Here is a 72,089-nt window from a genome sequence, read left to right on the forward strand (position 1 = left end):
AATACAGTGTATATATATATATATATATGCAACACCTGGGACGCATATATATACACAATACACGGTAAGTGCAGCTAACTGACTGACTGTCCTGCCTAATCTAGCTAACTAAAATGAAATGACACTGTCTCTCTCTCTCTCTATCTCTCAGCACACCGGAACACACTGCACAGTGCAGGCGGCCTTATATAGTGTGGGGCGTGTACTAAATCCCCTGAGCCATAATTGGCCAAAGCCTCCTTGGCTTTGGCCAATTACGGCTCTCTGTTCAGGTGGCGCTGTGATTGGCCAAGCATGCGGGTCATAGTGCATGCTTGGCCAATCATCAGCCAGCAATGCACTGCGATGCCGCAGTGAATTATGGGCCGTGACGCGCCACACGAATTTGGCGCGAACGGCCCATATAGTTCGCAATTCGGCGAACGACCGTACAGCCGATGTTCGAGTCGAACATGGGTTCGACTCGAACACGAAGCTCATCCCTATTGCTTATACAGTGATCATGATTGTATAAGCAATCATAATGTCAAAAAAGTCCTTATCATCCCCCCCTCTCCAGCAGTACAACATCACTATGGTGACACTGCACTGCTCTGGTGACATGTTAAAAAATGAATATTTTTTTTTTAACACACTGTCACCATAATAAGTGCAGTGTCATTATGGAAAAAAAATACACTAACTATGCCTCTTAAAAAAAAAAACCTTGTAGTGTTTTATAAACAAACCGTGGTGATTTTGTTGGTGATTCTCTTGTCCTGGCACTTCAGGTAATCAGAAAATTAGATGTGTAATTTATGTCCCCTGAAAGCCCCATGGTGCTATACATCTAGGCTATGAAAATTGTATCACAGATGTGGTATCCCTTATACTCAGGAGTAGGGATGAGCTTCGAGTTCGAGTCGAACTCACGTTCGACTCGAACATCAGCTGTTTGCCAGTTCGCCGAACAGCGAACAATTTGGGGTGTTCGCAGCAGATTCAAAAGCAGCGGAACACCCTTTAAAAGTCTATAGGAGAAATCAAAAGTGCTCATTTTAAAGGCTTATATGCAAGTTATTGTCATAAAAAGTGTTTGGGGAACTGGGTCCTGCCCCAGGGGACATGTATCAATGCAAAAAAAGTTTTAAAAACAACCGTTTTTTCGGGAGCAGTGATTTTAAAAATGCTTAAAGTGAAACAATAAAAGTATAATATTCCTTTAAATTTTGTACCTGGCGGTGTCTATAGTATGCCTACAGTCTGACAGCAAAATGACATTTCAAAGGAAAAAAAGTCATTTAAAACTACTTGCGGCTATATGAATTGTCGTCCGACAATACACATAAAAGTTCATTGATAAAAACTGCATGGGATTTCCCCACAGGGGAACCCCGAACCACAATTTTAAAAAAAATGGCTTGGGGGTCCCCCTAAATTCCATACCAGGCCCTTCAGGTCTGGTATGGATTTTAAGGGGAACCCCGTGCCAAAATTAAAAAAAAAATTGGCGTGGGGTCCATCATAAAAATCCATACCAGACCCTTATCCGAGCACGCAACCTGGCAGGCCGCAGGAAAAGAGGGGGGAAGAGAGAGCGCCCCCCCAAACTGTAATAGGCCACATGCCCTCAACATTGGGAGGGTGCTTTGGGGTAGCCCCCCAAAGAACCTTGTCCCCATGTTGATGAGGACAAGGGCCTCATCCCCACAACACTTGGCCGGTGGTTGTAGGGGTCTGCGGGCGGGGGGGGCTTATCGGAATCTGGAAGCCCCCTTTAACAAGGGGACCCCCATATCCCGCCCCCCCTGTGTGAAATGGTAAGGGGGTACAAAAGTACCCCTACCATTTCACAAAAAAACTGTCAATAATGTTAAAAATGACAAGAGACAGTTTTTGACAATTCCTTTATTTAAAGTCTTCTCGTTTGCATCTTCTTTCTTCTATCTTCCTTCAGTTTCTTCCTCCATCATCTTCTTCCTCCAATCCTCTGCTTCTTGCTCCAGTGTTCTCGCCTGGTATCTTCCTCCGCTGTGTGTTCTTCCCTTCTTCTTCTCGGGCCACTACGCATCTATTATGGGAGGCTCCCACTGTGTGACGCTTATCTTTTGACGGTTTTTAATTAATAGAGGGCCACCCGGTGACCCCGCCCCCCTCTGACGCACAGGGACTTGACAGGGACTTCCCTGTAGCATTCCCCGCGACGTCAGAGGGGGTCACCCGTTACACGGATGACCCCGCCCCCCTCTAATGTCACTGGGAATGCCACAAGGAAGTCTCCGTCAAGTCTCCATGCGTCAGAGGGGGCGGGGTCACCAGGTGGCCCTGCCCTCCATTATTTAAGAACCGTCAGAAGACGAAAAGCGTCACACAGTGGGAGACTCCCATCATGGATGCGGAGTGGCCTGAGAAGGAGAAGAAGGGAAGAAGACGCCACAGAGGAAGATGCAGGATGAGCAGGGCCGCCATCAAGGACGTACAGCCCATACACCTGTAAGAGGCCCTGGCATCCCTAGGGGCCCGAGCGGGGACTGCTTCTTTGGGTACTTTCCCTGTATATCCTGAGGACAGATGCTGCAATGAAGCTTCCTGTTACAGACGTCGGCTGCTTATCACAGCAGCATACCTAGCCGATGGAGCGGGGCTTCTCCATTCTGACCAGGGGCGGACTGAGGGCCGTAGGTGGGGGGGTACACTTGCCACTGTGGGGACAGCAGCTTCTAAATACATACACTGTGCCGGGGTTCTGTCGATAGAACACCGGCGGTGTATGTATTTTAGAATCTCCAAAGCTCCTCCTGTCCCTGTGAGATCTCTGACTCCCTCCCCCTCCTCTGATCACCAGTGCGGTGTGCTGAGGGGGGCGGAGCTCACTGTAGCTACTGCTGGTCGGGATGTCTGCTACAGAATTTTAAAAAAAATGGCTTGGGGGTCCCCCTAAATTCCATACCAGGCCCTTCAGGTCTGGTATGGATTTTAAGGGGAACCCCGTGCCAAAATTAAAAAAAAAATTGGCGTGGGGTCCATCATAAAAATCCATACCAGACCCTTATCCGAGCACGCAACCTGGCAGGCCGCAGGAAAAGAGGGGGGAAGAGAGAGCGCCCCCCCAAACTGTAATAGGCCACATGCCCTCAACATTGGGAGGGTGCTTTGGGGTAGCCCCCCAAAGAACCTTGTCCCCATGTTGATGAGGACAAGGGCCTCATCCCCACAACGGAGGTGAGAGGAGTTTTTTTTTTTTTAATAAGTTTTTATTGAATGATGTAACATACAGGGAATGACATAAAAAAAAAACAGTATCATTGTTTTTTGTGTTTTATACAAAAAATAACAACGAAAAACATTTGCACGGTACAGAGTAGAAATGTCGAGCAGCTGATACATACTAGTAACCTGGGGAATGTGGAGAAAGGTAACCTTTTATGTGGAAAAGAGGAGGTGAAACTGGATGGATCTAGATGGGGGGGGGGGATTCCCTGAGGTTGCTAACAGGATGTTACTGGATTTACCCCACGTAGAGTGGGGGAAAGCCAGGTAGATGCAGAATGATAACATCAGGGGGGGGGGGGGTGAGAGGGAAAGAGCACCAAGATTAAGTTTTAGACAGAAAATGCAGCCTGTGAGTTGAAAAAACAGGTTAAGATGATAACAATAAGGTTAAAATGATAATACTAATTTTGGTTTTGTGGTAATGTCGTTTATGTCTTTTGTAACAGTTGTGGCCACCACTTTTCCTATTTGGAGAGAATATGGAGTTTTGAAGAGCGTGAGGACGTTCTGGTTTATGTTGTGGTAGTTGGTAGGAGTTGGCTTCCTTGTATTGTAGAATCTTGGTTTGGGGGGATCCCTCCGTCTAAGATGGGGGAGGGAGGTTGATAGTAAAGGAAAGAGAAAGTTTCCAGACGGGCTATATCCGTGGGGGAGAGTGTTGAGGTCATGAAAGTCCCCCATTTGTGGTGGAAGCGTATCTTGGTTCTTTCATTTGTGAAGTCCGTGTTGATCCTGTCTTTGTAGAGCAACTGTAGGAGTTCTCTTTTGACTTGAGAGGTGTTGGGACAGGAGTTAGAGGTCCAATTTTTTAATATGGCTCTTCTAGCGAGGAGGAGGCATATCAGGATCCAATCTTTGCATGAAGGAGTAGAGATTGAAGACCAGGGTAGCAGTTGGGGGTCCCAGTGTCCGAAGATGAGGAGTAGGGGGTCCTTAGGTATTTTTAGCAGGGTCACCTCAAATATGTATTGTAGGACCTGGTCCCAGAAGCTAGATATGTAGGTGCATGCCCAGAAGCGATGAGCTAAAGAAGGTCTGGGGTGAATACATAGGGGGCATGTGGAGAAGGTTTGAGCTTGTTTATTCGAGAGGAAAGGTATGTGGGCTCGATGGACGATCTTGAGTTGGGTTTCCCTCCAGGATTCGTTGGGCACCAGCTTGTGAAGAGTGTTGAAGCCTTGAAGAATTTTGTTGGCCAAGTCGGCATCAGGGAAGTCTTTTGCCCAGTTAGCTACTGATGAGTTCTCCAGTGAGGGAATGGCTTTTAGTAGGAGAGGTTGATAAATGTCTGAAATTTTGTAGGAGCCCTTTGAGAGAAGAGAGTCCGACAGGGAAGTTTTAAATCTTTTTTGATCATCTCTGCAGGCGTTCTTGAGGAAGCTTATACATTGACCATAGTGGAACATGTGTGACTGTGGAAGTTGGAATGTCTCCGCTAATGACTTAAAAGGAATGGGGCGGCCAGATTCTGGATCGCATAGCGAAGAGAAGTTGGAGATGCCCTTTTGTAGCCAAGTATTATATGGTTGACGTTCCAGACCTGGGGGAAAGCTCGGGTTTCCTTGTATTGGGAGGTGTCTAGAGATAAACGGTGAAAGTTTGAGGGTTTTCCGGATCTCCCTCCAAGCAATTGCGGTGTCTCGGAGTAGTAGGTTATGTTGAAGGGGTGGGGGGGTGGATTTCCACTTGCAGTGGAGGAGGGCTACCAGGGAGTATGGTTTGATCATTTCGGTTTCGAGGTGAAAGTTGGAGTAACGTGATGTTTGCGCTACCCAATCTAGACTTATCCTTAGAAGGCAAGCTAAGTTATAGATCCTGACATTAGGGAGACTAATACCCCCTTCGCGCCTGGGAAGGTATAGTTTAGAGAATGCAATTCGTGGTCGTCTATTCCGCCATAGAAATTTGGATATTGCCTTGTTGAGATTTTTAGTATCTTTATGTTGCAAGAGTAAAGGAATGGTTTGTAAAGGATAGAGTAGGCGGGCGAAGCTGACCATTTTCACTAGATGACATCTTCCCAGTAGCGAGAGGGGGAGATCCATCCAGTTTGTTAGCTCTTGAGAGATCTTTTTGAGTAGAGGTGGGTAGTTGAGGTGATAAATAGAGGAGGGTAATTTTCCTATTTTTATACCTAAATAGGTGATGTGGGAGTGTGCTACCGAGAATATGGAGTTCTGTGTCCAGGGGGGGTTGGGTACGGTGCCTAGGGGGAGGATTTCACTTTTGTTGTAGTTTATGCGGAGGCCCGAGCATAATCTAAATTGGTCAAAGATTAGTTTAATCGTGAACATGTCAGAGGAGGGGTTTGCTGTGAATATAAGGACATCGTCGGCAAAGAGGGAGGTGCGAATTTCCTGTTTGCCGATGGGTATGCCATTTAGTGGGGCTACGTGTGATAGGTACCTAGATAGTGGTTCTAATGCTATGTTAAAGAGGAGAGGTGATAGGGGGCAACCTTGCCGAGTTCCTTTGTATAGGCGGAATTCTTCTGATAGGAGGCCTGCCGCTACCAGTCTAGCGGCTGGGGCGGTGTACATAGCGTTTATAAGATGGGTGAAGGAACCGGAGAATCCCATTTTGTTCATGACCAGAGAAAGCCATTTGAAGCTGACGTTATCGAAGGCTTTCTCCGCGTCCAGGGTAATAATAGCATATTTTCCCTCTGAGTTGCATTTGGCACGTTCCAGGGCCATCATTACTTTCCTGATGTTCATAGTGGCAGTTCTGCCTTTCACGAACCCTGATTGGGCAGGGTGTATCAGGGAGGGAATGATGTCCGCTAGCCTTGTGGCAATAATTTTAGAAAGGATTTTGACATCTAAATTTAGAAGTGAAATTGGCCTATAGGAGCCTGGTTCTTGGGGGTCTTTACCTTTTTTGGCTAGTAATTTGATAGTGGCTTGATTGCCCGTGGGAAGGTATGTTCCCCCTGACCAGATATGTTGATAAACTTCATGAAGTGTGGATTCTAGGAGTGGTTGTAATGACTTGTAAAATTCTCCCGTGAATCCGTCAGGACCTGGGGCTTTGGAAGGGGCTAGGTTTTTAATTGTAGTGGATATTTCAAGGGGGGATATTGGGGCATTTAGTGCTTCTAGTTGTGAGGGTGTTACTTGAGAAAGAGTTACCTTTTCAAGAAAGGATTGTGCTTGTGTTGGGTTTATGGGATCTGGTCCGTATAGGGATGAGTAGTATTGTAACATGACTCTATTTATGTCTTTTTGGGTGGTGTTTATGTTGCCCTGAGAGTCACGGAGAGATGTGATGTGTGTCGGTCGGTGGGGTCCTTTACATAGGTTGGCGAGGAGTTTACCTGCCTTGTTGCCGAATTTGTGGAGGGTGGCATCCATGTGTGCTTTTTTTGTTTGTTCTAGGGTTTCAGCCCAAGAATCAAAGGATTGTTTTGCTGATTGCTAAGCCTTCCTGTTGTCATTTGAGTTATTAATGTAGAGTAATCTTTGGGCTAGGTGCAGTTGGGAGCTGGCTTGTTTGTATTTTTTGAGTGCGTTTCTTTTAAAGGATGCTGCGTATGAGATTATACGGCCTCTGAGGAATGCTTTGCCTGCTTCCCAGAATAAATTGGGGTTGTCAGAATGTTCGCCATTGGTCGAAGTGTATTCAGACCAGACGTTTTCCATGTACTGACGGAAGTCAGAATTGTTATGGAGATAAGAAGGGAAACGCCATAATTTGGGATTCGGGTGCAGGTCAGGGTTGTCAATCGTGATCGAGATTGGTGCATGGTCGGATATGGCAATGTCGTGGATGTCTGCGTCTGATATCAATGGTAGAAAATCGTCCGAGCAGAAGAGGTAGTCAATTCTGGTGAATACATTGTGGGGATTGGAGTAGAAGGTAAAATCTCTATCAGCTGGGTGCCGGAGTCGCCAAATGTCGTGTAGATGGAGGGATTCCATCGTTGAGGCTAGTAAGGTTTGTGTATCGAGATCTGAGGGGAGATATGTGCGTTTTGAGGTGGATCTGTCGTCTATCGGGTGTATTGTGGAGTTGAAGTCTCCGCCAGCTATGTGCGGGAGAGACGGGTTGCTGAGGAGCCATGTTGACAGTTCGCTATAGAATTGTTTTGTGGGGTTGTTGGGCGCATAAATGTTTGATATTATCATTTCCTTGGTTCCTATTTTGAAGTGGGCTGAGATAAGGCGACCCTGTGTATCTGCTTTGGTAGATACGACCTCACATGGTAGGTTTTTGTGGATGAGTATCAGGACTCCTGCTTTGCGTCCAATTGAGTCTGAACCTAGTACTGTACCTACCCATAGTTTATTCATTTGGTGAAAGTCAGGGGTGGAGAGGTGAGTTTCTTGGAGTAGGGCAATGTCAGTTTTAAGTCTTTTGAGGTGACGGAGGATTTTCATTCTCTTATTAGGTGATCGAAGCCCCTTAACATTCCAGGAGACTAGTTTCATGTAGGGGGGGTCACTGGGGGGGTATGTGAAGATATTGTATTGTTTTTGCCTGTTAATAGGTTCTGATGTGGTTTGGAAATAGGCTGGGATGTAGAGGGGGTTGTTTTGTTTGAGCGAAGGTTTGTGTGTCCGGAGAGGGCGTATGTGCCATAAGATGAGGGTGCGTGGTGTAAGGAGGGGTGTAAAAGGGAGGGGGTAGAAAAGAAAAACAGTAAAACATATTCAAAGGACTTCACTTTTTTCCGCATGGAGTCGACTGTGTAGTCCACCTCCCATCGCAGGACTCAGAGGCTGTTGTAATTGAGAACCCTTATTAGAAGGGTGAATTGCATTGGCAGCTTGAGTTGTGCAGTTATTGACAGGGGGGTTAGATACACAGGTGAGCCAGAGGAGAAATTCAAAACCTTGGTTGTCACAAAAAAACAAAATTACCAGTTAGAAACATATAAACCTTAAGTATAAAATATAGGAGGGAGTGAAATCGCTTGGCCTACCAGTAGCTATCATGCCTGGTAATGAGGAGAGAACAAGCTTGAAGGGGAACCCTTTAATTTCGTCTCTTGAGTGGGATATCTCGTTAAGAGTTAGGCCACCATGACCGTAGAGTCGAGGCGGTATGTGGTAGTAGTATGGGCCCGTGCTTGTGGTCTTCAGTAAGGTGTGGAGCGGTGTTGGTCTGGTGCTGATGCTCTGAAGCGTTTTGGAGAGTCTTTGCGTGGGCTCCTTTGGTCTAGAGCACGGTTGATAGGAGCCGCTCTGGAAGAGGGGTTGAGGTTGGAGCCTGGGTGTAGCGATCTTAGGAAGGCCTCAGCTTCTTTCGGGTCTTGGAAAGAGAGTTGGTCGCCATTTGGGGCTTTAAGTCGGAGGGTGGCTGGAAAGGCCAAAGTGAATTTGAGTTGTTGATGATGCAGTTCCGAGCATATCTGTTGAAAGGCTTTCCTCTTCTGGGATACTTCAATAGAATAGTCTGCGAAAATCAGGATTTTCATGCCGTCGATTTTCAAGAGATCTGGATTGCCTGAATTTTTGCAAAATGTAGGCTTTATCCGAATAATTGAGGTATTTTGCGATTATGGGACGGGGCGATTTGCGTTCTGGATTAAAAGATCCCATGCGATGTGCCCGTTCTACTGTGCAGGGGCCTGGCAGGCCTAATGCTTCAGGGATGCGTTTGGCGCATAAGTCAGTGAGGGCTGAGGGTTGCAGCGATTCAAGGACGCCCACAAATCGCAAATTATTCCTTCTGGATCTATTTTCCAAATCGTCCAGCTTTTCAAGAATATATTTGTTAGATTTATTTAGTGCCTGTACTGAGGATTGGGAGTGGTACAGTTCTTCCTCTATATTGGTTATACGGTGCTCTGATTCATTAAGCCTGGAGGCATGTTCCCCTAGCTGGGATTGTAGTTGTTGCATGCCTGCGCTGACTGCTTTCTCCACTGAGGCTGTAATCATTGGGGAGAGGAGGGCTGCCACAGCCTGTGCTATCATTTCTATATTGGATGCACTGGATGGGCTGGCTGGGCTTGTGAGTTGTGGTGTTGCATCAGCAGGTGAGGAGGGGGCCACAGCGCCGCTTACCTCCATGTCAGGCTCTGGCTCAGTGCTGGGCTCCGTGTAGGCCGAAGCCGGGGCCTCGATTTGCGGCTGTGGGGTCCGCGCCGCCGCGGCCGCGTACGATCGCGTGCCGTTTTTTTCCACAAATCGATCCATCCTGTGCCCTGGGATGGCGTGGGGTGATTGCCTGTGGTTTTTTTGGGTTGTCTGGCTTTATAAGCCGATTTTGGAGTCGAGCTGCGGGAGCTGGTGAGAAGAGCAGCTACTCCATGCGGCGCCGGAACCGGAAGTGAGAGGAGTTTTTTTACTGAGTAAAGTCTCCTTGGAAGAAAAGCTGCCAAAGTTACTGTAGGATTTGTCTTGTGGGTATTGCATCGATAAGTAGACACAGAGGATGAAGAGACAGTGAGTGTGACAGATATCTCCCAAGTTAGCACACAGCCCTATCTATATAACATCCCCCAATCTCTATGTCCAGATAATGTGAATGTCATTTTTGACCATTCATGTAACTCTGTGTTTATGTGGTGAGTTTACACCTCTGATTGTACAGACTCAGAGCTTGGATAACACAGGAATTGTCATGAATTCATTTCACATTATCTGGACATACAGAGTTCTAGGTGCTGGATTATATAGATATATATTTACATCTTATTACAGGAAAATGTTTTCTTTAAGTACCAATTTTCTATTATATAACTTGTATATATTAGTAGATGAGCACAATATATGTATATATATATATATATATATATATATATTTTTTTTTTTTTTCTTTTATTATAAACACCCCTATCTGACCACATCTCAGCCCCCTTCTTCCCCCAGCTTGCATTACCCCGAGACCACTTCATCTATCCAGCTACCCAACATCACTCCCTGGTCACCCCGCAGACTGCCATTAAAATAAATCCTTCCCCATTCTGCCACTGTCATACTCTCCACACTCCTCTCCTCTACATACTAGAGAGATTACAATGGACTGGATCTGGGCTGTACTGACGGCACAGAAGGGATAGAAGGACTAAAGAAGGAGGACACTGTGAGAGAGGACCGACATAGAGGTCAGATGAGACTTGAAGGATGACATGGGATGGAGGAGGAGGACCTAGAATGGAGGAAGAGGAGGACATGGGATGGCTAAGATGGGACTGCAAAAGGAGGACATAGGATGGGGACAAGGGACTGGAAAAGGAGCACATGGGAAGGAGGAGATGGGACTGAAGAAGGAAGAGGACATGGGATGGAGGAGATGGGACTGGAGAAGGAAGAGGACATGGGATGGGGGACAAGGGACTGGAAGAGGAGCACATGGGATGGAGAAGCAGGAGGACATGGGATAGAGGAGATGGGACTGGAGAAGGGAGAGGACATGGGATGGGGGACAAGGGACTGGAAGAGGCGCACATGGGATGGAAAAGCAGGAAGACATGGGATGGAGGAGATGGAAGAAGGGAGAGGACATGGGTTGGAGGAGATGGGATCTTTAGAAGGAAGAGGACATAGGATGGGGGACAAGGCACAGGAAGAGGAACACATTTGATGGAGAAGGAGGAGGACATGGGATGGAGCAGATGACACTGGAGAAAGAAGAGGACATGGGATGGGGGACAAGGGACTGGAAGAGGAGCACACTGGATGGAGGAGGACACGGGACTGGAGAAGGAAGAGGACATGGAATGAAGGAGATAGGACTGGAGAAGGAAGAGGACATGGGATGAAGGAGATGGGACTGGAGAAGGAAGAGGACATGGGATGGAGGAGGAGCACATGGGATGGGGGAGAAGGGACTGGAAGAGGAAGAGGATCACATGGGATGGAGGAGGACATGGGAGTGGAGGAGGAAGAGGACATAAGATGGAGGTTATATTGGGTTGTAAAAGTATTAAAATAAAAGTGGGTGCACTGAAGGACTTTGTGGGATGGCCAGTGGGTGGATTCGGTGGGCCAGCCAGTGGGCGGGCCTTGATTAATGTTTGTGGTTGGGCCCAGGGGGGCCCAGACCTAAAGCTGCGTAAGGGGCCCCAAAATTTCTGATGACTGCCCTGCGGACGAGAACACCGGAGCAAGAAGCAGAAGATTGGAGGAAGAAGAAGATGGAGGAAGAAACCGAAGGAAGATAGAAGAAAGAAGATGGAAAAAAGAAGACTTTAAATAAAGGAATTGTCAAAAACTGTCTCTTGTCATTTTTGACCCCCCACAACCACCGGCCAAGGGTTGTGGGGATGAGGCCCTTGTGCTACCCCAAAGCACCCTCCCAATGTTGAGGGCATGTGGCCTGGTACGGTTCAGGAGGGGGGGCACTCTCTCTTCCCCCCCTCTTTTCCTGCGGCCTACCAGATTGCGTGCTCAGAAAAGGGTCTGGTATGGATTTTTGGGGGGACCCCACGCCAATTTTTTTTTTAATTTTGCCACGGGGTTCCCCTTAAAATCCATACCAGACCTGGAGGGTCTGGTATGAATTTTGAGGGGGACCCCTACGTCATATTTTTTAATTTTTTTTTTTTAATTTTGGCGCGGGGTTCCCCTTAATATCCATACCAGACCTGATGGGCCTGGTATGGAATTTAGGGGGACCCCCCACGCCAGTTTTTTTTACATTTTGGTTTGGGGTTCCCCTGTGGGGAAATCCCATGCAGTTTTTATCAGTGAACTTTTATGTGTATTGTCGGACCGGCAATTCGTTTTTAAATGACTTTTTTTCCTTTGAAATGTCATTTTGCTGTCAGACTGTTCTAAACACGGGAGACATGCGCCCCTTCACAGGCATACTATAGACACCCCCCAGCTACAAAATTTAAAGGAATATTATACTTTTATTGTTTCACTTTAAGCATTATTTAAATCACTGCTTCTGAAAAAACGGCCGTTTTTAAAACTTTTTTTTTGCAGTGATACATGTCCCCTGGGGCAGGACCCGGGTCCCCAAACCCTTTTTAGAACAATACCATGCAAATTAGCCTTTAAAATGAACACTTTTGATTTTGAACGTTCGAGTCCCATAGACTTCAATGGGGTTCTAACGTTCGTGCAAAGTTTTGGTCTGTTTGCAAGTTCTGGTGCGAACCGAAGCGGGGGGGGGGGTGTTTCGCTCATTTCTACTCAGGAGGTATAGCAGAATGTGTTTTGGGGTGTAAGTAAGTATAAGCATATAAGTATATAAGTATATAAGTATACCTATGTCGTGTGTGAGAAATAACTTAATAATACCTTTATTATTTTTACCCAATAAATGTAGCAGAATATATGTTAGTCTAAATTTATAAATGCATGTTATTTATTTGCAAAATTTTATAACCAACATTTTTAACCAGAATAGATTTTTCTCATTTATATTGCAAAACATAAAAACTCGGTGGTGATTAAATCCTACCAAAATAAATCTCTATCTGTTTAAAAAAAAAAGATGAAATTAAATTTGGGTAAAGTGTTGCATGACTGAGTAATTGTCATTTAAAGTGTTACAGTGCTGAAAACTGAACATGGCCTGGGCAGGAAGGGGGAGGGGGGGACAGCCCGTTCTTGAGGTGGTTAAGATGGAATAACTAATATGAAAGAAAAAAGAAAACCAAAACAGAGCACCACTGCTGGTCAGATCCCTCAAGATGACTTCAAATCCCCCCAATGTGCTCAGAATTAATATATCATCTTGACTTTTTAAAATAATCCTCCAGTTTGCTGGTTAAGCACTTTTTAAAGTGAAGAGTGCATGACTGCTATTACACATTTACCCCAAAAACGTATAGATACCTTGCTGTGTGTGACTTCAGGAAATCAGTGCCAGACATTTATTGTACAACTAGAGTCAGACAACTCTGATATGAAAGCATCTGAACAACCAAATAACTAGCATTCTCCAAGGAGAGTTCAGCAATGACAGCCTCCATTAGGGAGACCAGTGAATGTCTGTTTGTTGATCTCCCCTTTCTATTAGTAACCCGGAAGTGATCAGTAAAATGAGACTTCGGGGTCCTGCTGCCACTGGGAAAAAGCTAATGGAGTGTTGTAACGGACCTCTGTCCTCAACAGGAGTATGTCCGACGTAAATGCTTTTTAGCCCACCCAGTCACTAACCGTAACTCAGTTTAGGGTGAAAAACCTCAGACTCTTCATTAAAATACATGTACAAAAAGATATACAGTACAACTTAGGGGTCAATCGCCTCTCTCTTTGGAATTCAGGGTGACGTAAACTGTCCAATCAGCAAGGAGAGCTGTTGGAGGAATCCCCCCTCCACAGAGATATACATCCCATAATATACTTTTCTTCCAAGGCAGACAGACACAATAAAACAATGGAATACAACCACACCCCAAACAATCAGAGCAAAGTCCAAAAGCATGAGACAATACGCAATATATACATATATATATAATATTCCAGTGTGGCTGTACAGCAAGTCTGACTAGCACAGATCAGACTGGAGTTCTCTGGCACCCTACCCAAAGTGACTCCCGTCACAGGCGTGGTCTGCACTCCATTAGTTTAATGGAGGGCAGGGGAGGCATCAGAGGTCTCATTAAAGGGAACCTGTCTCAAAAAAATATCCCATAGGTGACTCATGTTCTCCGGTGATAAAAATAAAGTGTAAGAAAATAAAGTTAATTCCAAGCACTTTAACCCCTCAAAATACATATATATGAACCTCCCCCACCCCCACATACACACATATACAATAATAAACACAGATGGGAGGGGCACCTGCGCACTAAAGCTTTAATTTTTCTGCACATGTTATCAACACGCATGCTGGAGTGAGAACAATAATTTTAGACCTGTTATCAGTTATCTGGTATGAGTGGATCATGGGTGCAATGTCAGGCTCCTGCAGACAAGTCCTTCAGATTTCTGCCCATACATCTGTACAGGATTTTTGTTAGAAAGCTGGAGGGCTTGTGAATGGATAATGGGTGCACTGATCAGCACAATCACAGTCCATTGATACTACAATTCTGTCTGCCACGATGGAAGTTAGAACTTGTGGTTTATTCATTCACAGATTCATATAAATGAATAACATGGCTGTGTGGGTGGGGCTGATTTTAAAGTGGGTGTGGTTTTGGGGGAGAGGAACCCCCTACCCACTGGCATGGGAGGTTTGGGGGTGAGGGAACATGTGCTGGAACACCCTAAATACTGATTTGCCATGTAACATGTTCCAAAAGGTGAACTTAGCCTTTAAAACATTACCTATGGAAAAGTGAAGGTACTAAAGTTTGTCACCATTTCAGAGGTGCCGGTCATTTTAAGACTTGACATACTGACTATCTATTTATTCAGTGCAACCTCATCTTTTATGTTTAACCAAATAAGTGGGTAATATATTACATTTGTGTGCCCTAAAATGAACTTTGTGTATATTTTACTGAAAACAAAAGATTACATTTGGTAAACCATTGCACTAATATCATGTGACAGAAAAAGATGATACAGCAAGCATTGTTTCTCCAGGGTCTCTGCTTTCAGAAAATATACTGTATACTGTTTAGGGGTTTTATATAATCTTCAGGCCTAAAATGATTTTTTTAACATGGATGCAAAAAAATAAAAAACAGCTCCAGAAGTGAAAGGGTTAAACACCTCTAAACTAAACATGAACCTAAACTGGGTGTAATTTTTGTCTGGGCACATTGTGTTCCAGTACTGAACTGACCGAGTATAAAAAGAAACAAGTAAACTTTTATTGGACGTTCTCACCTTATACTTTAGTGTATGTGGATTTATTTCAGATTTTTTGTTATTTATTTTAAAAGAGAAATCCATGTCATGTAATGCTTGAGCCAAAATGTAGACTGAGATATACACTTTATAGGATGTATTCTCATCAGGAAAATATAAATCAAGTGGACGTGTCCCCAAACTGCAGTTCCTAAGAGGATTTCCAGTTGTGAGTGGAATAAGGAAGTTTTTCATTTGGTTTTCTGAAAAGCATTGATAATCAGATATGAGAATATCCTCCATCAGGGGGTCATTTGGGCGGCTGGATGGCTGAATAGTATAAAAATATTCCAGCAATTCCTTTATATAGAGATGGGGGTAAGTAAACACCAAGCTGCAGTTACTGAACATAAAAAACATGTCACTCATTGACCAAGAATCTGGTAGAATAAATGTTTTCTCCGTGTGATAAGGGACATTATTATACAAAAACATGTAATAAATCCTACTAACTGAGCCACAAATAATAAGAACTTCCGTAGTTGAGGTCCGCAGCTCTGGAGGAATTTTATTATAATTCTTTATAGACACCAGATTCTTGAATTCAATACAAATTCCATGATTAGATAAATGTTTGCTGAGTTGTTGGATCTCCCTCTCTCCGTATTTATCATCAGATGTAAGGATCCCGACCCAGTTCCACTTCAACCTTTCCAGTAACTTTGCTATAGCCACATATTGCATCTCATCATCCGGAACTGTCCGGAAAAAGTTTGGATACATCTTTCTATCACTCAGTAAAGTATCTCTGGCTCCATAACTAATCTAGAAAGAAAGAAAACATTCTGTATAATTAATCTGGAACTCCTAATATCCAAATGGACAGAAGAGAACCTTAGAAAATGTTTTACTTTTTTTTTTAAGAGCAACAAACATGTCATCTGAGCTGTCTACAAGAGATCAATAAGAAGATTTTAATGGCACTTTTTTTTCACCGGACCATCAAGATAAAGATGCAAGTGTAAATGTATTGTTTCATAAATGATTACAGCCATCAGTGAAATCTGATAATATGATATTAAGGGGGAATTTATCAAAACTGTATCAGCCAGAATCTGGAGCAACCAATCAGCCTCTATCTTCAGCTTGTTTAGTTAAGCTTTGAAGATGAAATATAGAAGCTGATTGGTTGCCATACACAACTGCCCTAGATTCTGGCTGCTCCAGTTTTGATAAATTCCCCTCTAATGCCTCGTACACACGGTCGGATTTTCCGACGGAAAATGTGTGATAGGACCTTGTTGTCGGAAATTCTGACCGGTGTAGGCTCCATCACACATTTTCCATCGAAATTTCCGACACACAAAGTTTGAGAGCTAGCTATAAAATTTTCCGACAACAAAATGTTTGACAAGCCCTTTATTAAAAAAAAGAAACCAAGAAAAGCACCTCATTGTAAATTCATGATTATTTATGATGTCTGCCGCCTGCCTACCTGTCAACACTAAAAACCCAACAGACCCGGTGCACATGACAGGTAAGGGAAGGGGATAGTAATGACATAATTGACCAAATATGGCCATGGCCAGGGATTAACGGCCATGTAAGCCAATGACATTGGTGACTTTGGTGGCTCATAGCTTCCAGAAATACTACTTCTTAATATGATCATCAGGGGGCTGAATGGGAAAAAGTTCAGGCATTTGTCCAAATGCCATAACAGCCAAAGATTGAACTGAACCATTGGCCCATCCCTACACAGCACTGCCTTCTTGTTTTAGAACAATGTTATACTTTATGATGCTTTGCACAAGGATTATTTCTACCCGTTTGACCCACCTAACCATAAGATGACTAGCTGTCCTAACCTTATGTAATATAGAAAATTAAACTTTTCTTACCTGGGTGTAACCATATAGATTCAGCAGCTGTGCCATTTGGAGAGTGGTGTCAGAATTGAGATCTCCAATGAAACCAGCCAGGGCACCCCGCTCCATACAGGAATAATTTGGAGCTTCCTTTGTATGTCCAGACAATATCTGTAGAACGTCTTTTATAGCTTTATTCACATGTCCACAAGAATCATACACATGGTATCCCAGAGTTACGTTGGGCAGAATATCTGGACTGCTGTTTATCTCATCAATAGCAAAAATAAAAGCCAGGAGATGTCTGTATTCTCTGCTATAAACACTGCAGAAAATGGATAGTTTTGCATTGGTCTACAGTACAAGGATTCAAACAGAATTTCTTTATGGAAAAATGTATAACACATTTCAACTAGAGATCTATGGTGGGATTGGTGGCTGTGTGTATTGCTCTGTGAAACATATAATGAAATTCAATCATTCCTGCACTTATATGAGTTATAGCAGTGGTTGACAATTAGGAGGTATAGAGGACCTCAGCTGTAGCCCCTGATATCACCAAGTAGCCGCACATAATATTCAGTATATGTAATGCTACAGAAGAAGGTCAGAGAATGCAGACTTACTAGAGGAAAGGGTCAGAGACTAAAAAACTTGCTACAGGACTGGTTGGAGATTACAGACATGTCATAGGAGACATTCAGGACCAGAGATAAGAAAATCTTTCTTAATTTAGTTTGCGAAAAGATTCTCAAATCTTGCTGACATTTTGAAGTTTGTGAACTGTCAGCAAACTCCCTGAAGTCTATGGGGGTGAATCTTGTTTTTTTAGTTCTGTCCATTCCTAGAGCTAATAGGCAAACTATTGTCAAACAAAAAGGCATGGGAGCTGGCCACTGCCATAATGGGGGGGGGGGACATGTACCACCAATACCATCATAATAAAAAATGTCTCTCCCTATACAATATTTTCATCTCTACTTAACAGATCCCACACATTAATAATATGGCTGGTGTAAACCCAACTTTTTTCAGAAAGTGGGTTGGGTTATTTATTCCCCTATATTATTGGCTCTTGTGACCAGGGAAATGACTAGCGATGAGCTTTTGGTTTGGTCTGAACCCAAGTTTGGACAAAATTTTGCTTGTGTGGAGGTCAGACAAACGACTGAACTCAGTTTGAGTGTGGCCCGGTCAAACCTCCGGCACCAGCTTGAAGTGATACATTTGGCATCAGTATTACTATCGCTACTAAATGTGACTGTTTCCCTTTTGACTGGTTCTTAGGAAACTGGCAGATGGCAACATAATCTGCTCCGTCACTCATTGTGTTGGCGGTTTGGATCAGAAATGTTGGACAAACTGATGATGAATTTACATTGTGGGAATTTTTTTATGCTAAGAAACGGACTTGTCAAAAACTGTGGTGTGTTTATTTTTTCACTTATTTTATGAATGAGTAGGGCTACTATTTACCTCTTACTCATTCACATAGGGGGGGCTGTAACTCGGGTTTCCAGTTTTAAATAAACCCCCCAGCATGCAGACCCCCGAAACCAGCAGACCAGGGTTGTGGGAAAGAGGCTTTTGTCCTCATGGCCCTCCTGGCAAAGTACCCTCATGCTGAGGGTATGTGGCCTGGTATAGTTCAGGTGGGGAGACTGAATTCTCAATTCCCTTTTCCTGGCCTGACATGGGGCAATGATCATATACAGTAAGCATCACATGTGGATTTTGGGTGGAACCACATGCTTTTTTTTGCCAGGAATTTTCCCTTAAAAACCATACCAGACCCTACTGGTTTGGTATGAATATTTATGGGGCAGGCCATGTGTCATTTTGTGGGTACCCCTTGACATCTTTATCAGACCCTCATCAGGGTAAAGGGTCATTTATGTGTCCTTAGGGGGAATTATACACTTTTTTGTTTTGTGTAGGGTCCTCCATTAACATCTATACCAGACCCCTATAGATTAGGTGAACCCTCAGTTGTTTGGTAGGTAGCTGAAGCTATAATTTGCCAGCAATTAAAAAAAAAATAATTTGTTAATGTTAATGTTGCTGTAGTAGGTTGCATACATCATGCAGATGCACCACTTTACTGGCAGGGTCAGGGCAACCCCAAGGCGTGTTTTTTTTTGGTATTTCTCATCACTCTGCTTATTCTACCTCAAGGTGTCTAATTAACAAAACAATCCTCCTATGTTGTAGAGTTGAGGAGAAGGGGAGACAATCTTTAGTTTAGCAAAAGAAACTTGGCAGGGCTGACACCATTCGTTGTTATTTCATTTAACAAATAGAACGGTATTGTCAGTCCACAACAAGAACAGATCAATGGGAATTTTTCTGTGACTCCGTTGTCTTTAATCCTTTCACTGCCAGATCAGCTTTTGTGTGAAATATTAAAATACCTGATGATTAGTTAAACCCCCAAACATTATATATTTTCTGAAAGCAAAGACCCTGCAGAATACAATGGTGGTAGTTTAAAAATGATATTAAAGGAGCTGTTTATCAAATACATACTTTCAGTAAAAATTTCACTAAAAGTAATGTTACTGCACACAAACGAGATGCATTACCCAACTTTTTGGTAAAATATAAAATATGAAGTTTTTCTGAGTAAATAGAAACCCATCATGTAAAGCCTTAAAATTGTGCATGTCGGTGAAAAGGTAAATGTAATGCCGGCCATCAGAAACAGAAATACTATATAATGTTATTGTGGTGCCTTAAAATTCATGTCCAACCAAAACCTTTTTTCTTTTGGACAGCCACTGTCCAGGGCCCCATTAGAGAGATTTTCCCTCACTTCCTGTCCTGCAGATAACAGTTTTACCAGACAGGAAGAGAGGAAAAATCTGCAATAGGACAGAAATACAAGACTGACAGGGATTCCAGCCTTCCAGTACTTTACTAAAAATGTGTTTATTTCTGTGCTGCTATTGTAGAGATTCCCTCACTTTCTATGGTAAAAAGTTATCTGCAGGACAGGAAGTGAGGGGAATCTCTCTAATGGAGCCCCAGATAGCAGTGAAAACCTGACAAGGATTCTTTATCCTTCCCCACTCTGCATTGTGCATTGTGGTAAAAATTGACACTTTAACACATAACAATGCATGACAAAGCACCTTCTCTATGGGAAGTGCAATGCAGTGTCATTCATTGTGAATTGCCCCCCAATACATTGTACAGTGGATCCCAACACACAACACACCTCTAGGCACCATAATACACATACCATGCTCTGCGGTGTGCTGCCTTATTAAAAAAAAGGTCATGTGTGTTTTTTCCTCTATTGTGGTGCATTGGCAGCTGTTCATTATGAATGAATGTGAACATTAACACCCGGCAATGGAACACCTAAATGTGAATGGGCCATAGGTGGTTTTCATTGACATATTCAAGGATATACTTTGATTTGATATAAATGCAGTGTAACAGATTGAATGAGTCCTGCACATTATCACACATATCTCCTAAAGACACAGCTCTGTAGATCAGATTGGAAGATTTGCTCTTCATATTTCACTTACGCTGAACACATGAGATGTTTAATAAGACATCCTTCTTCACTCCACACTGACACTATAGAATGTACAGAGAATATCCCCCCTATAATGATGTCTCCATCCTGAGAATACTTGTACTCAAATATATAATTCCTCATAGTCATATCACAGCGGTGAGCAGAGTTCTGGGTGTCAGATGTGCAGGGGGTCAAACACAAAGACAACAACCACAATATTCTAAGTAGATATCTGAAGACAACATGGCCGAGTCTCTGATAGACTCCAATGACTTCTTCCTCTTCTCCCGACTTCATTATCACTGACATCATCCCAGGATCCTGACACTGACTTCATGGCTCAGCTGAAGGCTGTGAGAGTGTCAGGTTTATAAAGAATAATTCTGTTATTTATTACTGATAGACTGGAATATGAATCTGCTTATAGAGTAGGAAAAAAAGGCCAAACATAAAATACACAGAATCCATCTTTGTCAGCACTGTAGAAAGTGAAGGTTATAAAAATATCATTATGACATATTGTACATGAAACAGTAAAACTGAGAAGTCTGATGGCCAAGAATGCCATGATTATTATTAATATTCATAATATTTTAATTGTTATATAAATATAGATGTAGGGATGAGATTCAGCAGCTACCATAGATTTGTGGGGAATCCCTGGGGTTCGTAAAGTTTGTGAATCACAAACTTTTGGCTGAAAAGTTTGCAGGTTCACCACCAAAATAGAGAACAACCTCTAATGCAGTGCACAAGGAATAGATGAAGGAATGGATGACCTATCGATAGACGGGTGGGGTCACAGTAGCTACAGTATATTATCTGTATTTTTAGGGAAAGCTGACACTTTTGTATAGGGAGAAATTATTATTATTTTTATGTTTTCCTCTGTGCATGTCCCCCATGGCAGTGCATAAATCAGAACATAAATGTGATACTGACAATCTGTCCTTTAACCACTTGCCACCCGCCGGCCATCATATGATGGCCAAGTGGCGCGGCTCTCGTTGTCGCGGGCGTCATATGACGTCCGTTCATTTAAACAGGGAATGCGAGCGATCGTGTGCGCACATCCCTGTACCTTCAGTAGTGGTGTGTCACGGAGACACCACTCGCCACTGAGGGGGGTGAACAGCCATTGGGCATGGCTCTTTACGACGTGATCAGCCTTGAGGAAATCACGGCTGATTACAGATGGTACCACCCCACTTTGCACAGCGCATGCCTGTGATCACGAGCGCGGTGCGCACGCACGTTAGTGGCAGCGCGTTCCCGGGAACACTGCTCGTCACCGACGCTGGTAAACAGCCATTGGCTAGCGGCTGTTTGCCACGTGATCACCTGTGATCTTTTCACAGCCGATCACTAAATGTAAACATAGAGCGGTAACGAGATGTTACCGGGTTCTCCTCCTCACACACCGATTGTGTGTGAGAAGTAGATTGCGGTAACATCTCATTACCGCTTACAGTATACACTAATCACCCTGATTGCCCCCCAATAAAGAGGACCTGTCACCACCCGTCAAAGTACCTGTTACAGTCCATATGAGTACCTTTCACAGTTCATCTGAGTACCTGAGTACCTGTCACAGTCCATCTGAGTACCCGAGTACCTGTCACAGTCCATCTGAGTGCCCAAGTACCTGTCACAGTTCATCTGAGTACCCGAGTACCCGAGTACCTGTCACAGTGCATATGTGTACCTGAGTACCTGTCACAGTCCATATGAGTACCAGAGTACCTGAGTACCTGTCACAGTCCATATGAGTACCCGAGTACCTGAGTACCTGAATACCATTTACCAGCCCATCAGAGTACCCGAATACATATCTGTAGCCCATCAGAGTACCCGAGTACCTGTCACCAGGCCATCAGAGTACCCGAGTACCTGTCACCAGGCCATCTGTCAGGAAGGGCATGCCAGCACCCAAGATGGCTGCTGAAGAAGACGACCTGTTACCCCTGCCTGTCAGGAAGGGCATGCCAGCACCCAAGATGGCTGTCGAAGAAGATGACCTGTTACCTCTGCCATTGGTGTGCACGCACCCTGTGACAGCTTTTGCCACCCAAACAGGCTATTTAAACTCAGCCAGTTTCCAGACTCAGTGCTGTCTGTTCTACAGCATTCCCGTGTGTTCCTGTTGCCTTGTATCTGATACCTGTTCCTGTTAACCAACCCGGCTTGCCTCTGATGTTCCTGCTTCCTGCCTGTGTCTGACCCAGCTTGTTTGACTCCGCATCTGCCTACTCCCTCTGCTACCTTGCTGCCAGCCCATCACCAATCCGGCCTGTATCCTGACTACGCTTCTGCCTTCGCATCTGCTCCTGACATGCCCTCCAGTGTATGACCTGCCTGTACCTGCCTTCTCTTCTGCTTAAAGAATCCTACTGAACTACCATCCCTCCTGCAGTTGTCCCGGCTTCACTGTCTGCGATCCACTTAGCACTCGTGCGACTCTGCACTCCTGTGCCTCCTGTCTGCTCTACCAGGGGCCTCGGGTCAGAGGTGTAAGAGAGGCTGTCCTCTGCATATCAGGCTCTACAGTCAGGTACGTGACAGTAGCAGACAGCCATGTCTGAGCCTGTGCGGGGACCCTCTCCCATGGTAGAACTTTGCCAGCATCTGACCAGCCTGACACAGGCTGTTAAGGCCTTACAAGAGGGCTATACCCAGCTGGAAGGATGCTTACAGACCCTGTCTGACTCTACAGCCACCCAGGCACCGCCACAAGCATCTTCCTCTTTACAAGGAACCTCTCCCGCTCCTGCAGTGGTCATGCTTCCACGCGAGCCCAGAGTACCGACCCCGGACAGATTCCTGGGAGATCGCAGCAAGTTAAGAGCGTTCCGAAATGCATGTTAACTCTATTTCGCTCTTCAGCCACGCACCTTTTCTCTGGAGGCTACAAATGTCGGCTTCGTTATTTCCTTACTGCAAGGTAAACCACAGTCCTGGGCCCACCGTTTCCTGGAGCAGAAGGCCGAATGTTCATCGGACTCAGCCTGGTTCTTCAGTGCTGTGGCCCAGTTGTACAAAGATCCCCAGCAAACAGCTTCTGCAGAGGCGGCTCTTCATTCACTCCAACAAGGTCATAGAGCGGTGGAAGATTATGTTTCAGAATTCTGATGATGGGCCTTTGACACTACCTGGAATGATGCCGCTCTGCGCTACCAATTCTGTATGAGCCTCTCCGACCCTCTTAAGGATGAGTTAGCTCGAGTAGGAGTGCCCTCTACTCTGGAAGCTCTAATGGACATATCCATGCAAATCGACCGTCGTTTGAGAGAACGAAGATTGGAGAGAACTAAGGGTCCATCTCGCCCAATATGGATGCTACCCCGGGTACCCAGCTCTTTCAACACTGCTCCACCAGTTCCTATCACACCCCTTCCTGACGCTCCAGAACCTATGCAGCTCAGCCTACTTTGTCCTTCTCTCTCTGTTGAAGAACGACAGCATTGCCACCAGCAGAACCTGTGCCTGTACTGTCGGGGATCAGGACACTACATGAGGTCTTACCCAGTTAAACCCAGTAAGTGTCTTTCAGCTACCTCTCCTTCTTCAACCCCGAATGTGCTCAACAACTCTGCTCATCTTACTCTCCCCATTTCATTACAGCTGCCAGGAGGGACTATTCAGACTTCCGCCATAATTGACTCCGGGGCCTGCAGCTGTTTCGTGGACTTGACCTTTGCTGCAAGACATCATATCCCGCTACAACTCAAGACACAGAAGCTCTCTGTTCACTTGACCGATGGGTCAACCATTAAATCTGGGGCTGTTACTCACAAAACAATTCCTCTGCTTGCTACCATTACCAAGGATCATCAGGAACTGCTTTGTCTGGATGCCATCACCTCTCCTCTGTTTCTGGTCATCCTTGGCATGCTTTGGCTGAAGGCCCACAATCCCCACATTGACTGGACCATGGAGGGAATTATGTTTCTCTCCCCCTACTGTATCCAGTACTGCTTACAAACCCCTTGTAGCGTGCCCTCTCTGCTATGCCTTGATACGGACTCTGAGACTCATCAGCTCGTACCCACAGCTTATCACGACTTCCTAGACATATTCAGCAAGAAAGGGGCAGAGACTCTTCCCCCTCGTCGGTCTTACGACTGTCTGATTAAACTCCTTCCCGGAGTCGAAGTTCCTTTCGGGAGAATCTTCCCACTATCCGAACGTGAACTTGCAGCCCTGAAAGACTACATCGATGATAATCTCAAGAAAGGTTTCATTCGCCCTTCCACATCCCCAGCCGGGGCAGGAATCTTCTTTGTAGAAAAGAAAGACCATTCATTATGGCCCTGTGTGGACTACCGTGAGCTCAATAAGGTTACGATTAAAAACCGTTACCCTCTTCCACTAGTTCCCAAACTTTTTCAGAGACTTTGCACTGCCACCGTATTCACAAAACTGGATCTTCGAGGCGTCTATAATCTGGTTCGCATTCGAGAAGGCGATGAATGGAAGACTGCTTTCTGCACACGGTTTGGGCATTTTGAGTATCTTGCAATGCCATTCGGACTTTTCAATGCCCCCGCCACCTTTCAGCACTTCATTAACGATGTCTTCTGAGACTTTCTGGACTTGTTTGTTATTGTATACCTTGATGATATGCTAATCTTTTCTCCCTCTCTAGACAGCCATCGCAGACATTTCAAGAGTGTGCTAAGTCGCCTTCGACAACATGGACTCTAAACCAAACCCAACAAGTGCGAGTTTGAATGCCAGAGCATCCAAATCCTGGGCCTGATCATAGCCACCGAGGGTATCAAGATGGATCCTCAAAAGGTCACAGCTATCTTGGACTGGCCAACACCCAGTGACAAGAAGGGCATCCAACGCTTCATAGGCTTTGCAAATTTCTACCGCAAATTCATTCGGGGTTCTCAGCAATCATCGCTCCCATCTCACAACTTACCAAACAAGGCTCTAGATTCCATTAGTCCCCAGAGGCTCAGGCTGCCTTTGAGACACTAAAGAGGCTGTTCATGTCCACATCTATTTTGAAACATCCCAATTCAGCCTTACCCTACGTCTTAGAAGTAGACACATCAGAAACAGCAGTTGGAGCTATACTTTCCCAAAAGCAGGGACCCAAGGCCCTGTTGCACCCAGTTGCGTTCTTTTCTCGCAAGCTGTCAAACGCGGAGTAGAACTATGATGTTGGGGATTGTGAACTTCTCGCAATCAAAGCTGCGTTAGAGGAATGGGGATACCTTCTTGAGGGGGCTGCACACCGAATTCTAATTTACACAGACCACAAAAATCTAGAGTACTTAAGGACAGTGAAGAGGTTGGGACCCCGGCATGCCAGGTGGGCACTTTTATTTCTAGATTTACTTTTCACTTGACATATAGGCCTGGATCTAAAAATGTGAAACCCGATGCGTTATCATGCATGTTCAGCAAGTCTCAAGAAATCTCCCCCCGGATACGATCCTGTCTTCTGGGAACTTCCTCCTTCTGCAAGGGGACTTAATGACTCAAGCCTCAGTGGGGAGTTCCTCACCACCCGGGACCACCTTACTGGCAAGAGAGGGGCTACTGTGGTACGGGGATAAGATCTTTGTACCGGAGGATCTGCGAACTTCCACCTTGAGTCTGTGCCATGATCACATGCTTGCAGGGCATTTTGGTTTTAGAAAGACCTCTGAACTAGTACAGCGAACATTTTGGTGGCCTGGAGTGGAGGAAGACTGTAGGAGGTACGTAGAGTCCTGCTCTACTTGTATCTGCAACAAGAGCAACAAGTCCAAGGCTTGGGGTTTGTTGAAACCGTTGCCTGTCCCAAATAGACCTTGGAGAATGATCTCGGTTGACTTTATCTTGGAACTACCTCCATCCAAGGGCTACAGTACTATTTTTGTAATTGTTGACCGACTATCTAAAATGGCTCATTTCCTCCCTATGAAAGGTACTCCCTCCGCACAAGAAACTGCACAGATCTTCATCAAGGAAGTTATAAGACTTCACGGGGTTCCGGCAAATATCGTCTCTGACAGAGGGGTCCAGTTCACCTCCAGATTCTGGAAATCTTTATGCGAGTCTCTTGGAATTGGACTTTGATTTTCTTCAGCCTATCACCCACAAACAAATGGACAAACAGAAAGAACCAACCAAACACTTGAACAATATCTGCGCTGCTTCTCTTCTTTTTCACAAGATGACTGGGTGTCACTTCCCCTGGCCCAGTTTTCTTACAATAATTCTGTTCACTCAGCCACAAAACAAACTCCTTTTTTCGCTAACTACAGTTTTCATCCCTCCTTCCTGTTCAATATGATTCCGGAATGTCCTGTACCCGCTGTCCTTGAAACGATGGACTTCTTTAATACCAACAATAAACTGTTACAGGAAACGATAACCAAGACCCAAGCCTATAACAAGGAGCCCTTCGACAAGAAGAGAAGGGGAGAACTGATCTTAAATCCAGGTGACCAAGTCTGGTTGGCTACGACAAACCTGAAGTTAGCCTGTCCTTCGAGGAAATTAGGTCCCAAGTTTGTAGGACCTTTTCCCGTGAAGAGGCGGATCAACAATGTTGCTTACGAACTGGAACTACCGGACTCTTTCAGGATCCATCCTGTGTTCCATATAGCCTTACTGAAGCCCGCTATTCCTAATCCTTTTTGAGATGAAAACATGGGTCCAGCCGAACCCGTGGTTGTGGACAGGGAAGAAGAATTCGAGGTGGAGGCAATCTTAGATTGCAGGAAAAGGAGGAATCAAGTTCAGTACTTGATTACGTGGAGAGGATATGGCCCTGAGGACAATTCATGGGAATCAGAAGGCAACATTCATGTCCAAGAACTTATCCAAGCTTTCAGAAACACCTATCCTGACAAAGTGGAGAGATTGGTCATCCGGAGGCTGCCCATTGGGGGGGCAATGTCAGGAAGGGCATGCCAGCACCCAAGATGGCTATGGAAGAAGATGACCTGTTACCTCTGCCTGTCAGGAAGGGCATGCCAGCACCCAAGATGGCTGCCGAAGAAGATGACCTGTTACCTCTGCCCCTGTCAGAATGCCATTGTTGCGCATGTACCCTGTGACAGCTTTTGCCACCCAAACAGGCTATTTAAACTCAGCCAGTTTCCAGACTCAGTGCTGTCTGCTCTACAGCGTTCCCGTGTGTTCCTTGTATCTGATACCTGTTCCTGTTAACCGAACTGGCTTGCCTCTGATGTTCCTGCTTCCTGCCTGTATCTGACCCAGCTTTTTTGACTCTGCATCTGCCTGCTCCCTCTGCTACCTTGCTGCCAGCCCATCACCAGTCCGGCATGTATCCTGACTATGCTTCTGCCTTCGCATCTGCTCCTGACGTGCCCTCCAGTGTATGACCCGGCCTGCCCGTTCCTGCCTTCTCTTCTGCTTGAAGAATCCTACTGAACTACCATCCCTCTTGCAGCTATCCCGGCTTCACTGTCTGTGATCCACCTGGCACTCATGTGACTCTGCACTCCTGCGCCTCCTGTTTGCTCTACCAGGGGGCCTCGAGTCAGAGGTGTAAGAGAGGCCGTGCTCTGCATATCAGGCTCTACCGTCAGGTACGTGACACCATCAGAGTGCCCGAGTACCTGTTTGCAGCTCATCAAGTTACCTGAGTACCTGTCTTTAGCCCATCAGAGTACCCAAGTACCTGTCTGCAGCTCATCAAGTTACCGATGAAATGGAAATTTGGCTGTAAGCTATGCACACAGCCATATCTCCTGTGTTAATAAGCACCCATTTCCATCTTATGATATAATACCAATTTTATCTAATGAAATAAATGCATCTTACCTAAAAACCCACGCATTTCAAGTAAACAGACATCAACTCCCTCTTACATTCTCAGCTCAGTATGATTGCCTTTCTTCAGCTCGCATGCCCTTTTATTACCTCAAAAGCTTTCACAAACAGGAAGTGATGGTTCCAACAGCCAATCACTTCTTACATTGCAAGTGACATCACAGGAAATGAACACAGGATGTGAATGACCATATAAGGATGTAACAGGATGTGAGAACACATAAACCCTTCCAATAGGGTCAAACACAGAACCAATCAAAGACATGTATACATTCAAAATAGGAATACAGTAGTGACGTGTGCAGACAGTGGTGTGAAAAACCATGTGGCAAGCACATGGCTTTGAACACAACCGTGTGCACACTCCCACTGTTACCAGTGATGCGAACCATACAAAACCATGGCTCAGTGGGCCATAATTTTCATATAGTTATGCTATAGTTCCCATGTACGCAGACATGTATGCTCGGAGTCATTAATGCAGTCACCATGAGGTGGCTAAACTCCTGATGAATGCATAATCTAACATTCCTTAAAGAGCAACAGATCTGCCGTGTCCACGGGAAGGTTTCCGCGTCCAATGGTCTTCCACCAGCGTCTGTATGTGCGAATACCCTCACATGAGAGTATTGCAGCAAAACTGACACTGGGGGGAATCTGACAACATACATTAATAACATTTTCCACAACAGCTCCTCCTCTTTGTCATATCCTCCCATGTGTCACTCCATGAATCTTGATCTTCTTCTTACACCTGGAAATGTATCAGTCCTTACAGTCCATATGAGCCCATAAAAAGGAAAACACGGCGACTCTGCTCTTCAGGAGGAATGACTTCTAGGGAGGACACGACATGGTGAGCTGTAGTAATCGCTGGTCGGTTTGGGATCCTCTGTGTCTTGTACGTGGGTCGGGCTTCGGGGTATCTCATCAGGGAAGATTTGGTCATCTGCTCAGGCTCTGGTCACGCTTCCAATCAGGCAACAGGAGCACCTCATCATGGCATATAGAAGGAATAGAAACAAAAACAACATGAGTATATATGCCCCTACTTCCTTCACTATGATCCACTGCAAAATAAAATAATGAAATCCCCAACGATTCCCAAACCCTTACAAGGACTCCAACCTTCACTAGCTATAGCTCTGGCTTTGCCTTGTAGGGACCTAAACCTTATCCATATGGGCCTGAACTTTGTCACTACTATCCCTGATCCAGATATAACAATCTTTACTTATGAATTCCCAGAAACCCCCTTGGACTGTGGGAACTTCCTTGTAGCTTCAACAATTACATGAAAACATCACATCCAGATGGATGAGAAATTGTTCAAGCGTTTCATAAGCTCAAGCCCCCACTGTGTACAAGCAATTCCCTTGCAGCTGTCCCTGCCATTCTTACATTCTCTCGCGCCATCAGATCCTCACGATCGGCCGAGACTTAAGATGCTGGGACGAGTTTCACCAGCACACATGAACCTCTTGCCTTATGGGAAATTACCTTATAAGCTATAGATCCGCATTAATACCAAACTACAGTTGAAGCACACTTGTGGGCTACCTAGTTATCCCGATACCAAAGCTGGCAAGAACCAGAGCTATTGTTAAAATTATAATTAATTTTACCCTCTAGAAATGTTTTGTTAAGTTCTTTTGACAGGTGTCTGTTTGGATTTTACTAGTCTGTCAAAACTCCTCACACCAATATGAACGTCACATATAGCATGTACTGCCGTCATCGCTGGGGCACTAGTAGACCCGACCATGTGTCCTGTTCTCTTTCTTAGCTAGTTGGGATGCTTTTCATCGTAACCCTTGCCAAAATTTATTAAACAAAAAAATATAAATTAACGAAGATACTTCTCTACTCTTTGTAGTTGATCAGCTTCTTGCAGTGGCTGGCATGGTCTCATCCCTCAAGCTTCTTTACAATGATCCAGTCACCTGGTTGGAAAGAATGTAAACTGGTTATTGTGTCAGGGTCCAGGATGGACTCGTGAACCCTGTGGTGGACCTTTTGAAGTTCATGTTACAGTGATTGCACCCACCCCATCAGCTGAGAATGTAGGTGACAGCTAATGAGGAAAGTACAACTCTGTTTTTGGTTGACCTTCAAACAAACCTCATATGACAATAACCCAGACATTGGGACTGTGGTCACTGCATAACCTGTGAGTGGCTTACCATCTGGGGTGTAATACCTGGAACCAGTGACAAAAAGGTTCTTAGCATCTGGGATGGGAGCCTCTTTCACCAGACTGCTGCTTGCTGATTCAAATTCTATCAAAGAAAGACAGTCTTGGCACAAACTTGGTTAGAATTAGAGCGGTTAGTATTGTTGGTTTGAAAATGTGTTATTCTCACCACTCTCATCCCCCCTTTTCTTCCCTCCTCATTACAAACTGGAGGAAGACATTTAGGGTTTAGAATGGTGCAAATGTGTTATTCTCACCACTCTCATCCCCCTTTTTCTTCCCTCCTCATTATAAACTGGAGGAAGACATGTAGGGTTTAGAATGGTGCAGAATAAAACAGTGAAATAGCCAATGATACATTTACCTTCTTATACACCTGTACACACACTTCCAGAATCTCTTTGGACCTGAAAAGATACTTATAAACAAAAGTTATTACTCTATCCTTCAAAGAATGGTAAACAATACAATATTCATGTATATTGGTAAATTGTCACTGACATTCCACAAAACCGACAATAACTAAACCCTCTGTAAATCTTACTTTCACTTTTTTTTTTTTCTAAAATACAACAGCCGCGACACGCAAGAGGGCTGTCACGGGAGGTTCAAACATCTTGTTACCACATACAAACAATGAAACAAAGACAAACATTTAGATACAAATGTGGGGGAGATATTTCATAGTTCCCAAAAACGAAAAATGAAAAAATAAAAAGGACCAGATGGAATGCTGCCTTCACTCTTTTAGCGATGGAAAAGAGTACAATTTTTTCTTTCAATGGTTTTTATTGAAGTTTTTAGAAAAGAATATGTTTTACAACATAAAAGGAAGGGAGAAAAGTGATATACACATTCAGGTTGTATACAATCCGGTGATATACATTCTCAGAAATTTTCATTTAGTTAATTAGTTGTTCAAGAGGCATGTAAACATTTAACATAAGCAGAGTATGTTCACTGTGCGTTGTGTTTTTCTTGTTTTCATTAGTCAAACGTTAATAGAAACAGAACCATCAATAAAAACATTAACTTTTGGACCATATTGACCATTGTTTATCAAATTTTTTGCATTGTAAAGAGTTTATTGCTAAGAGGCGCTCGAAAGTGTAATTTCTATGAACTGCTTTGGTTATGTCTGATAGGTTAATGGCATTTGTGGATTTCCAATTTCGTAATATCGTTAAGCGTGTTTCAAGCAAAATATGAGTTACGACTGGTCTAAAGTCTATATGATATTTTTCTATGTTCAGGTGCAATATTGCCAGCGCTGGGTCTGGATGAGATATTACTCCCGTTAACGTGGAAATCAATTTAAACACTTGGTTCCAAATGCATTTAACAGCAGGACAACACCAAAGCATATGCAGTAAATTGCCTATTTGCCCACAGGCTCTCCAGCAATTTGGGGATGTTCCCGGGAAGAATTTCGCTATTCTATATGGGGTGTAGTGCCATCTATTGGCCATTTTAATAGTTAATTCCCAATGCTTAATGCAGTGGGAAGCCTTGTGTATTGCTCTAAAGGCTTGTTGCCACTGTTCATCTGAGGCTGATATACCTAGTTCTTCTTCCCATTTCTTCATTGCAGTAGTTTTGGTAAATGTGAGTTTATCTTTGGTGATATTATAGAAGAAAGATATTCCTTTTGTATGTTGTTTGGTTGTGGTGTAAAATTTCCAAATATTGCTCGGAAGGTGTATGGTAGGTGTAGGCTTAGATTTAAGGAAGTTTACAATTCTTACGCACGTAAACTGTGAATTCTTTGGAAGATGGTATTGTGTCATGAGTTGCTCCACAGATTTGGGATGTGTGCCATTATATAGGTCTGATATGTGTAGTATGCCCTTTCTTGACAGGTCTTTGATTGTCAGCATTGGGATTTTTGTTTCCAAGAACGATAAGGGTATATTATACTGTATGTCTTGTTTGTCTTTATACGTATGTTCCCGTATAACTCTCCACGCCTTTAACGAGATTTGCGTAGTAGGAGGCAGTTTTTTTGTGTCCCACGGTATCCACCCGTCTGTCATGAGTAGTAGGGGTAGATTGTTCATTGGTGCTGTCGTTTTTTCAATGTCCACCCATAATGGTGTGTCAGTTGTTTGAAACCAGTGTTTGATTTGGTCAAGGCGTACTGCCCAATAGTAGTCGTGTATGTCCACTAAACCTGCTCCGCCCGCTTGCTTATGTGATGTGAGATTATTTCGTGAACATCTAGCTTTTTTTCCCTTCCATATGTATTTCCAAGCAATATTCTCTATATTTTTTAAAAGGTGTTGAGGGATAGACAGTGGTAGAGAGCGGAATAAGTATAGTATTTGTGGCAATAACATCATTTTGTAAGCTGTAATTCTGCCTAACCAAGATACTTCGCTATTGGACATGTTTTTGGTTTGGGCTTCCAGTTTGTTAATGAGTGGTAATACATTGGCTTTTATTATTGTGGATATTTTATTTGTGAGTGTGATTCCCAGATATGTAATATTTCCTTTACTCCACATATATGGTAATTTTGCTTGTAGCGATTTTCGGGTATTTGGTGAGATACCCATGTCTAATATGAGAGATTTAGTAAAGTTGACTTTATAGTATGATATCTCTCCAAAAGCTATGAGGATTTTATGGGCCTGTATTAAAGATATGGAGGGTTTAGTAAGTAGCAGGATTACATCATCTGCGAATAGATTAATGGTATGTTTCACTGACCCAAACTGGAAGCCTGTTATCAAAGGGTGGGAGCGTATGGATTCAGCTAACGGCTCTATCATCAAATTAAAAATTGCAGGAGATAGGGGGCACCCCTGTCGGGTTCCATTCTTGATCTGGAAGGTTGCGGATAGGAACCCCGCAGAGTACACCTGTGCTGACGGGCAAGAGTATAATGCCATAATAGCTTGCAGAATTGGGCCTTTGAATCCAAACTTCCGCAATGTTTGTTCCATATATGTCCAGTGGACCCTATCGAACGCCTTCTCTGCGTCAATGGATAGCAGCAGAGAAGGCGTTCGAGTCTTTTCAGCATGGTTTATCACATTAATAATCCTTCTAGTGGCGTCCGAAGTTTGTCTCCCTCTCACAAAGCCCATCTGGTCTCTCGTAATGAGATTAGGTAATATGCATGTTAGTCGCTTAGCTAGTAGTTTCGCGTATACTTTTGTGTCGGAGTTCAACAGTGATATGGGTCGGAAGTTAGCTGGTGTGTTAGGTTCCTTACCCGGTTTTGGTAGAGTCACTATATGTGCTTTTAGCATTTCCTGTGGAAAGGAGGCAACCTCAGCAGCTTTATTGAAGATTTTTGTCATGTGTGGAGATAGAATATTGGTAAACATTTTGAAGTATTCATTAGAGAATCCGTCCGGGCCTGGGGATTTCCCATTTGGAAGTGTATGTATTGTCATTTCAATTTCTCTGTGTGTTATCGGAGCATTTAAGTGTTCTAAGTGATCGTCAGAGAGGGCTGGAAGGTTTAGGTGCTCCAGAAAAGAATTTATTTTGTCTATAGTTGGATGTGGTGTATGTGCATCTTCGTGTAAATTGTATAGTGAGCTATAGTATGTAGCGAATTGGTTCGCTATCTCTTGTGGATTTGTGATTCTGTGTGTTAGCGTAGGGTGTTGGATGTATGCTATTCTAGTTCTGGTGCGTGCCGCTTTCAGTCTATTCGCTAGGTATTTACCTGCCCTGTTAGCATTGGTATAGTAGTTTTGTCGTAGGTATTTTAAGTGCTTGTCATATTGTTGAGTTAGGAGCGTTCTGAGTTGTTCTCTAAGAGAATTGAGTTTGTCGATAAGTGCTGTGGATGGGGATATTTTGTTTTGAGTTTCTATAAGGTGTATGTCTGCAATAATAGTGTTCAGCTGCTGAGTTCGCCTCCTTTTTTCTCTAGTTCCCAATTGGATCAGGATTCCTCTCATAAAGGCCTTGTGAGCGCTCCATACAACAAATGGATCATCCACAGAGCCCTCATTTTCTGAAAAGAAATTTTGTATATGTTGGGAGATTATTTTGTGATATTTATTATCTTGGAATAGTCTGGTGTTGCAACGCCAGATGGGTGGTGAGGAGGAGACTCCCTTCTCTACAATAGACAGGGAAATGGCTGCATGGTCAGACCATGTAATTTCATGTATTTTAGACATGTTCACGTTTTGCAGGAGCCATTTATCTGTTAAAAACATGTCTATTCTGGAGTAAGAAGAGTGCCTGTTGGAAAAAAAAGTATAGTCCCTTTCCGAGGCGTGTAAGCATCTCCATATGTCGTATAGTTCCTCTTGGTGGAGTATGGACTGAAGGGATAGGGTTCCTTTTGACTGGCCTGATGATGTGTCCAGTGTCGGATCTGAGGTTATGTTGAAGTCCCCGCATATTAATAGGTTACCATATTTCATGGAATTTGCTTTGTGTAGGACTTTTTTGATGAATCTGACTTGGCGTGTATTCGGAGCATACAGTGTGATCACTGTGTATGGTTTGGAATTAATGTCTCCTGTGAAGATGATGTACCTGCCTCCAGCGTCAGTAAAGACATCTTTAGGTTGTATGGATAGCGAGTCCTTGAAAGCCATTAGGACACCTCCTTTTTTGCTATTTGGTGTATTGGCCATGTATATGATTGGGTAGTTTTTGTGCTTACATTGAGGAGCATTATGTAATTGGAAGTGGGTTTCCTGGACACAAAGAATGTCCGCTTTGTGTGTGCTAGCTTCCTTCCACAAGGAGAATCGTTTAGCTGGGTGATTTAGTCCCCGGGTATTAATTGAAAGGCATGTTATCGTCATTGTGAAAGGTACTTGTGGTTTTGTGGGGTGATGTAGTAGATGTACTCACTGCGCCCGGTTGAGGGGGAGATCTTTGTGGGTTGATGATGAAAGGTAGGTCTTTTCATTTCTTCGTGTGTCTTGACTGGTCCGTTACTTTCGTGGATAAAACTGTGTATATCAAAAACAAAGGGTGCAGAAAAACAAGGAGAAAAAAAACAGAAAGTCAACAGGGGTTTGATAAGAAATGGATCCATGAATTGATCCCTGTGCAGTTGTAACTGCTACTGGTTGACTGGGGTGTAGGTAAGAGTTAATCCTAAGCTCTTCCCTGGAGATAAACTGAATTATATCTGTGTGGAGTGTTATGAGCTTCCACCATTGCTTTTCTTGGATGAGCGCTTGTATGAGACGGTTTGCCACTCGTTCTGTATAGGGGTCAGTCCCTGAGGTTGCGCATGTTGTGCTGGTTGGTCAGATATTATGCCCCAGTTCCTTAAAGCCTTAAGTCCCTCTTCTAAGGTAGACACCGAGATGGTTTGGCCATTGTGAGTGATCGACAGGGTAGCAGGGTATTTCCATTTGTGCAAGATATTGTGGTTTCTCAGGGCTTTTGTGATGGTCAATAAATTTCTGCGGCGTTGCAGAGTGTGTCTAGACAAGTCAGGCAGCACTCTGATGGCGGCATACTGTTGTGGAATATTTTCCTGTTTGCGGGAAACTTGCAGAATACGATCTTTTATGTGGTAGTAGTGTATTCTCATTAAGACATCTCTAGGTGTGTCATCTGGGAGGAACGATGGTTTAGGTACCCTGTGGATCCTGTCCACTAGAAGGTCTGATGCAGTTGCCTCAGGTATTAAAGTGGAAAAAAAGGCCTGGGCATATTGCAGAAGCTGAGAAGGGGGGACAGATTCTGGAACCCCCCTCATTTTGAGGTTGTTCCTCCTGGATCTGTCCTCGAGGTCTGCTATTTTATCTTTTAGCCATAAGATGTCCTCCCCTTGTGCTGAGTGCGCTTCTACCATAACATTATAAGATGAGGTGTACTCCTCCATCTTGTGTTCTACCTGATTCACTCTGCGGCCTAGCGTCTGCACTTCCCTCTGGCATTCAGTGATTCCTCTCATCAGATCTGTCTGCAGTGAGGAGCGCAGGGACAGCAGCATATCTTTCATTAATGTATCTGACACTGGCCTATCTGCTGTGGGGAAATCTGTGATAGGATCCCGGCCCTTAACGCTCTGGCCTGTAGTGCTGGAAGGCCCGCTTACCTCCATGGCCGGATCGGCCTGTGATCTGACTGGTGAGTCCCTCCGCTGCCGCGATTTTGCCGGGCTGCGTGTTGTGGGGGTAGAGGGGCCCGAGGATTGTTCGCTGGGAGGGTTGGTCAGGCAGGAGGAAGCCGCTGATGCCTCCGCTCCGCTGTTCCGTCCGGATCCCTGGTCCGGCCTGTCAGTTCTGGCGCCGCCGCCATTTTGCTGAGGCCCGCGCGAGGCATAATAGCTTGTCATCTTCTGCGGCTGCTGTGGTGTTTTTCGGTGCCGTGGCATCTTTTTCTTGATCCGCGGGGATTTGGCACTCAGATGGCAGTGTTTGGAGCCGTGGATGGTGCTGGTGGGCTCTGATGCTGGCGGATTATCTCCGGTGGGCGAGCGGAGCTCCTGGGCTAAGCGTCCATCTTGGAGTCCGGTCGCCACGCCCCTGAAAAGAGTACAATTTGAAAAGCACAAGAGCATTTCGAAATCTTTGCATGGACCAGCCACACAAAGTTCAAAAACAGGCCTGTGTATTTTTAATCACACAAATGTGTACTACGCATCCATCAACTCACTCAACATTACAGATTTCTGAAGCTACAGCTGAACTACTTCCAAGGTATTTTTATTCTGGGGTCCCGTACCTCCAGACATCAAAAGTACCTGCCAAAGGAGTACACCTTACTGTACCCTCTGACCATATCTGCCGATCTTTAAGGGGTCTCATGTCCGGATCCCCAAACCAGATCTCATGTGAAGTGCAGCTGTCTGACTGGTGTGGAGCCTCATTTTTTTCCTCCAACGCATGGACCAACATTACCCATGACGATTCGAATCGCTTCTGACGGTCCCTGCGTCCAGGGCACCCTTGCACTAGTTTTCGGATCAGTACTGCTTAGTGACTATTTTTACAGTACTGGCACCCGGCGTTCTCCGATTATTTTACACGGCCTCCCGGTGTGCTAGCGTACTAATCCTCACATTTACATGCTCTACAACCGGTTATCGGCAGCCCTATAAATGTGTTGTCAGACAAACTACAAAGCACCATGAAATCCTCCACTATTCAAAACAATCTTATGGCTTCTCTCTGTACCTAGATATTACAACAATAACTTGGATGCCTCCTGTTTGCTCTCTACCCAAAACTGTATTACAGTATAAACCTTAATATAATTTAAAAATAAAAATGATTTTGTCCTTCCAAACACAAGTCAAAAGACCCCAAGCCCCTCCCACCAACTTCCTGTTGCACACCTGAGTAGCAAGAGGGAGGGGGGGGGGAAGCCTCGAATAGCTTCATATTTTGTCTATTATTATTAGAAAATTCTATGGCTAACAACAAATAAAAACTTTTGTACAGGAGTGGGTGGAATAAACCCCCATATTGCAAATGGGAGGGAATCCCCCTTGACTCACATATCCCCTGGGAAGTCAAACCACAAGTTTTGACCGAAATACCACACAACAGTGAAACAAAAGCCAAAATCTGAAACATCTGTTTAGTTGTTGATCCCGCCAAAATCGAGATTTCTTCACTAGAAACATAAACTTCTTTAAAACAACTGGTATAAAAACCTAAATGATTCTACTGGAAATGGAAATCAGTACAAAACCAGAGATATTTCGCTCGAGACTAAAATCAGCATAAACAAAAAGGCAGTTGCAGCAATCGAAAATCGGTCCACGGCAAAATGGGGAATGAAACCCGGACTACAGAAAAATGGCCGACATTAACAAATGACAAGACAAACTAGGATTTCTTAAACAATACACTCTATTTGACTCTGAGAGTTAGAACTCCCCCATGCTATTACCTAGAAACCTGTGACCCCCACAGGGTGTAAACAGCTCCTATTGTGATGTCCCAACAATGCATGGGCACTTGGATATGCAACAGGCATTTCAACTTAAAACCAATATTCAATACAGAAAACGCAATAGTTTCCTTGAAAAGTATGTAAACAGTACAAAAATAGAATTCACAAAATGGTGCCTAGAAGCCAGATTATAGCTTAAAGCACATGGCTTTGCACACACAAAGGAATACACAATGGAGCAGCTCCCCCTATAGGAAGACTCACAAGTCTTCAAAATGGCCGCCGATGCACATGGTGACCACAACAAAGGCCAGACCCCCAAAAAATGGCGCATTTTCCCGCCAAAACTGACCAAGATGGATAAACATTTCAAAGTTCACACACAAAGGAAAAGAAAATGGCCGACCATAGTCACATGGTAGACAACAACAGCAAGAAAACAAAAGGAAGTAGCAGACAAAAACCATTTTCCTGCCAAAACCAAAAATGTCTCCCCAAAAACTTACACATTTGAGATACTAAATGAAAGCTTAGACAAACATTTAAAAGTGTTAAAGTTACAAAAAAAACACAACTTAGGAACACATGCTATCCAATGCAACAACCAAGCCACATAACCCACAATTACATGACTGTAACATACCCTCAAACTCAGTTCACATCAGCTTTCACAGGAAGAAAACATTGAGAGATAGAGACAGTGAATGCTTGTATGTCTGTTCAGAACATTATAGTTCCCTTCCCCCAGGGCGTAGCCCCTTTCAATACAAAAACAACAGTTCCTGCCCCTTCACTAAACTCATGGCATCTTTACAAACAGGTTCAGCTACTTACAAAACTACTTAGCCACACACACACATTGCAGGCTGCAAATAATATCAATTCATACATTTCTATTTCTCATATGCATTACAAACTTGTTACACAGCATCAGTCACACACACACACGCAGGCACACATAGTCTCCTTACACAAAGATTTGAGATACAAATCACACACATGCAGGCACACACACACACACACACAGGCACACACACACACACAGGCACACACCAGACATACGATCAAACTTCCAGCATTATTTCAAAAGACGAAAAATATGTTCTTTTTGCGAAGCAGACCCTCCCCAGCACATCCTAATGATCCGATTCTGAAGGAGGTTCTGTTCACTCCTACGTTCTGGCTCGCCATGCTGTCAGCGAAATTTAGATGTACGCAAAGCACACATCCAAATCTCCTGTTTCTAATCATAATAACAATTTTGTCTAATGAAATAAATGCATCTCACCTTTTGATCGTATCCATCCTCTGGTGTGTGCCCCATCCAACCAACTAGACAAAAGACAACCTCATCGTTCCAGTTCCAAGATCACCCTGCAGCCAGCCTCCCTCAGCTGTCTGCGTGAGCCACTTTATTAGCATATCAATAGGAGGTCCCGAAGCTTGAGGGTTCGGCCTCCAACAGCCAATAACACCTCTTACAAAGCTTGTGACCTCACAGGATATCAATGACCATATAAGGATTTAACAACACAGGAAAATGCAACAACCAATGAACAATGACTACAGGAGTCTTATGGGTGTGTCGGAGCAGAGACAGGGTGCATGTATGTTTTTAGAAGCCACATGGCTTTCAAACATTAACCCAGTCTCCAACCAGAACCCAAAAGACTCCCGTATTTCCGTTGATAGAAATCCCTATTATACATTGTTCCAGAGAACAATGTATACCTGGATTATTCTACTGTCTTTGTGGACAAGAGATTATCGGCAGGCGTACACTCACTGGGCCACAAATGTGTTGATCAGGCACACAGGGGCAACATGAGAGCACACTCGTTAAACCGATAATGTCTTTGCAGAGCGAACACATCCCCACCAGACAACCGTTCTGTGCATCGCACGGGGCCCTTAGCTGCCAGACACGTCCCCACTCCACAAACATTTCTCTACATCCCCAAAGAGCTTTTCACTACCAAACGGATCTCAACCAGCGTTGGTCTACCCCAGTCAGCTATTAGAGTGGGCTGTGATTGAACACACACTGGGAGACTTATGACAATACATTAATATAAAATTTTCCACAACACAGGGCAATAACTTCCCCGCAGGATGTGGAAACCTTGCAAAAAGATCTGAACAAATTAATGGGGTGGGCAACTACATGGCGAATGAGGTTCAATGTAGAAAAATGTAAAATAATGCATTTGGGTGGCAAAAATATGAATGCAATGACATGCAATGCCAAGCTGCTGCTAACAAAGCGAACAGAATATTGGCATGCATTAAAAAGGGGATCAAACGATAATTCTCCCACTCTACAAGACTATGGTTCAGCCGCACCTAGAGTATGCTGTCACTTGAGAGGGTATATGATTTAAATATATAAATACTGGACTACTGACCCCACAATAGGAATAAAACTTTTTCGCACAAGAGAGTTTAACAAGACTCGTGGCCACTCATTAAATTTAGAAGAAAAGAGGTTTAACCTTAAACTACGTAGAGGGTTCTTTACTGTAAGAGCGGCAAGGATGTGGAATTCCCATCCACAGGCGGTGGTCTCAGCGGGGAGCATCGATAGCTTCAAGAAACTATTAGATAAGCACCTGAATGACCACAACATACAGGGATATACAATGTAATACTGACACATAATCACACAGATAGGTTGGACTTGATGGACTTGTGTCTTTTTTCAACCTCACCTACTATGTAACTATGGATACGTGATCTGGGTACACTCAGTCCGGCAGGCCTGAACATTGACATAGACATTAATAGTTTTATATCAATTTTTAAAGTTTAATTTTTAATATTGAATTAAGAATTGTAAAGAACAGACAACCGTGAAGTCCCCACCCAAATGAAAACAAGAGGGGTCCATGTATTCTGACTGAGATGATAGGTGAACACAGTACACATATATCAAGTAGATATGATTACTAATTGGCAAGGTAATTATGTCTCCAGTAAGGGGTGACATCATACACATTTCATTGCAGCACACATTATTATTTTTATATTTTTTTACTTTCACTTCATTTTTTTTCAGTTATTTATTTATTTTATCTTCATTTTTTTTCATTGTCAGTATTTTTTCATTTTTTATTTTAATTCTATTAAAAAAAATCCATAAATACAATGTATTGTAGCCCCTAGGTGTATTATATTATGCACGCTGAGTCCCAAATTAAAATTAAATAAAAATAAATAAAATAAATAGCAATTCAAAAAAAATAAAAAAAATAAATTAAATTAAAAAAAGGACCCCTAACTGCCATTGTAAGATCTAAAAATCTAGAGCATCATTTATTCACAGAAAAAAAAGAAAACTCCTAAAATATTTTTTTTCTCATTTATGTGTAATAATAAATTATTTGCCCCAGGCCTAAGTTTGAACAGAACTCCTAACATCCAAATCTAGAAATCAACATTAAAGTGTCATTTATTCACTTAAAAATAAATATTTTGTTCCTATGTCCACAGGAATAAATTATTTGCACTAGGCCCCCATTTTGAACAGGACCCCCAACATATGTAAACAATGCAGAGCTCCGCCCTGTTGGCGGGGATGGAATGGACTTTGTTTCCCTGCAAAGCACATCCCTTAGTAAAAGCACCACACTGTACACATAAACACTGGCTAGGCACACATTTAACCCTTTGATCGCCCCTGATGTTAACCCCTTCCAAACGAGTGTTATTAGTGCAGTGACAGTGTATATTTTTTGCACTGATCACTGCAGTGGTGTCACTGGTCCCAAAAAAAGTGTCGCTATTGCCGCGTAAAACATGGTCGGACAGCAAATGTTCCCTGGGACCTTGTTGTTGGAAATCCCGACCATGTGTAGGCTCCATCGGACATTTTCATTGGAAATTCCGACACACAAAATTTGAGAGCTGGATCTCAAATTTTCCGACAACAAAATTCGTTGTCGGAAATTCCGAGCATGTGTACACAATTCCGACGCACAAAGTTCCAGGCATGCTCGGAATCAAGCAGAAGAGCCGCACTGGCTATTGAACTTCATTTTTCTCGGCTCGTCGTACGTCTTGTATGTCACCGCGTTCTTGACGTTCACAATTTCCAACAACATTTGTGTGACCGTGTGTATGCAAGACAAGTTTGAGCCAACATCCGTTGGAAACAATCCATGGATTTTGTTGTCGGAATGTGCGATCGTGTGTACAGGGCATTAGTGTTCGTCTGTCCGCCGAAATATCGCAGTCCCGCCATAAGTCTCCGATTTCCACCATTACTAGTAAAAAGATAAAAATTAATAAAAATTCCAGTTTATACCCCATAGTTTGTAGACATTATTACTTTTGCACAAACCAATCAATATACACTTATTGGGATTTTTTTACTACCAAGAAATGTAACAGAAATGGCCTAAATATATGAAGAAATTTGATTTTTTACATTTTTTTATTGGATGTTTTATAGCAGAATGTAAAAATATTGTTTTTTTTTCCAAAATTGTTGGTCTTTTTTTATTTATAGCACAAAAAATTTAATCCCACAAAAGTGATCAAATACCACCAAAATAAATCTCTATTTGTGGGGAAAAAAGGACAAACATTTTATTTGTGTACAGTGTCGCACGACCGCGCAATTGTCAGTTAAAGTAACGCAAAAAATGGCCTGGTCATGAAGAGGGTAAATCTCCTGAAGGTTATACCAAATTTCCTCTGTGAGCCCAGAAGAGACGAGCATTTCATCACCACAGGGGGCGGAGCTGTCATTCCCCGGATTCTATAGCTGGGAAAGGGGCTACTCAAGCATGGTCTGTGCTTTATTAGCTGCAGTGGGGGGCAGGGGAGATATTAGAGGTCTAATAGTCCCCTGATGTCTCCATAAGGAGAACCCGTCATCTGTTCATACTATCACACTGGGACTTGTTACCCCCTTGTGACAGCAATAAAGGTAAATAAAAAACATTGTTAAAAAATGTAAAAGATAATAAAATAAATGTAAAATAATGAAAAAGTGACCCTGTCTCTCTGTGGACACATGAGAGTGCAAAATAACTGTAAACACCTTTATAGTGCCCCCTATGGACAATTTGGGGTACCATGGCCCTTCAGCTTTTCACAGATGTGGTCAGTTTTAAGGTGTGACATGTTTGGTATCTGTTTATTCGCTACAACCGTCCATTATCATTTATAATTTTCATCAAAAATTGGAAGTTAAATATTGGGTTTAAGTGCACTAAAATTAATTTTTACAGCGACCACATGCCATATTTTTTTTTGTAAAGGAAAAATGTACAAGTTTAGTAAGCAATGTGTACTGTCATTCCAATGGACTGGTTTGGGTTTTGAGAGGACCCCACAGGACCCTACAGGTTTGGACTTTGAGGGGACCCCACAGGATCCTACAGGTTTGGGTTTTGAGGGGATTTTTTTTAAGCAGTACAAAGCCAAGTCAGGAACTTAGAGGTCATTTATCACCAGGAATTATTATCATTTTATTAGGAGTGCGTTGTCCTGGTGCACAGCGTCACACGCAGCGATAAGACATCTCACAAAAATGTTCTTGTCAAAGATTTACTTTAACATTAATATTGAACTTTGACCCTTTCATGACCCGGGTTACAACAAACCTTAAAACCCAAACCTAATTGTACATCTGTGACATGTGTTAGTAAATCTGTACATATCATCCCAAATACTTTGTGTTTCCGGGTGAATTATATCACTTTTTTTCTATCAGGACAGATTGATTGACTTGGTGGGAAATGTTAATAGATATCTCCTGATTTTGTTTTAATATGAGAGAAAAACTGACCCAAAACAGGAAAAAAAATATATTTTTTCAATTTAGCTGTACATTTTTTGCCATTACAATGACCCACCACCAAAAAAAAAAAAAAAAAACCCTAACATTTTTTTTTTTTTAGAATCCGTAAAATGATGACACTACCACATATGTGTAGATTATTTGTTGTTTGTATATATACAGTTTTTTATATCTTTCCATCATGCTAAAAATTAAGTCATTTTTGCCAGAAAGTTTCTCAAAAGTAAGCCTGTCTATTACTGAAGGAGAATGTGAAAAATTGAATTTGTAAAAAAAAAATTAAAACCCCTAGTAAACCTTACATGGAGTGTATTGTACTGCTCATGCATGTATATTTGTGCTATACACTAGATGATGTATGATAAACACTCATGTATTCATTGTTTTGTTTTGTTTTTCTGTGACAGCATAGTGTACAGGATTTTTTCTGTCATTTAGCTTACTGCATGCACTGTGTACTACACAAAAAGCCACTCACATCGTTTTGTTAATTAATTCATTTGTTTATTGATGAATTCATTTTAAGTAAAATGTTGATCTGTATTATGTATTGCATCTTATAGGGGCAAAATGTCCAAAATAATCGGAATTTCAACATTCATAACAAACTTGAGCTGCAATATACACATTAAACATCCCTGTAGAATGTATTAATTATTTGCATAGTTGTTACAGTTGCATAGTGTTGTCATAGTGCTAGTTACAAATAATAATAATAATAATAATAATAATAATAATAATAATAATAATAATATTAATAGAAATGTGGGTACTATTTTTTATGTAATTTATATGAATTTAATTATACTTTAATTTATTGAATTGAATTTAAATTTATTTTATGTATTATTTATTTAATATTATTATTATTACTATTTAACATTTTTATTTGTGATTGATTACTATTCACCTAAACTAGGTGGGTGAATGAATAGTTAAAGTGAAGAGACATAGTAAGACTTGTATGATGACAGTCTGTATTGGAAAGCAGATGGTGATCAGTAAATTCAGCGTCTGTTTCCTGGGGGAATCCGGCAGAAACTAAAAAAAATAAATGAGAACTTGAGAGCATGTGTGACCCGGCACACCTAGCAAAGGCATGCCTCCATCCCTGATACGTAAATATAGAAAAGAAAATGTTGGGACTTTACTTGAGGCATGCAATGCAGAAAATAATTTACGTATAAACGGTGTTGAAATACATCTGGTCTACTTTAGTTTAATTTATCAATCATAATTATTGTGATTTTTAGTCTTATTAATTATGTCTACTGATTATTTGTATCAAATATTGTATGATTATTAATTGTTATGTTAACTAATCATTGAACATTAAAATCATATAATTATTTTATTTTCATTATTATTATTACCCCCACTATTATTATTAGTAGTATGTTTATCTATCTCTCTTAGTAAAGGAAGGGAAGGATCTAACAATGTGCTCTAGCTTTAGGCCAATATCCCTGATTAATAAAGATGTATAAATTTATGTGAGGATATTGGCCGAAAGACTAAAGCTTTATATGCCAGATTGCATAGGAAAAGATTAAGCGGGTTTTGTCCCCGGGAGAGAGGCTAGGGATAGTATATTAAAATCAATCCTCTTAATACATGAAGCAAAGTAGGGAAGGAAGCCCACCCTTTTCCTGTCAATAGATGCTGAGAAGGCCTTCGATAGGCTAGATTGGGATTTTATGATGAGGACATTGCATAAATTTGGCATAGGCCCACGTAGGCCCAAATTCAAGTTAATGGAACCCTCTCGGAAACCTTTCGGCTTTGTAACGGTACACGTCAGGGCTGCCCACTTTCCCCTTTAATATTTGTGTTCTCACTAGAACCCTTCTTAGCCTCTATAAGAGCTAACCAGGAAATTGAAGGCATAGAGGTTGCAGGTCAAGAACATAAGATATCCGCTTTTGGATATTATGTTATATAAAACAAATCCTACACAAACACTTCCAAAGATTTTGGAAGAATTGAGTAATTATGGGATTGTATCGAATCTCAAGATTAATATGGAAAAAACAGAGATATTAAATATGTCTGTCCTTTTAACCACTTAAGGGCCGAGCCTCTTTCGGAGATTTGTTGTTTACAAGTTAAAAACTGTTTTTTTTTGCTAGAAAATTACTGAGAACCCCCAAACATTATATATTTTTTTATAACACCCTACAGAATAAAATGGCAGTCATTGCAAGACTTTCTGTCAAACCGTATTTGCATAGCGGTCTTACAAGCGCACTTTTTTTGGAAACAATACACTTTTTTGAATTAACCACTTCGATACCGGGCACTTAGACACCTTCCTGCCCAGACCATTTCTCAGCTTTCAGCGCTGTCGCAGTTTGAATGACAATTGCGCGGACATCCATCACTGTACCCAAACTAAATTTGTATCATTTTGTTCCCACAAATAGAGTTTTCTTTTGGTGGTATTTGATCACCTCTGCAGTTTTTATTTTCTGCTAAACAAATAAAAAAAGACAGAAAATTTTGAAAAAAATAAAAGTTTTGCTTTTGTTTCTGTTAAAAAAATTTGTAAATAAGTAAGTTTTCTCTTTCACTGATGGGCACTGATACGGCGGCACTGACAGGCACTGATACGGCGGCACCGATGAGGTGGCACCAATGAGCAGGCACTGACGGGCACTGACGATGAGCACTGATATGCGGCACTGATGGGCACTGGTAGGTGGAATTGATGGGTGGCATTGATATGCAGCACTGATGGGCATTGATAGGCGGCACTGATGGGCACTTATGGGTGGAACTGGGTGGCACTGGTTGGCACTGATGGGCACTTATGGGTGGCACTGGTTGGCACTGATGGGCACTGATGGTCGACACTGATGGGCACTGAAAGTCGGCACTGCTGGACACTGATAGGGTGGCACTGATAGGCGGCACTGATAGGCGGCACTGATGGGCACTGATGGGCACTGATAGGCAGCACTGCTGGGCACTGATGGGCACTGATACGTGGCACTGATGGGCACTGATACATGGCACTGATGGGCATCCCTGGTGGCACTGGCAGTGGTAGGCATTGGAGTGGGCACTGATTGGCAGCTGCCTGGGCACAGATTGGCAACTGCCTGGGCACATAGTGGCATTTTCCTGGGGGTCTAGGGGCATACCTGGTGGTCCAGTGTGGATGGCTTCCCTGGTGGTCCTATTACATCCCTTGTAATAGAAAAAAAGCATGACAGGACCTCTTAAATGTGAGATCTCGGGTCAAAAAGACCTAAAATCCAATAAAAAAAATTGTCATTTCAAAAAATGAAAAAAATAAATGGCCCTTTAAGAGCTATGGGCGGAAGTGACGTTATGACATCGCTTCTGCCCTGCAATGGTATTGAGACAGGTGGGGGCCATCTTCCCCTCGCTCATTTCCATACCAAGCAGCAGAGAGGACCCGATCGCCTCCGCCGCTGCCGACAGCTCCGTTAAGCGGCGGAGGGCATTGGAGATTGGCGGGGCCCTCTCCCGCTGCCGATAAAAGTGATCTCGTGGTGACAGAGGATCACTCACTGAAGAAGAGGATATCTGGGTTATGGCAGCTAGCTGCTGCAATAACAAAGAAATCCCTCTTCAAAGTGCCGACGTATATCGGCGTGAGCTGGTTGAAGGCAGGGACCTTAGAAACCTCTATCACTTTATGTGGAAACAAAAAGGACTAAAATACTTGTGAGTTTTCCTGTGAGTATTAACAACAGATTTATATCATGACAACTATTTACCTCTCTTGAATAAAATTAAAAATTACTTGAAAGGATACCCTGCACACAGACTGTCATGGTTTGGCAGGATAAGTGTGATTCAAATGATGATTCTCCCGAAAGCCCTATACATTTTCCAAAGCCTTCCGATTAATATTCCCGGGGCATACTTCAAAACTCTTATGCCACGTACACACGACCAGACTTTCCTGCAGACTAGGTCCGACGGTCTTTGCGACAGACTTTCCACAGAATTCCGACAGACTTTCTGAATGAACGGACCTGCCCACACATGACCGGACTTTCCGGTAGAATAGGTCCGACGGTCTTCCGATGGACTTTCCGAATGAACGGACTTGCCCACACATGGACTAAAGTCCGTTCATTTTGAACGTGACTCAGGTACGACGGGGCTAGAAAAGGAAGTCAATCTCGCCGCTTTTATCGCCGAGATTGACACCTTGTGAGCCCCGTCGCGGGAGCCAGCGCAAAGCCCACACACGGTCGGATTGTCTGACTTATTTGTTCTGTCGGACCTTTGCTGTCGAAAAGTCCAACCGTGTGTACACGGCATTAGATTGATACTTCAGAAATTTGTATGGAATAATAAAGGCAATCGTATTGCCTATAAAATAATGAGTAGACCAAAAGAGAAGGGAGGTGTATTCCTCCCAGATTTTATAAAATACCATGAGGCAGCAGTACTGTGGAGAATCATGGACTGGGTCCATGGTCCTCTGCATAAAAAAAAATGGGTGGCATTGGAGGAACGTATTAGTAAATCAGACCCCAAGGCAATACAGAGGTTTTTCAGAGAAACGGCATTAATTACTAAAGAAACGTTAAGACAGTGCGCATGCGTGAGGGATCTGTGATGGCCACTTGATCACAGAGCTCCGCGCCACCTCAGGCCAACGGCACCCACAGCACCCGCCCGAGCCGCAATCAACCCACGATTCTGAGGCGAACGGGCCCCGGCACCACCGGAGAGCACCCCCCACATGTCAAATCCGGCTTCCAGGCTTAGTCTGGAGCTGGCCTTCTCAGCCTCCACCCGGCCTGGGTGTACCAAGATGACCACCGCGGCAGAAACAGCTAAACAGCCTCATGTCTCCCTCATGGATGGTCAGCAGGATCACAGGCAAGTGCTATCCCCAGCCCACCTACACTACCCTACCCGGCCTCCCTCCTCAGCCACTCATTTGGGGATCAAGCTTTCTCCCCCGCAGTGCCTGTAATGGATGCATACTATGACTTTCCCCACCATGATTCCCCTGCCAAAGACCATCCTTTTAACGTAGAGGATCTCTACCTCAAATTGTCTGCTCTCCTGGATAGGGGGTTAGCCTCCACAGCAGCTAAAATCACTGGGTAAATTAAAGCAGACCTCCAGAACATAGGCTCCAGGATGGAGGCAATTGAAACTAAGCTTGATCAGACTGCTGCAACCTCACATCAAAATTCTGATCTCATTCAAACCCTTCAAGATCAATTGGACACTGCTATATCCCACATTGATGATTTAGAGAATGGGTCCAGGAGGTACAACTTCAGGATCAGAGGCCTGCCTGAATCTATCCTGGATGTGATGGTGGCGACACAGGACCTAATGAAAACGCTGATCCCGAACATCCCGTCCCACTGTCTGGAGCTGGATAGAGCCCATAGAGCACTTTGTCCCCCCAGGAAGGATGGCTCCCCCAGGGACATCATTACCAAACCCCACTTTTACGCAGTCAAGGATGTGATAATATCACGAGCCCTATCCCAGGTGACATGCCAAGGTCACCCTGTGCAGATTTTTGCTGACCTTGCACCTTCTACTATCCAAAGCAGAAGAACCCTGAAACCACTTCTAAACGCCCTCACACAGAAAGACATTAAATGTACATGGGCTTTTCCGTTTGCAGTGAAATTTACATACAAGGGCCAAAACCACTCCTTCTCCAACTTTGCCATGGGTGAAAAACTTCTCTTCAGCCTGAGGATAATCTCCCAGGAGGTGGACATGGAAACTTCTTACCCCTTCACAGGCTCAAACAAATGCCCGCCACTAAAGAGCCCTCTGAATCCCCTTTGGAATAAGCCCAAGGCTCGCAGATCTTCCCAAAATGGCCCTCCATGACTTCCAGCCTGAAGCAGAATCCTTATCCTAGTTGGAGGCAGCCCACAAAGATTGACTGATCTTCTGTCGGCCGAGTTTGACTTTCTCCCATCCCCCAGGACCTGTTATCCTGGTGAACTTCCGGTGCCTTATTACCAGTTATGTTGCAGTTTGCACTTTTCCCGTTACTTTCAGCAACAAGACTTCCAGAGACACTCCTTCATACCCGAACAAGAAGGACACGCCGTCCTGATCTACTCAGTGACTCTTCCTCTGGAATCATCCCATGGGGCTCCCCCCGCTTGTATTTCCTGGTGGGATTGGGGGATGTGGTAAGCAGGGTTCTTAGGGTTATTTGAACCCCACTTATGACTACATTAGTTTCCAACCTGTATTTGTAGAAATGTTGTCTTTAATCTGATTTCCTCGACCCCATGTCAAAGGGTTAAACAAAAGTTAACTTTTTGTTTTTATTTTTTTCCCCATTCCAGGGTGTCCTGGTCTGGGGTGGCACACATGCGTCTCCTCCTATCCCTTTGACTCCTCACGGTTTCTGGGGGATAGGACCTCCAGGCCTCGTTTGGCATGGAGCTTTGTGTTCTTGAAAACTCTCTCACTTCTACGTGCGAGTGGTTCTCTAGGTTCCTTTTCTCCGCCCGGGGTTCCTACTAACCCGGGGGGGGCTCCCTCTTCCTCTATCCCTCTTCCCATTCCTTCTCTCTTTCCTTTCTTCTTTGGAGCATCTACTAACCTTCCTCTACTTTTCAGCATGGATAATAACTGCACCCCTCTCCCTCGTTACTGGCTCAACTTGACAAGGCTAGGCTGGAGCTCAACCTTGCCCTCACAGTTAAAGCTGAAAAACAAATCCGCTGGAGCAAAAACAAATTTTATACCCAGGGGAACAGATTGGGTTTCATGCTGGCTTCGAAACTAACCCCCAGATTCCGGTCCTAATGCCCAAGATTAGAGTCCCAGGCCAAGGCAACTCAGCCAATCCTGCAAAAATTCTTGAGGTCTTCCATGACTTTTATACCAACCTATATGTTTCCCACTAAGCCAAAGATAACGCTCTCATCTCCGAGTATCTAGACAGCCTCCCCATCCCTTATCTCTCCGCTGAACATAGAGAAATATTGGAAGCCCCCTTCTCAGAAGGAGAGGTTCAGGAAGTAATGAAAGCCCTTAATCGGGATCAGCCCCTGGCCCAGATGGTCCCTCTAACCCCTACTATAAGACATTTACCAATACCCTGACCCCCCACCTGACAAAATTCCTTAACACAAAGACGGAGGGAACCCCACATGATCCTCACCTTAACACTGCCTATATTGCAGTCATTCCTAAACTGGACAAAAATCCAGAAGAGGTTAACTACAGACCCATCTCCCTTATCAATAGCGATTTAGAAATCCTCACCAAAATTCTGGCAAATCGTTTAGTTTCCTTCATTTATACATATATATATAAGAATCAAGTGGGGTTCATCCCAGGAAGGCAGGGCCCTGATCAGATTAGGAGGGCCATAGATATAGTTTCAATCCTCCAAACAAATTGGACAGGGGGCCCCAAACAATCAGGCATGTTCCTCTCACTTGACCTCCAAAAGGCCTTTGACTCGGTCACTTGGCCATACATTTTTGCGATCCTTGAGCGCTGGGGTTTTGGTGACAGAATCATGGGCCTGATACATGCTCTTTACTCAACTCCTAAAGCTTACATCAGGCTCCAAGGGTATTACTCCAAGTGAATATATATAGCTAAGGGCACTAAACAAGGCTGTCCACTATCTCTGCTTGTTTTTGCAATAGCAATTGAGACACTTGCCATTTCCATTCGCCAGAACCCTAATATTCAAGGAGTTACTTGTGACTCTCAGATCCATAAATGTGGTCTCTTTGCGGATAACACTCTTCTATTGCTCACCTCCCCTATAACCTCCTTCCCCAACCTGTGCCACTCCTTAGATGAATTTTCCAAGATTTCAGGTCTCCAGGTAAACTACTCCAAGTCTCAAGCCCTTAATATATCCCTTCAGTCTGACACCGTTGTCCTCTTACAAAAAACTTTAAATTCAAATGGAGTGACTCCTCCATTAGATACCTGGAAATTAACCTCACAGCAAAAACTGAGGTTCTCTATGACAGTAACTACCCCCCCATGTATTGAAAGCTGGAGTCAGATCTCGCATCCTGGTCCATGAACAACCTATCATGGCTTAGAAGAGTTAATTCTGTAAAGATGACACTGCTCCCCAGGCTGCTATGCCTGTTTCCTTCTCTTCCAATACCAATAAAAAAAGACCATATTAAATCATTTCAAAGCAAACTACTCAAATTCACTTGGGGAAAGGCAGGCTATAGAATCCCTCAACAAACTCTATATTTACACAGAAAAAAGGAGGGACTGGGGTTACCCCACCTACACAAATATTACCTGGCAGCCAGAATAGCCCAAATGTTGGTGATTTACTCCAAATACACCAGACTGGGTGCAAATAGAAAAACAGGCAGTACCTCAATTTACCCTAGACTACCTGCTCTGGAGCTCCCCGAAAACCTGCCCCCTGATTTTGGCCACCACCCTTTCTCATACTTTTGCCCTCTGGGACTCTTTGTGTTCAAACTCTTCTCTAGTGTCAGCATATAAACCGCTGACCCACATCTTTAACAACCCAGACTTCCCTCCAGGAGGAAATGTCCTGGCATTTAAATGGTGGCTGGATAAGGGACTATACCGAATCAGACACTTCTTTATGGCTGCGGGTCCTTTCACCCTCTCCCACTGCACCAAAAAGCTAGACCCACCTCAGAAAGATTTAGGTTTGGACAGATTTATCATTTCTTACATATGATTTGGAAGGACAATCCCTACCTCCCCAGTTCACTGATTGTTAGCTATGGTGTGGTCAGGCCATGGACCAGAAGGGGGGGTCTCGATAGTCTACTCGTCACTTACCTCTCAATCTGCTAAGTAATCCTATATGCAAACCTGGGAATCTGACTTCCAATTTCAGTGGGACCTGGGGTCTGGCAGAAGGCAAGCTTCAATTCCTTTAAAGGCATCTTGAATACTGAAAATGGAGCAGTACAAAGAAGGGCAACAAAGCTAATAAAGGGTCTGGAGGATCTTATGAGGAAAGGTTGCGAGCACTTAACTTATTCTCTCTGGAGAAGAGACGCTTGAGAGGGGATATGATTATAATATACAAATACCGTACTAGTGACCCCACAATAGGAATAAAACTTTTTCGCAGAAGAGAGAACAAGACTCGTGGCCACTCATTAAAATTAGAAGAAAAGAGGTTTAACCTTAAACTACGTAGAGGGTTCTTTACTGTAAGAGCGGCAAGGATGTGGAATTTTCTTTCCACAGGCGGTGGTCTCAGCGTGGAGCATCGATAGCTTCAATAAACTATTAGATAAGCACCTGAACGACCGCAACATACAGGGATGTACAATGTAATACTGACATATAATCACACACATAGGTTGGACTTGATGGACTTGTGTCTTTTTTCAACCTCACCTACTATGTAACTATATATGTAACTACTTTAATGGAAGCAAGTCTAAAAGTTATCTCTAGATGGTACAATACCCCCTCAAGACTTGCCTCAATTTTTCCTGCAACTGATCCTGTGTGTTTCAGAGGATGCAAACTTATAGGCACGATGCCCCACATCTGGTGGGAGTGCCCCAGAATACGATCCTTCTGGAAAAAAATATTCAACTTGATCGACAAGCTTGTGGGAAGTCAGATCCCCAGACCCCACTGGTCGCCCTCCTCAATGCTTACATCCCAAAAATACCCAAAGCCTCCCGCAGGCTAATTCACTTTGTTCTTCTAGGGGCTAAACTTACTGTGGCGAAAGCCTGGAAAAACCCGAAAATTTCCTCTCCAGCGGTAACCAGAAAGATCTCCTGGATAATGTCGCAGGAGAAACTCTCCAGCATACTTTTAGATACTGTCAGCAAATTTGAGTCCACCTGGGAACCCTGGGCTAATCATGTGGAAACCCCACTTACCACTAAGTCACTATCAGTTTAATTTAAAATAAGATTTAGAATCAATGCTCCTTTCTTTCTCTTTCCCTGTCTCTTTTCTCTCTCCCAGCTTTCCTCCCCTCCTTTCCTCTTTTCCTCTCCCAACCCCCCCCCCATGTTACAAAAAGTTTAAAGAAGAAAACGACAGGTTGCCTTATATAAATTCTTCATTGAGAAGTTTACTATGGGTACTATAACATGAACCCTGGCTATCTCCTCTTCTTACTTGGTACATTTCGTAAGGGATCGGGAGCTGGAACCCTCCAATCCGGTAGTTAGTTCCCATATGGGGTACCAGAAAACGAGGGGAACCTCCTCCTGTCTGTCTGGGAAGTTTCATATTGCCTTAGTTTTCCCATGGTCATCTAGTCTAATGTTTTCTAATAATCTTCTTGTTTATAACAACCAATTATTTTTAATTCGACTCAGCTACAGTGTATTTATACCTCAGCGTTATATGTAATTTCGTTTTCAAATGTATTCATCTTGTTTCTTAAAATAAAATACTTTTAAATAAAAAAAAGAAACATTAATGCCCTGTACACACGGTCAGATTTTCCGACGGAAAATGTGTGATAGGACCTTGTTGTCGGAAATTCCGACCGTGTGTGGGCTCCATCGGACTTTTTCTATCGGAATTTCCGACACACAAAGTTTGAGAGCATGCTATAAAATTTTCCGACAACAAAATCCGATCCTTTAAATTCCGATCCTGCGTAGACAAATCCGACGGACCAAGTGCCACGCATGCTCAAAATAAATTAAGAGACGAAAGCTATTGGCTATTTAAAAGTATACAATGGCAACATAATAGTCCTTTGATGCCCTTGATGGGAAAAAATTATTTCCTGCTGGGGAAAGATAATAAACTATACTTAAAATGGACCCTATTAAATTACTTGAGGTTAAAAGACGCCATGAAGGGGAATGCCCTCTGTTCACTATTGGAACTGCGAGAAAGATATGGTACAACTCCATGGGATGTGTGGAGATATAGACAACTCCAACATTTTTTAGAGTCCCTCCCAAAACCTCTTTGCGCAGCCTGCAGGCTAAATCCATGGGAAAGACTAGTTGACCAAGGGGGAACAAATAGACAGGGCATCTCTAGCATTTATAAGATGTTGGTGACCCCTTTGGACAGGAGGTCTGTGTGTTCCTTTGGAGAGTTGGGAAAGAGAATTGAACCAGTCATTGCCAGAAACAATGAGTAGTAAAGTTTTAAACTATGCTCACTCCACTTCAATGAACACACAGACAAAATAAATTAATTACAAAATACTAACTAAATGGTACTATGTGCCATCAAAATTGCATAAAATGAACCCCCATATATCGTCTCTATGCTGGAGGGAGTGCGGGGAGGTTGGAACCCATGCTCATATATGGCGGCAGTGCCCCATGATCCAGTTATACTGGGTGGAAGTATAAGATCTAATTAAGAAGATCAGTGGGAATGAAATTGGACTAAACCCATGGCAATGCTTGTTCCATGCAATGGGTGTTCCAAGGAAGAAATACAAAGCAGCAATCACCCCATTTTTACTAACGCAGCGAAGGCATTAATTTCGAAAAAATGGAAGTCAAAGAAAGTACCGAATATAAAGTATTGGTTTAGGGAGGTTGATAAAATCAGGTTTATGGAAGAGGTAATCCACTCGCACAATGAATCCTAAATTAGATTTGCTGGTACTTGGAAGGGTTGGTTTGAGTTTAAACAATCCCTGGTATATGTGAGCTATATGGGTAGCGAGGGCAGCATTTAGGGATTCCTCTTCTGCCCCCTTTCCCTCTTCTCTCCTGCTGGGGGGTCCCGTCCTCCTCCTCCCGCTTTTTTTTTCTAGGAGGGATGCACGTTTTGGGGGAAATTAAATGGTGGGAGAGAGACGTGACTCTCTCCTCCTCATAAATTAATAAAAAGGGCAGTTATTAATAGAGTGGGAAGGGATTGGGGATTATTCACTTAATATATAACTTGGTAAGGGTAAAAATATTGAGGGCTAGGGGGCACGTTACTCATGGTAAGAAACAAAGGAGAGATGCACGATTTGTGGGAAACTAGAATGGCGGTAGAGAGACAAGACTCTCTCCTCCTCATAAATCAATAAAAAGGATGGGGTAGGTCACAGATTCACCTATAAAACAAGAAATCTCTTAAGAGGCATTAATAAATTCATTAATAAAGTGGGAAGGGAATGGGGATTTATTTTATTTAATTTTTTTCCAGTAAGGAACAGGGGGTGGGGGAGGAGGAAGGGAAGAAAAGTGGGAGGGGAGAGATGGGAAAGAAGGGAAAGGAAAGAGTGGGAGAAAGAGGAGAGAAAGGGAGAGGAAAAAGGAAGAGAGATTTGATAAAAATTTGGCCTTCAAAGAGAAATGTGCTGCAGGATAGATCCATTTTTGTGTAGTGTATATTTGTCTTTGAAATGATATGAACGTTTTATATGTGTATAATATTTTAATAAAAATAATTGAAAAACAAAAGTAGTATGTTTATCAATATTAGTATTATTATCATCAATACAGATCAATCTGTTACTGTATGTGTCCATTCGCATTGTTACGCAATTGTGACACTTTAATTAACTAAAGTAGACCAGATGTATTTCAACACCGTTTATACATATATTATTTTCTGCATTGCATGCCTCAAGTTAAAGTCCCAACAGTTTATGTTCTATATTTACAATAATATTAATAATAATAATAATAAGTATTATTATTATTATTATTTAACTTATAATTTGTGAAGAAAGGTTATGTAATATATATGGATGGCTTGATTGTGAAATTCACCTACAGGGCCAAACATCTTGCTTTTTTTTAAACCACTTCTTCTCTCACACCTGTACCACACCTATGAACCAAGTTTACATTTCTCTATGAACCTATTGATTCAGCAATAACATTGTAATAACAAACTAATACATATATCATTCCTCTTAGGACAAAAAAAATATGTTTTCTTTCTGATATTGCCTTGCAAAAATGTTTTTATTTTTATGCAATCCATAGACAAAAAAGTAGCCAAACTTAAAGCCGTACTCCAGGATAAATGTATAGAAGCGGTAGAAGACCCACTTCTATAAATTATGCTCGGCTCCCACCATACAGGGGGCTGAATGGGCAAATGTTCAGACATTCAGACGATTGCCACAGATCAGACTAAATCTAAGTTCAGACCAAAATCTTGGCTCATCCCTATTCTTCTTCCATAAGACCATTATTTTCCTCCACCATGATATGGAAGGTGATATTTCTAAGTCACTTCACTTCACAGCAGAAGGGTCTACCTGACCACAGACACATGGTCCAGCAAGTCATGGCAGAGATGTTATATATCATTCATCACCCACTGGGTAACTTTGCTGGCAGACAGAAAGGATGCAGGATGGTATCAGTTGGCTACAAACTTTTCTATTCTGCTTCAAAATATCATATAGGTCAGGGTACCTATCTAGGAATAACTGCACCACCAGGATGGGGACATGTCCCAGAGAAGGCACATATGGGAACCTACCCTTCTGAAGGGCAGACAACAGGCTGGTGTTGTTAACATAAATTACTTTTCCTGGCACAAAATGGAGTGCCACCTTTGGGTATGTCCCTGCAGATCTAACAGAATCTCGGCCCCAGTGTGGATCCTGCCCCCTAGACATACCAGCTGTAACACTGCATGACATCATTTTGCCTAAAGCCATTGTATAATCTATTGAACACTTGTGGGGGACTGTTGTTTCAGAGGACAACTCACCCGATGCAATCTGCTCATTCTATGGCCAGCATATAGTATCCTGCCTCAACAGGCTTAAAAGATGTGGTGAAAATCTGATAACATGTACCACCCTGACTCATTGCTTGAAAAAAAATATTTCTTATTTCTATCTGAAGTCTACTTGCTCTCTCCCTCAGAAAATGTGGCCTGGCCAAAAAGGATTACATTCTTAGCAGCAAAACTGTCAAGTTTTTCTTTATTCAGTTTGTGGAAAAGGAAACCACTTATTTAGTTGCAGATGCAATTTGTCTACTCTCTCCCTCAGAAATTGTGACTTATCCAATGAAGGCCTGAAAAGTGTGGTTCAATTCTGTTCAATGTTTATGTTTTCAATTTAAAACTAAAAGTATCACATTTTTTAGTTCAGATGCAAGATGCCCACTCAATCATTCTGAAATTGAAGCCTCACCATATACACTTAATATCGATGGTGCAAATCTTCAAAGCAAGTGTAACATACAGTGTCTTGAAAAAGTATTCATACCCCGTGAAATTTTCCACATTTTGTCACGTTACAGCCAAAAATGTAAATGTATTTTATTGGGATTGTATGTGATAGACCAACACAAAGTGGCACATAATTGTGAAGTGGAAGGAAAATGATAAATTGTTTTCCAATTTTTTAACAAATAAATATCTAAAAAGTGTGGCGTGCATTTGTATTCAGCCCCCTTTACTCTGATACCTCTAACTAAGATCTAGTGGAACCAATTGCCTTCAGAAGTCACCTAATTAGTACATAGAGTCCACCTGTGTGTAATTTAATCTCAGTATAAATACACCTGTTCTGTGAAGCCCTCAGAGGTTTTTTAGAGAACCTTAGTAAACAAATAGCATCATAAATGCCGAGGAAAATTTAAATAGAGGACCTTTGTGCTATTAAAGTGAACTACAAAAATATGTCAATAAATAAGGGGAGTGAAAATGCTGAAAAATCCAACAGTGATCACCAATCACCTAGTGTAAATAAAGTGTATATAAATAAATAATTATATGTGATCTTGTGCATAGACCTCAATGAAAATAACTAGCTAAGAAAAAGTGCTAATGATAATAATGATGAAGAATAATAAAAAGAGTAATAAATGTGATGAATGTGATTAATAAGCCACGTGTATATGGGAACAAACCAAGCTGATATAGAACTACACACTGGTAACAAACAAATATAACAAAGTGCTTCAATGTGCAAGAAATATTTCATAAAAAGTGCAAAAATGTTCAAAGAAGGTGTTCAAAAAATGTTCAAAAAAATGTGCGAGCTGCAACAAATGTATCAAATAAGATACCAAAGTTCAAAACAAATTTCCAATGTGCAAGATAAAGTTCCAATGTGCAAAAAAATTCAGGAATCTTTACCAGCAGATAGAAAGAAACATATCAAGTTGACTGTGATTCAAATGGTACCCCTTCAATGTGCTCTCAATGCTCTTACCTCAAGGGCATAAATAAATGCCTTAGTCCATTCCTGGGACGATCACCTTGATGCCGGGGCCCAGACTCAGTCAGGATAGGGGATGGGTACTTGGTGTAAAAGACATCGGTCACCTCCAGCTCGGTATCCGGATCCACATGAGAAGAAATAGCCTCAGATAGTGTAATACCACAAAAATCCAGTTTATTAAAGATAAAAAATGTGCTTATATCAAAAAGATAGAGGATAAGCCAAACAAAGACCAGGAATGGAGTTTTTCTGCCACCTCATACGTCACGTCCGGTCCACTGTAATAACTTCCGGTTTGCGGTAAACTTCCGGCTCGCGTTAAACGACTTACGGTTACGTTTTTTGCACCCTACGCGTTACGTCACACCCTAGTGACTTCCTCAGGGAACCGGATTGGATGAAAGAGCCATCCATTTATATTGATTGGGCAGGAAATGACAAAACCGCCATTTTGTTGAAGACCAAAGGTTAAATTGGCAACTTCCTAAAAAGGCCATTTACTTTCTTTACATTAATTAAAATAGATACAAAAACTCTATTAAGAACATCTATTAAAAACAACAGGCATTTAAATAAAATTAAAATGAGTTATTTGGTTATCCTGATATAACTATTCAAGGTAAAGAAACTGTGGATCTCTTGCATAAGATAGACATTCCAAACACTGCCATCTTGTGGAAATTCAGAGGAATTGGTTCTCAAACATACAGAAAAGAATTTACTAATTGAATTCATGCCATCTTGTAGACATTAAAAGGAATGACTTAAAAAATAATATATTCTGGGGGGCGTGGCCTGCTGCGGACCAGGATGGCTGCCTGAAGTCCGAGCTCCGCTCCACGGCCTGGTAACCAGCAACCCCAAGCTACCATCCTTCCCGCTGCTCACACCACAACAGCGGGGAAGGATCGGGGAACCACTCAGGCACACTGATGCAGCGGTACAAGCCGCCAAACCCCCGCCGTCTCACCGACTATTATCCGCCGGCCGCCGCCATGCAGAAGGCCCAAGATGGCGCCGATGAAGGAGACGACGCCCGCTCCAACAACAGCACAGAGGACCTGCAGCCTACCTCCTTAGCACTCCCTCTCCATGGCACTGTGACCACCTCAAAGGACTGGGACAGCATGGACATTCACCCCCCTCCAGAGGATTCCCCAGGAGGACTGCAACAGGAAAGAGGTAAGAGGCTGGCTACCTCCCCTGCACATTCCCCCAACAAAGAGCCTCATGCAAAGAAGCAGCTGTGGTCCCATGTTGTTGCAGGGACACACAGCGCCCAAAATACTCCCTCCCTGGCTGCTATACCTGTCACTGACAATACAGTGTCTGAAGCTATGCTGAAATCTATGCTTCTTACACTGCAGCAAGATCTGCATAGAGAGCTCCAATTGTCATTATCACAGATGCATGATAAAATAGACTGCCTAGAAGAACGCACAGACGCTCTAGAAGAAAATCTGCAAGACTACTCTAAGGCACACAACGAATTGTTAGATGCTCATGAGCACCATTCGGAAGAAATTCACCTTATCAAAATGAAACTGGCGGATTTAGAAGACCGCTCTAGGCAGAATAACATCAAATTCCGGGGCATCCCGGATTCGGTTAAACCAAACGAAATAACTCCCTACTTGCAACAGCTTATCTCGGCCCTACTCCCACGCCTCAACGCCCGCGACACTTTAATTGACCGAGCCCACAGAATTGCCAAACCGCCACACCTCCCTGATGATATCCCCAGAGATATCTTGGCACGTATTCACTTCTTCCATGTGAAGGAACAAGTTCTCTACGCCGCCAGATCCGTGACACCCCTGCCAGCCCCTTACAACAATGTCAAGCTGTTCACTGATCTGTCCCCGGCTACAATGGAGATGCGTAGAGCATTCGCCCCAGTGACTTCCATACTCCAACAAAGAAAAATAACCTACAAATGGGGCTTCCCTACGAAATTGCTGGTCACTCACCAACAAAAGATAGTGCCTATTCTCTCCCCGAAGGATGGCTACAAAAAGCTCACCAACTGGGGTTTTCTCCCCATTGCTCCCAGAGAAGCGGAACATGCTACTCCCTCCTACAAGTCATCTGACTCCAGAAATGTGGCGAATAAAGCTTCCAAAAAGACCTAACTTTGATGCAAGCCCGGATCCCCAGATCTACCTATATCCAGCCTGGGCGCCACATCTATTCCTCTTCCTCACCACCCCTCAAGTTTACAGTTGTGCTAAGCACACGTTTTTTGTCTCTGTTTTTTTTTTTTTTTTTTTCTCTGTTCCTTTTTTCTTGATTACAGCAAAGAGTAATTAGCATTGATTATAAATTTCTCCTAAAATTGTAGACTGTTTGTATTAAGCATCTGGTTTTGGCAATATACTTGTACCATATACGGCATTTAATTATCTAACTGTGTATTCACACCCATCAACAGTAGGTGCGGTCTCTCTCCCTCTGCCCAGGCCCTCACAACTACAATACCAATATGGCACTCTCGATTACCTCCCTCAACGTTAAAGGCCTAAACTCACCATTTAAACGCAACCTCTTATGGAAAGAAGCAATACAACAACGAGCAGACATAATCTGCGCCCAAGAAACACACTTTACTAAGCTCAATCAACCCCAATGTAGTCACAAAAAATATCCCCATTGCTTCTTCGCAAGTGCCCCTAAAAAAAAGAGAGGAGTAATGATTGCCATAAACGCAGCAATAAACTTTAAGCTTCATCACTGTGAAAGTGACGAAGATGGCAGATTCTTAATCCTATCAGCCACATTTGACAACCGCCCTCTCACTATAGTCAACGTTTATGCCCCCAATACAGCACAAAAAAGATTTTACGCCACTCTCTTTGCCAAATTAGCCCCTTACAGATCTTCCCCCCTGGTAATGTGTGGAGACTTTAATGAAGTAATTGACCCTACACTAGATACCTCCAATCCCACGAGAAATAGGCCCTCAGCAATATCAAATATCCTCCAAAAAGAAGACCTTTATGACATATGGAGGTGCATGCACGATGAGGAGAGAGACTACACCTACTTTTCCCCCCTACATCAATCTTATTCCCGTATTGACCTATTTATTACAGATAAACACCTACTACAAGCTATCACTACCTCCACCATAGGCACTATATCATGGTCTGACCATGCTCCAGTCACGATCAAAATAGCATCCCCCTCCCAAACCACTAGACACACGATCTGGAGACTAAATACCTCCCTTTTCAACAACCCCTCCTTTGAGTCTCAAATACAATCCGAGATCGATAACTACTTCCACCAAAATGTCAATTCTGTAACTGACTGTGCTATTGTTTGGAATGCTCATAAAGCTTGTCTACGGGGTCTTTTCATTAAACTTGGAGCCCAGGCTAAAAAACAACACTCCTCTATAACAGAGTCCCTCCTGAAACAAATTTGATCTCTTGAAAAAATAAACAAGAAATCCACCACTGACACTACCTCCTCAGAACTCAAAAAACTGAGATCCCAACTCAGTAGTCACCTTCACAAAAATTTTGATTACTTTATCAAACGACTACGACTTCAGATATACTCATCGGCCAATAAATCAGGAGCTTTTATGGCCAAACAATTCAAAAAACAACTTTCTAATAAAAAAATTTCATTTATCACAAATCCCCAGGGCAAACACCTGACCAACCCACTAGACATTGCCAACGAATTTGGTAATTTCTACACCAAACTTTACAACCTTACGAAAACAGACCCCCATCTCACACCCACCCAAGATGATATAAAGAAATTTTTATCCTCTATCTCCCTCCCCTCGATCTCCCCAGAGCAACTAGACTCTCTCACGACTCCCTTTTCACAGACTGAAATTCAAAAAGTGATAAACAACCTACCCCTACATAAAGCACCAGGACCTGACGGACTACCCAACGAATATTATAAACGTTTTGCTCAACCCTTAGTCCCCCACCTATGTGCCATGTACAATCAATTTGCTACTACAGGCATAATCCCTAGGGAATCTCTAGATGCCCTAGTGGTCACCATCCCCAAACCAGGGAAACCCCCAGACAATCCAGCCAACTACAGACCAATCTCACTCCTCAACACAGACACCAAAATCTATGCTAAACTGTTAGCACAACGCCTTTCCACCATCATCCCCCAGATTATTCATCCCGACCAAGTATGATTTGTACCCGGCAGACAAGCCTCAGATGGTACTAGACGTTTCATTGACCTTATCCAATGGACGGAGCACACTCGAACGCCTTCTCTCTTCCTATCTTTGGACGCAGAGAAGGCGTTCGATAGGGTATACTGGCCATATATGGAGGCAGTACTCCAAAAATTTGGTCTTTCGGGCACCTTTCTCTCTGCCATACTAGGCCTATACACTCACCCATCTGCACGCATTTGGACGTCAGGAGTTGTTTCCAACCCATTCCAAATCACTAATGGCGCGAGACAGGGGTGCCCCCTGTCCCCCCTAATTTTTGCCATGATTATGGAGCCCCTAGCACAAATTATTAGATCTGACCCCTCGATTACAGGAATAACAATTGGACAGACCGATCATAAAATCGGTCTGTACGCAGATGACGTGATTATTGCTCTAACTAATCCACTGTCGTCTCTCCCAGCAGTCCAATTAATCCTTGACAAGTTCAGCGCAGTATCAATGTACAAACTAAATCATAGTAAATCCCTAATGCTTAACCTAGGCCTTGATTCTCAAACTCTAAATACCATTACCACTAGCTCCCCCTTTGCTTGGGCTTCCAACTCCTCTCTCCCATACTTGGGTATCCAATTAACTTTCCCAAGCCGAATGCTACTAAGAATTAATTTTGAAGACCTCGTGGACAAGCTTACTCAACTAGCAAAGGATCTAGGTAGGGTTCCAGCCTCATGGGCTGGTAGGATAGCTCAGACAAAAATGTATTTACTTCCCCATGTCCTATATTTTTTCCGTACACTGCCTCTTCCTCTAGCGCAAAATCAAATAAAAAAAATCCAAGGGATCATCAACGGATTCCTTTGGCAACAAAAGAGACCTAGAATAAAAAAAGCTATACTCACAACCCCAGCTCAACATGGAGGACTGGGCGCCCCAGATATTCAAGCCTACCACCGAGCAACTATCCTAGACCAACTGAAAACATGGTGGTCAGACAAACACCACACTACCTGGAAACAAATTGAATCCAACCTACTACCCACGGATACTAAAAACTTCCTAGCCACATTGTGGCTCAACCCCCACCCCAAAAGATACCCTCTTGATACTATCACATCCTCCACAAGAATTTGGACTTCAGTACTGCAACTCAAGGGAGGGATATCAAAGGACACCCTGACAGCAATACCCATTGAGGCATTACACCTCATCTCCCCGGACTTACCTCTCTCAGAATGGACAAAAGCCGGCATCTCCCATCTAGGTATGCTCTTTTCATCATCAACTATGTTTTCATTTGAGCAATTAATGCAAAAATATGAATTACCCAAACACACGTTTTTTCTCTATCTAAGGATCAGATCTAGCTTATCAAAAATTTCCTGGACAACTGCAGACGATATATCACTCCCAATACTCAAATTTTACAATATAGCTATACCCAAGACCAAAGGAATCTCCTTTATGTACAAGCTACTCACTAAACCAACTACTAACCATCTGGCTTCTTCCGTACAGTACTGGTCCTCTCTGTCAGACCAACTACCCTCAGAAACACAATGGCCAAAAGCCCTCACACTGCCCCTACTCCTGTCGCATTGCATTAACCACTGGGAAGCAGCACAAAAGCTTTTTCACAAATGGTACTTCACCCCAGAAAGGCTGGCGAAAATATTCCCGAACACCTCCCCAAATTGGTGGAGGGGTTGTGCTCAAATTGGTTCTCTTTCACATATATGGTGGGAATGCCACCTAATCAAGAGACAGGTACACAATCTAATTGAAGCTTTATGTGGTACACCCCAATGTCTGTCCCCGCTTGACCTACTCCTAGGTCTCTCGATCCCAACAATGCCCACCCATCGACAAACAATGGTCACACATATTCTCATTGCCGCAAGACTAACAATCGCAAAAAAATGGAAATCAGCCGACCCGCCAATACTTAAAGATGCTATTAACCTACTCAACCAACACTTTCAGATGGAATTCTCTTTTGCCAAAGCCAACATGTCCATTGAGCGCTTCAATAGAAACTGGCACCCCTGGATTTTGGACTCTAGAAGTACATCACTCTTGTAATAGCCCAACCCCTAGCTCACCTAGCTTTTACATCAGCCCCTACTATCTTATTACGGTCTCACGGTCACTTATTAAAACACGTAATATAGGGTACAATGTCATACCATGATTTAAGTTACACAGAGATGTTCCCCCCAATCAGTACTTAACTTACTAGTACAATAACCCTTTATACTACCATAGTTGTCTGTAGTATGCTTGTTTACTTATTACTCACCGATTGTTTCTTTTTGTTTGCTTTAGATCAATCAAAATTACACTTAAATAAGCTCTTTTCTCATTGCCATTTGTATAAATGCTAAGACGCCAGGGTATGCCCAATTGGCGATGTTTCTGTACTTTTCTTTTCTCTTTGAAAAACATAATAAAAATCTTAAATTTAAAAAAAATAATATATTCTGGGGGCGTGGCGACCGAGCTCCAACATGGACGCTTGAACTGAGAGCTCCGCCGGAGAGAATCCGCCACCATCCACGACCACCGGCGACATCTACAAACTGAAAAGCATCTCCTGCCTCCCTGGGACCAGCTGCATCGGCGGAGATGACCCGCCATCTGAAGAATCCACAAACTCCTCAGAAACTACAGGATTTCTTTAAGGCGCACGAGCTCCCGCAAAATGGCGCTGGCGCCTCAGAGAGACTGGCAGAGGAGCGGGCCGTGATCGTATCTAACAGCCGCTCCGGCCCAGCACCTCATCCTCACGGATCCCTCCTACACAGCAGGTCCTCTTCTGGGACCTCTAGTCCATCTACCAGAAGCCCAACTAAGCAAAAAAAGAGGATGACCTCACCAGACAGGCCGCTGAAAGACCCAGCTATGGAGGTAAGCAGGCCTGCTAATGATGGTGAAACAGGAGTGCACAATACACAGGATCCCATAGCAGCATTTCCCACCTCTGACAGGCCAGTATCAGACACTGTTCTTAAGGACATGCTGATGTCCCTAAAAGCCTCAATACATGCAGATATGACTGCAGGGATAAATCACTGTCTCAGAGAAGTACAGGCCTTGGGCAGCAGGGTGGATCATGTAGAATAACGCATGAGTGACTTTACCTCTTCCTTTAACACAATGGTGGATGCCCATATCAACCATAGTTAAGAAATTGCCTGGTTGAAAAACAAAGTAGCAGATTTGGAAGACCGTTCCAGGAGGAACAACCTCAAAATTAGGGGGATCCCTGAAACCATACCTGCCACTCACCTACTGTCATATGCCCAGGCTTTCTTCTCCACCTTACTGCCATCTTTGACACCACAGGACCACATTGTGGACCGTATTCACCGCATTCCCAAACCCTCCTTCCTTCCAGAAAAAACTTCCAGAGACGTCTTACTTAGGGTACACTTCTATCACGTTAAGGAACAAATCCTGACAATCTCCCGTAGGACAGACAACCGGCACCCACAATATGCAGATCTGCAGCTACTCCCGGACCTGTCCAGGCACACACTCCAGCAGTGCCGCAATCTAGTGACAATAATAAAAGCTCTGAGGAAGCACCACATTATCCACAAATGGAGGATCCTGCCAAGCTCTCGGTTACCCACAACGGTACATCGGTCTTGATATATACTCTGGAAGAAGGCTTAGCGGCACTGCGACAATGGGGCATCCTGCCGGACCAAACTTTGCCAACTGTTCCTGCTCCGACACCTAGTCCATTACAGGAGGACTGGCAAGTGGTCTTACGTAAACGCTCCTCCAAGAAAAATACTGGTGGAAGCATGTGAGTTTCAGTAACAAATGTCATTCAGTTCTCTCCGGACACAGGGGTTCTATGTTAAACTCCCTGTTTTTTCCCCTCCAGAATGTTAGCAGCAGTTATGCCTGCACATGGATCAGTTCACAGATCCCTTTCTTATTGTGCTCTTTGAATGTGCACCATTAACTTTATTTTCTTTTTATCACTTTTCTTTTGTTTGTTCTATTGTTGAAGCACGCCAACCAGCAACAGACTCCCATTCCGCCAGGGGTGGATCCAGGGGGGGCAACGGGGCAATTGCACCCCCCAAGAACATACTAGCAGGTGAGCCCTGAGCCGGCGGGTGAGCGAGTAATCATGCCGCCGCCCGGAGCGGGCGGCTGTTGTGTGACTGAGGCTGAGCAAGGCAGCGAGCAGGCAGGTGTTGAAGCCGCTCCCCTTCTGATAATGTGACTGAAGGGACGTTGCGTCGCGGCCATCTTGGTACTCCCGCACTCGTCCACAGTAAGCCTAGTGTTTGTAAGTCGGCAAGTGGACATCTTTATACACCCACCAGAATCTTGCTTATCACAGTTATTTTTAACAGTAAACTCAACTTATATTTCATTAAATAAGCTGAGTTTACTGTTAAAAATAACTGTGAAAAGCAAGACTCCGGTGGGTGTATAAAGATGTCTGCTTGCCAACTTCTAACTCTAGTCTTACTGCTGACAAGAGAGGGTGTACCAAGATGGCCGCAATGCAACATGCTTTTGCATGCATATTCTAATGAGTTACATGAGGTAATGAGTTACAATATCTCTCACTGTCCGCCCTCACTCTGGGACACATCCACTGGCAACTTGGCAAGTGACAATCCGCATGTTATGACAGGCGACATTGGCAAGTGACAATCCGCATCTTGTGGCAGGCGACATTGGCAAGTGACAATCCACATGTTGTGGCAGGCGACATTGGCAAGTGACAATCCGCATGTTGTGGCAGGCGACATTGGCAAGTGACAATCCGCATCTTGTGGCAGGTGACATTGGCAAGTGACAATCCGCATGTTGTGGCAGGCGACATTGGCAAGTGACAATCCGCATCTTGTGGCAGGCGACATTGGCAAGTGACAATCCGCATCTTGTGGCAGGTGACATTGGCAAGTGACAATCCGCATCTTGTGGCAGGCGACATTGGCAAGTGACAATCCGCATGTTGTGGCAGGTGACATTGGCAAGTGACAATCCGCATGATTCTGCCCTGGACAAAGCCAGAAATAAAGCTCCTTTTTTGGATTTCAACCACGATCACAGTGAGTACATGCACCACATAGCACCGCAGCCTTCCCAGAACCCTCCCCATGCCCATTAACTGCCTATCTATCAATGCCAGGGGACTGAACCACCCCGCAAAGAGACTCTCCATGTGGAACAATGCCAAGAAACACAGGGCTGATATCTTGTTTGTCCAGGAGACTCACTTCCAAGAATCCAAAGTCCCAAAATGCTCAAATAAGGACTTCCCTCATATGTTCTTGGCATGCACACCTGGTCATAAGAAAGGAGGAGTATTAATCGCTTTGAGGAACACTTTATCCTTCCAACATAAAGAAACCATACTTGACACTAATGGCAGATACATTATCCTGAGGGGAGATATCAACTCCAATCCTTACACGCTGGTATCTTTGTATGCTCCAAACTCACACCAGATCCACTTCTTTAGCAGACTACTACGGAAAATCAAGTCTCAACAATATGGGAATCTTATCATATGTGGTGACTTTAATCTCATAGTGGATCCTAGACTGTATACGTCCAATCAAAAAACAAACAGTTCCACATATCTGAGCAAAACAATACATAATGCGGAACTGTTTGATGCTTGGAGATGCTTAAACGTGAACGCAAGAGACTATACTTTCTTCTCCCACAGGAATTGCTCTTACTCGCGCATTGATTTATTCCAAACAGATAAATGGTTACTACAAAAAGTCTCCACTGCGCAGATACACGATATTACATGGACTGATCACGCAGCTGTTACTATTGCCATCAACGATCAGGTTGTCTCCTCTTCCCCACCCATCTGGCGCAGCAATGCTAAATTATTGCAAGAACCCCGAACCGCCTTGTTGATCTCCCGACACCTTAGTACTTTTTTTCTAAACAATGCCGGTTCTGTGAATAACCCTTTTACTCTCTGGAATGCCCATAAGGCATACATGAGGGGTATATTAATACAACTAGGTGCTAGGGAAAAGAAGAAATACACAGCTAATCTTAACTCTATTCTAACCAACATACATACACTAGAAACGCAAAACAAACGGGCACCCAAAACCTCTCTTACCCAACAGCTCTTCCAACTAAGAGACAAACTAAGAGACTTACTGTCTGAACAATATGATTTTCACCTAAGACGCCTAAAACTGAATTCGTATGCCAATGCCAATAGAGCAGGCAAGTATTTAGCCAGTAGAATAAAAGCAGCTCACACCAAGACGAGAATTGCCCACTTAATACACCCCACTCTCAAACACAAAATCAGCAACCCGTAAGAGATTGCAAACCAATTTGCTACTTACTACAGTACTCCACATCCCTCCACATACCAACCCACAAACGAAAACATTCAAGGTTTCTTACAGAAACTAAATTTGCCCTCTCTCTCCATGTCCCAAATTCTCTCCTTGAATTCCCCGTTCACCACAGCTGAAATAGTAGCTGCTATAGATGCATTACCGAATGGCAAATCGCCCGGACCTGATGGGTTCACAAATGAATATTTTAAAACGTTTAGCTCTTACCTTGCACCACATATGCAAACAGTTTTCACAAAGACTGCAGACACAGCAGCATTCCCCCCAGAGATGTTACAAGCATATATAGTCACCCTTCCCAAACCAGGTAAAGAACCTAATACACCACCCAATTTTCACCCTATCTCATTACTAAACACCAATATCAAAATTTATGCTAAACTAATAGCCAAACGCCTAGCAAACTTTATTCCATCCCTTATCCAATGCGACCAGATGGGCTTTGTGAAGGGGAGACAAACCTCAGACGCTACCAGGAGAATCATTAATATAATACACCATGTTGAACAACGCAAAACGCCTTCTCTGCTGCTTTCTATAGATGCAGAGAAGGCGTTTGATAGAGTCCACTGGAAGTACATGTCAATGACTTTGTCTAAGTTCAGATTCTGTGGTCATATAATGAATGCAGTCCTAGCATTATATTCTTGCCCCTCGGCACAAGTGTACACGTCCAGCATGCTCTCCACTCCCTTCCAGACAACTAATGGAACCCGCCATGGTTGTCCCCTATCTCCAACAATCTTCAATCTCACGATTGAACCCCTGGCGGAGGCCATCAGGACACATGCTAGCGTAACAGGTTTTCACTTTGGTTCAACCTTCCATGTCATAAACTTGTTTGCGGACGATGTGGTCCTGCTACTAACTAACCCACTGACTTCACTCCCTATGGCACATGACATACTTAAACTCTTTGGAGACGTCTCTTATTATAAGGTGAACTTCACCAAATCCCTCATACTAAATCTGGGGATACCAGCCAAAGATTGTCTCATATTACAACAGTCCCTCCCATACTCATGGACTGATAAAGGTATACCATACCTGGGCATTACCCTGACCAATACCACTAGCTCTCTAGCGGTCACCAACCTGAAACCTCTTATTACTAAAATCAAAATCCAAACCAGACATATTGCCAAACGTAAACTTTCTTGGTTGGGAAGGTTAGCAGCATTTAAAATGCTCATTCTACCACAGATCCTGTACATTTTCAGGGTACTCCCGCCATTCCAGCACAATACCTCAATTCTCTCTCTAGCCTTCAATGGACACTCTTGTGGGAGACGAAGAAAGCAAGATGCTCACAAACAAATTTAATCCCTAATAAAACTGCAGGGGGAGCATCCACGACTACATGTGGGCAACCAGACTTGACCAACTCAAATATTGGTTCTTTCTCAATGAGGTACCGCTATGGGTAGAAATAGAAAAATCCATGGCCTCCATACCAGATCCACAAGTGGTTCTTCTGGGAGACAATTGGATACCCTGGGACATGAAAACTATACCCCCCACTATTAACATATCATTGCAGGCTTGGAGATTCCTCCTAACCCGCCAACTCAGTAACCGCCAAGTAATAGTCTTTAAACTTCCTCTAAGCATAATCGAAGCTAATATACCAATGCTATCCCTGAAAACATTCCCCTCCCAAGGGATAAACACGGTGCAAGATTTGCTCATAAACAACTGCCCAAAGACAACAGAATGTCTAATGAGAGAATTTAATATGCCGAATCAATTGCTTTTAACTTGTATATGAGTGTCTCACTTTATGCACACACACACCACAATCCACCTCCCAACCTTAGTTTGGCAACACCTCACACGGGGCTCATTACACAACAAAGGTATATCACTATACTATAACCTGCTTCAGAAAAAAAGTACCTTCAAAAAATCAGCCGCACATATGAAATGGGAAACAGATATGGGTACAACGATCACAGAGGAGCAGTGGAAACTTGCATTTCAAACCATTCAAAAGACATCACATTGTATTAGTCATTGGGAAACAATGATCAAGATAATTAATCGTTGGCAATACACCCCCTGTAGGATTGCAAAAATGTTTCCCAACACCTCACATTTTTGTTGGAGAGGATGCGGACACAAAGGCCATCTCCTACACATGTTCTGGGAATGCCCTAGCTTAACTAGCTTCTGGAACCAAATATTCAAACTCGTTTCATCACTTACAGGAATACTCACACCTCCCAATCCAACCATGGCTATACTACACATCGGTCTGGAAATCTTTCCACGCACCATGAGACATGTAGTATCACACATCTTATTAGTCACTAGGTCTTTGATACTCCAAAATTGGAAAAACGATCCTACAGATAACGTCACTGATGTAACCAGGAAAGTTCAACAAAACTATACTTTCGAAAGACTCTTAGCAATTAACTCACTTAAATGCGACAAATTTGATGAACTGTGGGAAATCTGGATTAACGACTATAATACTACATAAATATCTATTGGTATCAATCTATCCAACTATGGCTGCAT

This window comes from Aquarana catesbeiana, linkage group LG01 (genome assembly GCF_042186555.1).
Source record: "Aquarana catesbeiana isolate 2022-GZ linkage group LG01, ASM4218655v1, whole genome shotgun sequence".
Lineage (NCBI taxonomy): Eukaryota > Metazoa > Chordata > Amphibia > Anura > Ranidae > Aquarana > Aquarana catesbeiana.